We start from the raw sequence: 72,089 nt of genomic DNA, 5'->3' as shown, positions 1-72,089 counted from the left end.
GTGAAGCAGGACTCGCAGGCTTTCTCTGTGTAGGCGGGGGTGAAGCAGGACTCACAGGCTTTCTCTGTATAGGTGGGGGTGAAGCAGGACTCACAGGCTTTCTCTGTGTATAGGCGGGGGGTGAAGCAGGACTCACAGGCTTACTGTGTAGGCAGTGGTGAAGCAGGACCCGTAGGCTTTCTCTGTGTAGGGAGGGGTGAAGCAGGACACATAGGCTTTCACTGTGTAGGTGGGGGTAAAGCAGGACTCGCAGGCTTTTTATATGTTTAGGCAGGGGTGAAGCAGGACTCTCAAGCTTTCTCTGTGTAGATGGGGGTGAAGCAGGACTCTCAAGCTTTCTCTGTGTAGATGGGGGTGAAGCAGGACTCTCAGGCTTTCTCTGTGTAGGTGAAGCAGGACTCGCAGGCTTTCTCTGTGTAGGCAGGGGTGAAGCAGGACTCACAGGCTTTCTCTGTGTAGGCAGTGGTGAAGCAGGACTCACAGGCTTTTTCTATGTGTAGGTGGGGGTGAAGCAGGACTCACAGGCTTTCTCTATGTATAGGCAGGGGTGAAGTAGGACTCACAGGCTTTCTCTGTGTAGGTGAAGCAGGACTCGCAGGCTTTCTCTATGTATAGGCAGGGGTGAAGTAGGACTCACAGGCTTTTTCTGTGTGTAGGTGGGGGTGAAGCAGAACTCAGGCTTTCTCTGTGTAGGCAGGGGTGAAGCAGTACTCGCGGGCTTTCTCTATGTGGGTAGGGGTAAAGACTCACAGGCTTTATGTATAAGCAGGGGTGAAGCAGGACTCGCAGGCCTTCTCTATGTGTAGGCGGGGGGGGGAAGCAGGACTCACAGGCTTTCTCTGTGTGGGTGGGGAAGCAGGACTCACAGGCTTTCTCTATGTGGGTAGGGGTAAGGACTCACAGGCTTCCTGTATGGGTTCTGGCAGCAGTTTACTTCAGCACAATAATACTTTTCTAGAAGCAGTAATAGACGTATGATCTGCTGCTTTGTCCTGTTTAGTTTTGGGTTTCTGCCCCTATAAGATTCTAATATTTCCCTTTTGTCTCTTTCAGGAAAGTGTACAGTTCAGATCCTCCCAGGAGTGCCCACTAAGGGGCTGTGTGCCGATGACGTCCCGGACCTCGCTGATAAAGTCCGAGGGTTGATGCTCGACGCATTCACTCAGATCTCTAATGAACGCCCAGGAAAAGAACCTGGGGGTGGACATTGATCCTCTTCCACCGCCCTTTATTGTCATCCTTGGCCTGGGTACCACCTCCCCACCATCCCCCCATTTAGGAGAAATCCGAAAGAGGTACAACACCGAGAGAGAGCTGAGAGAGCAAGGTCACCAACCAAGGGTTCTGTAAAACTACAAAAGACTTTACTCATGGATGAGTTCTGATGGCGGTACCATCAATGTGAGCGAACGGGAGGAACCTGCGTCTTTCCTCGGTATTAGAGAAGCTTCATAGACGATAGGATATTTTTGTTTTGTTTTTCTGTTTATTATAAAAACCAACATTCCCTTCAAAGTGGAATGGATGTAGATAGTCACCAGAAGATGACGTTAAATCTGCAGAAGGAGCTCGGAGGACACCGAGAGAGGGGAATGTGGGCCTGGTGTAATGACTGTGCCCGAAGGATAGGAGTTAGGTCTAGTGCTAGAGTCATGAAGACAAACCAGTGCTTTATAGGAAGTGGTAATTGACACCTTTTTGTAGGTGATAATCCAGATACCAAAGGGTTAAATGCAGGATTGGTATAACGTTTAGGGAGAGGATTGGACAACATTCCATTACCGGGAGGGAGATGGGTCTGTGGGTACTTAGGGCCGCTAGTGATATTTATGAGGGGGTGCCTTAACTGTGTATTTATATTTATTTATGTGAGGCCGGTGCCACGCTCTCCACCTCTCTCCTTGGCGGCTGACTCCGCCATCTTGTCTCTCTCTCTCTTCTCTCTCCTCGTCTTGCCAGGAATGGGGTAGGCCAGTTACATAGGGTAGAGGATGGTCCGGCGTCACCCTATTCAATTGCTCTCTTCAGCCTTCCATCTCTCTAAACCATTACGGACTTGGAATGGGGGCAGGAACCATGGAACTGATCTGCCCAAACTGTGGCCTCTTCCCCTGCCCCCTCTCCTCCCCAGGAAGCCTTTCCCATGCCCCCCCAATCACTCCGCAACCACCGACCCGCAACTTTCAGACTCTCCCTGGATTTCCTGTCTTGTGGCCTGAGAAATATCCATGTTTTGTACACTCCGCGGCCTGATATGCCCCATATTTCGTCCTCATATCTGCCTCTCCTTTTTTCCCCCGCGCACTTTTCATGTACTAGCGCGAGGCGTGGAAGAATTACATGTGCCAATGTTGTTCATAGCTATCGGTTAGTGGGAAGAGGATGTCATGTGGGTATGACGTGGGTTGGGATGTTGCGTGGGCGGGAGGGCCGTATTAATCTCCTGTCCTGTATATGTGAATGAGCATTGCACAAATTTTTCTGGGTCAGCTGTACGTGTCTGTTCTCTTATTTTTCTACTATGGTGTGAATGGATCATGTATGGGGAGATTGAGGAGAATGTTGAGATTTTTCCTACCATCCTCTACAGCAGTGTTTTCCAGCCAGTGTCCGGGCATGCTGGGAGTTGTAGTTTTGCAACAGCTGGAGGCACACTGGTTGGATAGCTGGACACTACTCTACATAAGAGTTTACTTCTTTCCAGTTAGCTCTCAGTCTGCAGACTCCTATAGCCCATCACTGCCACCTGGTGGCATGATTGTAGTGGATGACGTCAGTCATATTGGTGCCAATGTGACGGGGGAGATTCTCCCTCTTGTGACATCTTCTTCCCCCATGTCACCTCTCTCCTATTAATGTTGTATCAAAACCTAAAAGATCCTGATACTTACCTAGCCCCAATTCCTTGTAGGTCTGATCCCAGTCTCCCCCATGCGGTCCAGGTGTCTTCTGTACAGCTGGTTGCATTTACAGGACCTTACAGGCTCAGCCAGTCACTGGCCTGACACATGTCACTCTTGCAGCCACTGATTGGCTGAGCGGGAAAGGTCCTGAAAGCAGCTGATAAGATACCGGGACTTGCACCAAGAATATACAGGGCAGCTCGAAGGAGAACGCGATCTGAGACAGACCTACTGGGGACTAGGGTTAGTTTTTATGTTCCCCCACCCCTATTACTTAGCAAGGTGTTTCCCAACAAGGGGGCGCCTCCAGCTATTGCAAAACTACAACTCCCAGCATGCCCGGAAAGTGTATGTATATGTGTATATTATTTATATATATTAGTGTGTGTGTATGTGTGTGTGTGTATGTATGTATGTATGTGTATGTATATATATATATATATATATATATATATATATATATATATATATTACACACACACACTAATTAATATATATATATATATATATATACACACTCTGATATATAGAAATTTATTATGATTATACTATATCATGCGATCATAGAAGTTGCCTACATAGTGTACATGTCATCGATAAATCACATACCTGACCTTTCTGTACTGCTTAAGAAATAGAGCTTGAAATGTTACAGAACTTACACAGTGCAGCGTTATTTTACCCAGCAAACAATATACAGGGTAGGAACATTGATGTGTTTCAGGGCTGTATGACTCTTAGTAATGGCATGATGCCATGACTAAGGGTCATACCGACCCAAAACACGTCGATGTTCCTATCCTGTATATTGCTAGTTTTATGAACTAAAGTGTCCTTTTCACTGCACTGTACCTGGTTGCTCCGGTGCAAGTGCGTGGAGGTGGAAGATGTGGTGTGTGTGTGTGTGTGTGTGTGTGTGTGTTTTTTTTTTTTTTTTTGGTCCTGAGATGTTCTGCAGTTTGGTATATAAAGTCTTGATGGTCTGTATAAGTTGTTCAGGTTTTTATAGGGAGGGAAACTTTTTAATAAGTGGAAGCATGATAGATCGATGAGGCTCTGAGCTGCCACAGTGGAGGCACAGGCTGTATTAATGTCCTGGTTCTCACATTGGCAGCTTAATGAATGTTATACATAATCACTCTGCCCGATGCACTCTGCAAACCTATTACTTTCATTGCCCATAAATGTTTGTGATTGCCTAATGATATCCAGGATATCGGATGTTTTCTGTTTGCCAACATACCACAATAATTTATGCCATCATGCTACATTTACTTTTGCACTGCACCACTGGGTCATCTACTGTAATTTAGCTTGGAAAGGCTAAGCATTAAAGAAGCACTCCAGGAATTTTTTATCCAGCTATGAGAGAATACTGTGTAGGATCTTGTGTATGCCTTGTGCTTACCCGTTTTAGCTGATTTGGCAGGCATTGGTTTGGCTTCAAACTGGATGTAATTCTATCATTGCTTGCTATAGGGGAACCCAGGACACTTGTACCAGATCCCTAAGCAAGCCAGTGCAGCTTTTAACTGTGTGTGCGTATACAGCCTAAAGCCTCCTCTGTGTGAGCCACAGGATCTGCAACTGAGAGGAGACCTGAAACCTCCGCCCACACTGACGTCACTGATCGGCGCCTGCACTGTGGAACAAGAACACCGCCAGCCTGCTCTACTGATTTTTTTTTTACTGACTGAGCTGCGTTGTGCTAGTCAGTGTCCAGGCTGCACTATGACAGTTAGGACTCATGCGTCGGTCTGAACTCTATGAGAGACTTGCGGCCGGGACATGTTGGGAGACCCCTAGTGGTCAGTTTTTACAAGTCAAGATAAATATATAACTATAGATTTTTTTAAAAAAAATTTTATGACATGGTATTAGAAAGTTGTTTCAACTTGTTTTTTTTGTCCCACGTTTTTTGGTTTGAAAAAACGACTGAAAAAATGCCAGTGCAATTTCCGGCGTTTGGCGTTTTTTCTTTTGTGTGGAAATTGCATTTTTGGCCCCTTTGGCATTTTTTTTCCTCTTCGTCCCTCTGGCAGCACAGAAGGGATATTATTAGTTTGCCATCCCAAATCAGGACCATCCCCTAGAATAAAAATTAACATAATTGCTGGGCCAGAGGCTCCATATAGGTACCCAGCATACACTGCACCTTGTGTTTTTTTTTTTTTTTTAGTCCTCCTTCCAGATGTGGATCATCCCTACCTCGGAGGGTTTCTTAGCCTTGCGGGGTCTTGGCTACTACATTACCAGTGCGGGGTCTCTGGTGTAACCAATACCGGCGCGTTGTCCCGGTAAGGTTTAGTGGCTGGTGCGGGGTCTCTGGCTAAGTCAGTGCCAGTGTGTTAAAACTGGTAAGTAAAATGTAATCTTTATAGGGGAACCATTGCGGGGTCTCTGGTTTCTATCCAGGTTAGGGGATCCTGGTTGTTTTAGTCACTGCAGGGCTGTGGCAGTATTGGTAGCGGAGTAGTGCTAACCCCTGGTGTTGGTGCGGGGCACGGACTTCATGTATGGCAGCAGTTGTGGGGATCGGGACGGGGTCCTAGTCCCTGGGGCCGGTGGTTTGCTCGGGCCATTGTGCAATTATCATTATCCTGCCTGTCTTGCTGGGAGCTCTGCTTTTCGATCCGGTAGCTATTTTTAAAGCATCTTCCCTTCCAGTTGTTGTGCTGTCACGGGCTGGCCTGCTGTGTTCGGGCCGTGCGCATCTTCCCTGCTCAGTGCGCGCGCTTCCTGTGTATTGGGAGTGTGCGCGCGTCTTCCTGTGTGGGCAGTGGGCTGGTGCGCGTGGCTCCAGCTGTTCTTTGTGCTGCTGGATGGCGCGCGCTGGTGACGTCACCAGAGGGGTCCAGCACCCCAGGGGGTCGGCGCATAGGCTTTATCAGCCCAGTTCCTGTGCTGCTCCGGTCTCTCTGAGCTGGCCAGCCGGGTTCTGGGTCGGATAAGGTAGGATAAAGGTCCAGAAGTTACTTGTGAGGTTTCTTGTAAATAAAGTATTCAGTGGCGGGGATTGTATGTTCTCTCCCCAGAATGTCGTCCGAAAAGAGTGCTGAATCGGGAAAAAGAACATCCAAGGCAAAACATAGGTGCTGCGTATCCTGTGAGCAGCCGATGCCAGAGGACTGCCCATACGATGACTGCGATCGTTGTGCCTCTAAGAAAAAAGCAGCGGCAGTACCTAAAGCAAAGAAGTGCATCAGCTGCCTGCAAAATTTAAAAGATGGGTGGCCGTCAGATCTGTGTGAGGTATGTTCGCCCCCAGAAGAGTCATGTACTCTGGCATCTGAGGCCAAAATGTTTTTTTCCTGGTTTTGTGACAACTTTGAGGAGGACCGGGCCAAGGTTAAGAAGAAGAAGCGCGCTAGGAAAGAGTCTTCCTCCTCTGAGTCTTCCTCAGAATCGCCTAGGCGTTCTGGTCATAATAAGAGGAAAAGTAAGAAGCATGCAAAAAGAGTTTTATCATCCTCTGCTTCGGACTCAGCTTCTTCTATAGTAGGGCCGTCTAGTAAGAGGAAGAGAAAGGCATATAAAAATAAATATTCTTCATCCTCGTCCTCAGCTTCAGGGTCTTCAGACTCCTCCTCTGAGGCTGAATTTGTGTCAGAGGATTTCTTCCTCTTCAAGAAAGAGGGCGCGGAGGCGCTCATAAAGTAAGTAAAAGGTTGCATTGAGTCAGGAAGGCATGAGAAGTCTAGCCAAGATAAGGAGGCTTTATTCTACTTTCCTAAGAAAAAGGCAACCGTACTTCCTAAGGGCAAGATCAGAGAGTCCTCTCTCTTCTAGCAGAGTTCCGGCAAAAGGCCGCACTGGAACATGTTGTCCCCCCCCCCCCCCCCGGACAGGAGTTTCAGGGAATATACGCTCATGTCTTCCCTGTGCCCAAGCCAGATGGCAGATAGCGTCTTATTATAGAACTGCGCTTCCTCAACAAGCCTCTTCAAAAGAACAACTTTAAGATGGACAATATTCGATCTCTCTACAACATTGTCCAGAAAGGAGATGTCATGGTATGTCTAGACCTGAGAGATGCGTATCTCCATGTTACCATCAGGGAGCAGGACAGAAGATTCCTCAGGGTGGCGCTCCAGATGCAGCAGCACGTTCTTCATTTTCAACTTCGAGCTCTGCCATTTGGATTGACAGCAGCCCCAAGAGTATTCACAAAGTTGGTGGTAGTTGTGGTAGCTTTTCTTCGTCTACAGAAGATTCGGATTGTGTCATATCTGGACGATTGGCTCATTATAGCCAGCAGCCCAGAGGTCGTGCTAAAGCATCTCCAGATATGTCTTCGGTTACTACAAGCAGTGGGGTTTTTGGTAAATAACCAAAAATCCAGATTAACACCAGCCCCTCGCTTTCTATTTTTAGGGTTAATTGTGGATTTGGTGGAAATGAAAGATTTTCCTGCCAGAAGAGAAAGTGTTGCAGGTAAAAAAGACGATTCTAGGATTGTTTCACAGGCCGAGGATCTCCATCAGAAAGGCTATGAGCATCCTGGGCATGCTGACGGCTTCCATAGAAGTAGTGCCGTGGGCAAGGGCCCACTTCAGAGAGTTCCAGGGGAAATTCTAAAAATGTGGTACAAAGACTGGACATCTCTGGAATCATTCATCACAATATCTTACGGAGTAAGGCGGGGTCTTCTATGGTGGACCAGACGAGTCAATCTTTGCAAGGGCAAATGCTTCCTTACAGATCAGCAGATAGCTATCACTACAGATGCCTCTGCCATCGGATGGGGTGCCCATTTAGAGGACAACTGGATCCAGGGTTCATGGTCATCAGAAATGAGTATAAAATCTTCAAATTTCTGAGAGCTTTAGGCCATACTCCTGGCCCTCCGACACTTCGAGCACTATGTCTCAGGAAAATCGGTGCTGATAAGAACAGACAATGCGACTGCTGCATTCTACATGAACAAGCAGGGGGGGACACGGTGTCTTCCTCTTCAAAGGCTTTGTGCTCAAATCATGGCTTGGGCAGAGCCAGTTGTGTTGGATCTGAAGGCGGTTCACATAAAGGGAACCTTGAATCATCGGGCGGATCTGTTGAGCCAGGAAGAGCTCCTGCCTACAGAATGGGCTCTGAATCCATTATATTTCAAGAGCCTGGTGGAGAGATGGGGAAACCCCCGAACATAGACCTCACGGCAACGCGTCAGAACCGTCAGCTGAGCAGGTTCGGCTCTCTGAGGGCTTGGGAGCATCCAGAAGTCCTTGACGCATTCTCCATTCGGTGGAACAAGACATTTCTGTACATATTTCCGCCTCTGCCTATTCTACCGAGGGTCCTCAGCAAGATCTTGAGAGAACGTCCTACGGTGATTCTAGTGACACCCTTTTGGCCCCGCAGGGCATGGTTTCCGGTGGTACTACAATTGGCAGACGGGAACTTCTTCAGATTTCCTGAGGTACCGGATCTTCTAGTGCAGAAGGGATTTCTCCATCCTCACCCAGAGAGATTACACCTTACAGCATGGTACCTGAAAGGCAAAGATTAATTCAGCAGGGTTTCTCAGAGGAAGTTGTGGATACACTCATGTTATCTAGAAGATCTTCCACTAACTTTGTTTATACCAGATTGTGGAGAAGATTTCAGAGTTTGCTAGCTGAGAAGAACTGCCAGATCTCGGTCACGACCATTCTTCAGTTCCTTCAGGAAGGATATGAAAAGGGATTAAAACTTAACACTTTAAAGGTGCATATGACTGCCATCAACGCAATGACGGACGGAAGATTTGAATCAGAATCTCTTGTCACCAGGTTTTTCAAGGCGCTTAACAAATTAAGACCCATCGTCCGTACCCCTGTAGCCTCCTGGGACTTGGTGTTTGATTAAATGCTCTAACCAGAGCTCCCTTTTGAGCCCATTGAAGAAGTTGAATTAATGTGGCTGTCAATAAAGTTGTTGTTCCTTGTGGCTGTGACCTCAGCGAAAAGAGTGGCTCTTTCTGCCAGGGAGCTCTATCTTAGGATCCTGCCAGAGAGAGTAAGATTAAAAACCTTGCCTTTGTTCCGGCCAAAGGTGGTCAACACTACCAATATTAATAAGGAGGTGTTTCTGACAGTTTTCTATCCAGAGCCTGAATCCGAAGAACAACAGAGGTTGCATCAGCTGGATGTAAAGCGGTCTTTATCCTGCTATCTTCAGAGGGTGCAGGAGTTTCGCAGGGAAGAAAATCTATTTTTTCTACCAGCAGGTATCAACAAAGGGAAGAAGGCCTCTAAGGATACTTTGCCCAGATGGATTCGGATGACCATCGTGGAGGCCTATGTTGGTGAAGGAAAGGAGCCTCCAGCACCTTTTACGGGCCCACTCAACACGTTCCACGTCCACCTCCTGGGCAGAGCGGGAACAGGTGCCATTGAAATATAAAATCCCATCCCTTCCCCAATATCGCGCCACACCCCTACCCCTTAATTCCCTGGTTGAACTTGATGGACATATGTCTTTTTTCGACCGTACTAACTATGTAACTATGTAACTATGATGGATATCTGTACTGCAGCTTCTTGGTCCTCTTCCTCCACCTTCGTTAAGCACTACAGGCTGGATTTTCAGAACCCAAACCCAGCCTTCAGCACCGGAGTATTGTCTGCGGCATGTAGAGAATAATCCCCCCTCCCCTTTGATTTCTATTTTAGATCCCTTCTGTGCTGCCAGAGGGACGAAGAGGAAAGAGGGTATTTTACTTGCCGTAATTCTTCTTTCCTCGAGTCCCGAAGGCAGCACAATACCCACCCAATAAATAAGTTTTGCAGTCTATTTTATTTGCACAAGGTGCAGTGTATGCTGGGTACCTATATGGAGCCTCTGGCCCAGCCCAGCAATTGTGTTAATTTTTATTCTAGGGGATGGTCCTGATTTGGGATGACGAACTAGGAATATCCCTTCTGTGCTGCCTTCGGGACTCGAGGAAAGAACTACGGTAAGTAAAATACCCTCTTTTGTTGGGTACCCAAAAAAATAATAAAAAAATAAAAGGATGCAGTAGTGATAGAATTTTTTTTATTTTTTCTCTTTGACATTTTTTGGTAGTACTACTACTCCCAGCATGGAACACATTGTTCCATGATGGGAGTAGTAGTAACTGTACTATTAGACATATCGACCGATACGATCATCCATAATATAGCAGAGATGCGGAGCGGCTCTATACAGCGCTCTCATCTCTGCTCTGTACTCTGGCCAGTGATGTGAATAGAACATCACCCAATCACTGCTCTCTGAGGGAAATATGAATGAGTGATGTGAATTTCTATTCACATCACTGGCCGGAGTACAGAGCAGAGATGTGAGCACTGTATAGAGCCGCTCCGCATCTCTGCAATAGATAGGATGATTGCATCGGGTGTTAGGAGTGACACCCGCTGTGATGTTTCCTTAACTGCAGGTACTACTACTCTCAACATGGAGCACACTCTGTTCCATGTTGGGAGTAGTAGTACCTGTAGTTAAGGAAAGATCACAGTGGATGTCACTCCTGACACCCACTGCGATCCTCCTGTATAATGTATAGATGCTGCCGGCAGCTCTTCTATGGTCCCCTGCACTGACGTATATATACACCTATTCATATTTCCCACAGAGAGTTGTGATTGGCTGGAACCATCCGGCCAATCACAGCTCTCTGCGGGAAATATGAATAGGTGTATATATACGGCAGTGCAGGGGACCATAGAAGAGCGGCCGCCGCATCTATACATTATACAGGAGGATCACAGCAGACCCGGGGCGATCTGTCAATTAGTACAGGTAGCTACTACTCCCATCAATGAACAGTGTATGCTGGGAGTAGTAGTACTATCTAAAGAATAAAAAGTGAAACACACACTACATTTTTATTATTGTAGGCTATATTTTTAGTTCCCTGCCCTCCCACATAAATTGATCCCGGTTTAAAAATTAATAAAAATTTTGTTATAAAAAAGAAAAATGTTGTTAAATACAGGTTTTTTCCATCACTACAGTGTTTTTTTTTATTTTTTTAATGGTACTCTACAAATTTTATTAAAAAAGGTATCTCCATCACTTTTTTGGTTCGCTAAAGTCCAAAAGAGAATAACTGCCTGAAAAAAAACCCATATGGCGTTTTTCTTGGCTTTTTTTTTACTCCCATAGACTTCTATGGGAGGAAAATGCCACGATTTCAGGGCAAAAAAACGCTAGTGGCTCAACATGCTGCGATTTTGCAAAACCGCCAAGAAGCTGAAAAATGCCAAAAATAGTGAAAAAATTGCCAAAAGGATTTAAAAAAAAACGCCAAACTGAAAAACGCCAAGTGGAAAAAGAATTTTGCGATTTCTCATTGATTTACAGCTAACATCTGGCTGCAGAGTTTCTTGGCCGAAAAAACGCCATGCAGAATTAGCGTTTTTCTTGGCGTTTTTCCCAAAAAATAAAGTAGAAACTTAGCCTAATACATTAACAACATATAAAAAGTTTTTGTGATGACAGGTACTCTTTAACCCCTTGCCGCATATGGATGTTTATAAACGTCCATAAGCGGCTCCCGAGGTATGACTTGTGCTCAGCAGGTGAGCGCGCATCATACCCGGTGGGTCCCGGTTGCTAATGCCGGACATCGACGATTGGGCTGATGTCCAGCGTTAACTCTTTAGATGTGGCGATCAAAGTTGATCGCCGCGTCTAAAGTGAAAGTAAAAGCTTCCCGGCTGCTCAGTCGGGCTGATCGGTACCATCGCGGTAAAATTGCAATGTCCCGATCAGCTAGAAGACAACAGGAGGTCTCCTGCACATCTGATTGGCGATTGATTGCTCAAGCCTGGATTTCAGGCTTGAGCAATCAACCGCCGATAACACTGATCAATGCCATTGCATTGCAATGTACTGCATGTTATAGTCTCCTATGGGAGCTATAACACTACAAAAAAAAAGGGGAAAAAAAAAAGTTTAATAAAGATGATTTAACCCCTTCCCTAATAAAAGTTTGAATCCCCCCTTTTCCCATAAAAAAAAAATAAATAAATAAATATAAACATGTGGTATCACTGTGTGTGTAAATATCCGAACTATATCATTAATGAAACCTCACGGTCAATGGCGTACATGCAAAAAAAATTCAAAAATCCAAAATAGCTTATTTTTGGTCACTTTTTATACCATAAAAAAATGAATAAAAAGCGATCAAAAAGTCAGATCAATACAAAAATGGTACCGATAAAAACTTCAGATCACGGCGCAAAAAAAATTAACCCTCATACCGGCCCGTACATGGAAAATAAAAAGGTTAGTGGGGGTCAGAACTGGACAATTTTAAACGTATTCATTTTCCTGCATGTAGTTATGATTTTTTTCAGAAGTGCGACAAAATCAAACCTATATAAGTAGGGGATCATTTTAACCGTATGGACCTACAGAATAAAGATAAGGTGTCATTTGTTACCGAAAAATGTACTACGTAGAAATGGAAGCCCCCCAAAAATAACAAAATGGCGTTTTTTTCTTCCATTTTGTTGCACAATGATTTTTTTTTTTTTTTTTGTTTAGCCGTAGATTTTTGGGTAAAATGACTGATGTCCTTACAAAGTAGAATTGTTGGCGCAAAAAATAAGCAATCATATGGATTTTTAGGTGCAAAATTTTAAGGGTTATGATTTTTAAAAGGTAAGGAGGAAAAAACGAAAGTGCAAAAATGTAAAATCGCCAAAGAGGGAAAGGTTTAAAGAAAAATATGTAGATAACTAATATAGATAAAGCAAATCCTTACATATAAAAGTAAGAAAGATCTGCTGGGAGCTGTAAATACCTGTCTATGTCAGGGTTTCCCAAGCAGGGAGCCTCCAGCTGTTGCAGAACTACAACTCCCAGCATGCCCCGACGTAGTTTTGCAACAGCTGGGGGCACACTGCTTGGGAAACACTGGTCTAGGTAGAGGACAGGATCTTCTTCGGGGTCCTGTACAGAACATGCAATGTCCTAAAAAAGTAACATGGAGCCGCCCTCACCTGGTGTCCAAAGGAGCAGCTAACCCTGGTACAGGTAAAGAGTACAGAACATGTAATACCTCCTTGTACTGTAGGGGGCGCTACCAGACACCAGTCAGTGCATACACCTCAGTAATACAGGTAAAGAGTACAGAACATGTAATACCTCCCTGTACTGTAGGGGGCGCTACCAGACACCAGTCAGTGCATACACTTCAGTAATACAGGGGTTTTACCATTGAATATCTATTCTGATTGGTCAGTTAGTCCAGATCTGTGATACCTGTACATGGCTGGAAGGTCTGTACATTGTATGTTGAGTCTGGTTTATAGTTACAATAAGCCTGAAAAGACCATCGTATGTTGAAACTATTGTATGTTGAGGCCATTGTAAGTTAATGGGTCGCTGTATTGTGAACTTACTAAGCAAGGCACCTAAATAACTATGTAGATTTCGGCTGTGCCAAAAAGGATTTGGCTTTCGCCTTGTTGGATATGTAAGAAACGAGCAACAGCTTTAAAAATAAATTCCAAAAACATTTTATTTCCCGTACGTTGCTTGAAACTTTGCCCCTGGGTTTGTGTTCTCGGGGTCCGTGCACCTGTGAGGGAAGTGTGTGATGGAGAGATCCGCTCTCTCCCAGGGATCTGTTACTACACGACGGGCCCGATCATTGTGCAGTGTTTACAGCAGAGGGAAGGGTGGTATTTGGATAAGCACCTTACACCGGGGCCCACCCAACCTTCCACCGTCTCAGGAAGGGAGGAGAAGGAGTGAGTAATTCTGGATGGATTTCTTATCGGCCGCCAGCACATGCTGAGAGGGAAAGTAAGGGACAGAGGGGAAAACCAAGGAAGAGACTTAAAGGGGTACTCCGGTGGAAAACAATTTTTTTTTAAATGAACTGGTGCAAGAAAGTTAAAGGACAACTGCAGCGCAATATACACTTAGGTGTTTGATCGCGGGGGGTCCGACCGCTGGGACCCCCTCTCGATCTCCCTAACGGGGCAGCGCCATTAGCGCTCATGTTGACGTAGCGTCTACCTAGAGGTCGACGGTGATGCCCCGTCTCCTCCCCGTCCCCATACAGTTCTTTGGGGGAGGCACGAACGCCGCCTCCCCGCCTCTCCCATAGAGATGTATGGAGGAGGCGTGCCGGCTGCAACGTCATGCTGAGGCTGGCACGCCCCCTGCACGGGACAGCTGCGGCCCTGTACAGGAGATCACAGGGGGTCCCAGCGGTCGGACCCCCTGCGATCAAACACTTATCCCCTATCCTGTGGATAGGGGATAAGTGTTAATCACGCTGCAGATGTCCTTTAAGCAGATTTGTAAATGACTTCTATTAAAAAAAAATCTTTACCCTTCCAGTACTGTTTAGCAGCTGTATGATACAGAGGAAATTCTTTTCTTCTTGGATTTCTTTTTTTGTCTTGTCCACAGTGCTCTCTGCTGACACCTGATGCCCGTATCAGGAACTGTCCAGAGCAGGAGAAAATCCACATTGCAAACCTATGCAGCTCTGGACAGTTCCTGACACGGGCATCAGGTGTCAGCAGAGAGCACTGTGGACAAGACAAAAAAGAAATTCAAAAACAAAAGAATTTCAACATTTGCATACAACTGCTAAAAAGTACTGGAAGGGTAAAGATTTTTTTATAGAAGTAATTTACAAATCTGTTTCAACTTTCTGGCATCAGTTCATTTAAAAACAAAAGTTTTTTTCCCACCGGCGTACCCCTTTAACGCAACAGTCTTATGGCCCTTCTGGAGCATTGCGTTATTACTGCAAAAATTGATAGATGTTCATTGAGAATGATTTACACCACTACATACAGCAATATTTCCCAATCAGTGTGCCTCCAGCTGTTGCAAAACTACAACTCCCAGCATGCCCGGACAGCCAACGGCTGTCTGGGCATGCTGGGAGTTTAGTTTTGCAACAGCTGGAGGCACACTGATTGGGAAATTCTACTCCATAGTCAAAATCCTCATGTAATCTTAAAGATTAACTGACCAAAAATGTTATGTTATTCAGTACTTAATCCTGATCATGCACTTATATTTATATACTTGATATTTATATATATTTTTGTTTGTCTAGCACATATATTTATCTCGCAAATACCTTCTATCTGTTGCTCACTTGGATTGTCATCCTAACTGCATGACTCTTCTTTCTCCCTGAGTCTGCTGTACTGGGTCTCTTCATCCAATCACTGCAGGCTGCTCTGTAACCCCCCTTCCTCTCTGTTTACATGTCTTTTTTTATGTGTCTAGCTTCTTTATTTGGCTCACAAATCCCTCTATTCTGTTGCTCACTTATTCTGACATCCACTGCTCAAGAAGGGGTGTGTCTGAGACAAGCACTGAGCCTGCCCTCATCATGCATTCACTTCCTCCCTGAGTCTGCTGTGCTGTCTCTTCATCCAATCACTGGCGGATCCTCTGTAACTCCCTCCCCCTTTTCATGCTGCAGTCTTATAGGACAAAAGTGAGCCTAGAGGAGTGCACGTCCTGCCCTCACTTCCTGGACTTCTGCAGATGATGCTACATCCAGACAGAATTATGTTTTTTTTAATAAGCCATAATTTATATACATTTTTTTATTTTCTTATTAAGTATATGAGCCTTCAGCTGTCTGGGAATGCTGGGAGATGTAGTTTTGCAACAGCTGGAGGCACACTGGTTGGGAAACACTGATCTAATGTGTATGGCGCACGTTTGTCCCCCTTACGCTCTGTTCTAAGAGCTGCAAGAAATCCACATTCTATACAAATAGTATTTATTGATTATCGTGACGTCAAGGAATGAGGGTTATAAATAGGAAAAGGGGGTCATAAATAAGTGTTTTCCATTGTGGGGGGAGGGGTATATAAATAATTCGTGGGGGGGGGGACTTCTGTAATGGGTCAGCGCTTCAGATCTACAGGCATCTCAATGTCATTGCTGCGGCAGGAACCTGGAGAAGACAGAAATCAGATACGGCATTGATCAAGAGCAATCAATGGAGCATTAACAGAATAGTGCAGAAATAGATGAAATGGAGACGCTGATCATTGAAGCCTCTATTTCTGGGCTAAATCCTTCTGATCTTGAGCACAGATGAGATGACCCAGGGCAGATCATCAAGTGACAGTCCTTGTTTCTTCACGCCATCAAGATACTTAAAGGGGTACTCCCGTGGAAAACTTTTTTTTTTTTTAAATCAACTGGTGCCAGAAAGTTAAACAGATTTGTAAATCACTTTTATTAAAAAATCTTAATCCTTCCAGTACTTTTTAGGGGCTGTATACTAAAGAGAAATCCAAAAAAAGAAATGCATTTCCTCCGATGTCATGACCACAGTGCTCTCTGCTGACCTCTGCTGTCCATTTTAGGAACAATCTCCATAGCAAACATATGCTTCTCTGGACAGTTCCTAAAATGGTCAGCAGAGAGCACTGTGGTCATGACATTGGAGGAAATGCATTTCTTTTTTGGATTTCTCTTTAGTATACAGCCCCTAAAAAGTACTGGAAGGATTAAGATTTTTTAATAGAAGTGATTTACAAATCTGTTTAACTTTCTGGCACTAGTTGATTTAAAAAAAATAAAATAAAATAAATAAGTTTTCCACGGGAGTACCCCTTTAAAGGCCGGAATACCCCTTAAAAAACAAGAACTTGAACATTAGGGCTGAAAATATTAAGCCTTGAAAGTCAAAATCTCATCAGTTCTTTCTCTTTGGAATCAGCTATAAATAATGAAAAAAAAAACCCTACATGGTGAAACTTTCTGCAATTTGCATTGGTGTCCAAAAATATACAATAATGAATGACCTTAAAGGGGTATTCCAGGGGAAAAAACTTATTTATATATATATATCAACTGGCTCCAGAAAGTTAGATTTGTAAATGATATACAAATATGGAGAGGCTCCTGTGGAAAGTTTCCCCAAATGACCTGGGCAACTCAAAGTGGCACCTGTACCTAAGGTGTCTACAAAAGGTTACTAAATAGTGAACATTATTGAGGCTCAAGGTCTGTAGATAACGTGTGTACTTTATCTACAGACCTTGAGCTTCAATAATTTTCACTATTTAGTAGATTTGTAAATTACTTCTATTAAAAAAATCTGAACCCTTCCAATAATTATCAGCTGCTGAAGTTGAGTTGTTCTTTTCTGTCTGACAACAGTGCTCTCTGCTGACATCTCTGCTTGTCTCGGGAACTGCACAGAGTAGAAGAGGTTTGCTATGGGGATTTGGTTCTAAACTGGGTTATTCCCGAGACACGTGTCATCAGAGAGCACTTAGACAAAAAAGAACAACTCAACTTCAGCAGCTCATAAGTACTGAAGGGATTACGATTTTTTTAATAGAAGTCATTTACAAATCAGTTTAACTTTCTGGAGCCAGTTGATATATGTATAAAAAGTTTTTTTTCCTGGAATACCCCTTTTAAAGGGGTTGTCCAGCGAAAGAACCAACCGGTCTATAGTACTTTTCATCTCTGGATAGGTATGGGGCCCCAGAGATGGAACCTTCATCTATCTGACATTTATGGCATATCTTGAGGGCATTCCAGAAATGTTGGTATAGTAATTCCCCTTTAAGGAGTTCTGTGGCATTGATCACACAGTTTCCTAGTGGTATAGTTCATTCTGGACGTCAAACTACCTCTTAAAGGGGTTGTCTGAGGCTCTAAAGTGTCTTCCGCGCCCCCTGCCGACACAGTCCAATTTCCTTTCAAACACTTGATGGGCGTGGGCTCGGTCACTGGGGTATGTTTCCTCATACATGTGAGAAAAGCCATGCCAGCAGGCACAGGTCAGTGGCGCTAATGACATTGGGCACCACATGTAGGCGTGGCTTAAAGGGGTACTCTGCCGGAAAACATCCCCTATCCAAAGGATAGGGATAAGATGTCTAATCCCGGGGGTCCTGTCGCTGGGGACCCTCGGCCATATAATCTGCAGCACCCCAGTCATCCGGTGAATGGAGTGAACTCCGCTCCATGCCAGATGACCGGCGACTACAGCCGCCACGCCTCCTCCATTCATGTCTATGGAAGGAGGCGGCGATGGCTACTTACTAGTCACATCCCCTCCCATAGACATGAATGGAGAAGGCGTGACCTGGCATCACGAACACGGAAGCTCCAAGTTTCCGTGTTTCTTACGCTGCCGCTGCCAGCCTAGGGATCGCGGGGAACCCCCATGATCAGATATCTTATCCCCTATCTTTTGGGTGGGGGATAAGATGATTTCCGGCTGAGTAACCCTTTAACCTCCATGTGGCAGCCAAAACTTGTCACATTCAGCCCTTCCCTATCAAGCATTTGAAAAGAAATCAGACAGTGTTGACATGGAGACCGAGGTTTTGTCTAACATTTTCGAGCCCATGGGGAATTATCCCTCAGGAATTGGATATCGATCATTATTTTATCTTCATATTCCACCAGATAATGACTGCAAGAGAACATGTCACCATGATAATGTTATCCATCTCCAGCATGGTATAGAGCAGGAGGCGCTGAGCACAGTGATATGCTGTATATCAGTGGTCTCCAACCTGCGGACCTCCAGATGTGGGCATGGACATGCTGGGTGTTGTAGTTTTACAACATCTGGAGGTCCGCAGGTTGAAGACCATTGCTCTATATCTTTGTGGGAAAACATTCAGTAGAACTTGTAACTTAATGCTGAAAATCCCTGATCTTTTTATTCTTAGGACCGGGTGGTGTCACAATGATAGGACCGCCCACTGGACTCCTAAGCATGAAAGGTTAGAGATTTAAAGGGGTATTCCAGGAAAAAAACCTAGTTTTTTTTATATATCAACTGGCTCCAGAAAGATAAACAGATTTGTAAATGACTTCTATTAAAAAATCTTAATCCTTCCAATAATTATCAGCTCCTGAAGTTGAGTTGTTGTTTTCTGTCTGGCAACAGTGCTCTCTGCTGACATCTCTGCTTGTCTTGGGAACCGCACAGTGTAGAAGAGGTTTGCTACGGGGATTTGCTTTTACTCTGGATAGTTCCCGAGACAGGTGTCATCAGAGAGCACTTAGCCAGAAAAGAACAACTCAACTTCAGCAGCTCATAAGTACTGAAAGGATTAAGACTTTTTAATAGAAGTCATTTACACATCTGTTTAATATATATATATATATATATATATATATATATGTTTTTTCCTGGATAACCCCTTTAAATAAATAAAGTTATACTAACCTACAAAGATATATAGATATATATATATATAGATAGATAGATACATACAGGGTGGGCCATTTCTATGGATACACCTTAATAAAATAGGAATGGTTGGTGATATTATCTTCCTGTTTGTGACACATTAGTATATGTGAGGGAGGGAAACTTTTCAAGGTGGGTGGTGACCATGGCGGCCATTTTTAAGTCGGCCGTTTTGAATCCAACTTTTGTTTTTTTCAATAGGAAAAGGGTCATGTGACACATCAAACTTACCAACTCCCCAACCATTCCCATTTTATTAAGGTGTCCATATAAATGGCCCACCCTGTATATATATGTATATATATATATATATGATCAATATCAATCTTCTTGGCTCTTCCTGCTCTGTAACATAATGACAGTAGATTACATAATATTTTTATGGTGACGGGTTGAACCAATTTTTGGGTTATACCACTGTTGGTCGTTCTGTGGGTGATGTTTCCTCATTACAAGATATTTTTTGCTAGAATTGACATTGGGACTAAATAAAAGTGATAGAGATGTTGGGCTGATAATGGTGAAAGCTTGTAGAGAAGTAGTAGAGACTCGTGGTCACCTCCAGTTACTTACATTCTCCCATCTTCTCCTCCATGAACATCAGCTGATCACTCATGAAATCCACCCGATCCAAACTACGAATCCTCTCCCAGAATTCCTGCACCTGCTCCGATTGGATCTCTGACAGTTTAATGGGGAAGAGTCTCTGCAGGGCGGAGAGTGCGTTGTCCAGTTTCTGTGGGACAGAGACATCTCGTAAGGGCAGATTGGGGCTCAACCTGAAGAGACAGCGTCAGTAAGGCTATGGTCACATGTGGGAATGTCCGCACCAAAAATCTCTGCGCCGACATTCCAGAGACTGCAGACCGCACGGGAACGCGTCGTCTCATAGACAGCTATGTGTTCAGCGCAGGATCCACAGAAAGAATGAACAGGTTCATCCTTTCTGCGGGCACGGAATTTCCGTGTCTGCAGAATGGATTCTGCCGTTTGCACAGCGCAGTAGAATCTCGTTTAATTTAAAGGGACTCTGCTGCAGCAGAATTTTCATGCAGAATTCCCAAAGACCATGTACTCCAGTGGAAAACTTTTTATTTTTTTTTTTAAATCAACTGGTGCCAGAAAGTTAAACAGATTTGTAAATTACTTCTATTAAAAAATCTTAATCCTTCCAGTACTTTTTAGGGGCTGTATACTACAGAGGAAATGATTATCTTTTTGGATTTCTCTGATGTCACAACCACAGTGCTCTCTGCTGACATCATGACCACAGTGCTCTCTGCTGACACCTCTGTCCATTTTAAGAACTGTCCATAGCAGGAGAAAATCCCCATAGCAAACATATGCTGCTCTGGACAGTTCCTAAAATGAACAGAGAGCACTGTGGTCTTGACATCAGAGAAATCCAAAAAGAAAATCATTTCTCTGTAGCATACAGCCCCTAAAAAGTACTGGAAGGATTAAGATTTTTTTAATAGACGTAATTTACAAATCTTTAACTTTCTGGCACCAGTTGATTTAAAAAAAAAAAAAAAAAGTTTTCCACCGGAGTACCCCTTTAATAGGTTTATCTGATGCTTTGCAAAAATTCATATCCTGCTGGGGCTGTGAAAAAAGTAAAAAAATAAATAAATAAAAAAACCCTATACTTACCTAGCCCTGATCCCCTGCAGCTACTGTTTGGGTCTTTACGGTCTCCCTGTTTTTGTCTTCATTCTGTTTCTAAGATGAGCACTCGATGCAGGACCTGCCAGCTCAGCCAATCACTGGCCACAGCGGTGTCCCATCCTGCACGTAGCACATATCTTGAAAACAGAAACGAGAGTAGATCAAGGGACCGGACAGACCCCTGCGGGAGCAGAAGGAATCCTAGTGGGGGATGGATAAGTAAGGCTATTTTTCTCTATTTTTTATGGTACCCAGCACCATTTTATTTTTTCCACTAGCGCTAGAATAACCCTTTAAAGGCGTTATCAAGGATTAGAAAAAACCGCACCACACCTGTCCTCGGGTTTATATAATCTATTGGAGCCAGAAAGTTAAACAGATTTGTAAATTACTTCTATATAAAAATCTTAATCCTTTTAGTACTTATCAGCTGCTGTAAGTTCCAGAAGAAGTTCTGTCTGACCACAGTGCTCTCTGCTGCCACCTCTGTCCATGTCAGGAACTGTCCAGAGCAGGAGAGGATTGCTATTGGGATTTGTTCTTGCTCTGGACAGTTCCTGACACCGACAGAGGTGGCAGCAGAGAGCACTGTGGTCAGACTGGAATGAACCACACAACTTCCTGTGGAGCATACAGCAGCTGATAAGTACTGGAAGGATTAAGATTTTTATATAGAAGTAATTTACAAATCTGAATAACTTTGATTTGAAAACAATTCATGTTTTCTTCCAGAGTACCCCTTTAAAGGGGTTGTGCGCTGCCCTGCAGTTCGGAGCTCCGCTCACAGCATCCGGAAGTTCATTACTCCAAGCGCTGTGTGCGGGCTTCTGTGTTCGCAGCCGCCGGGCGTGATGTCACGCCCGGCCCCTTCGTGATGTCTCACCCGCCCCCTCTACCAAAGTCTATGGGAAGGGGGCGCGACCGCTGTCATGAAGGGGCCGGGCGTGACATCACGCCCGGCGGCTGCGAACACAGAAGCCCGCACACAGCGCTTGGAGTAATGAACTTCCGGATGCTGTGAGCGGAGCTCCGAACTGCAGGGCAGCGCACAACCCCTTTAAGGAATTCTGAGCCAAAGCAAAGACCCAGCAGGTCTGTGCTTTAAAGGGGTACTCCCGTGGAAAACTTTTTTTTTTTTTAAATCAACTGGTGCCAGATTTGTAAATCACTTCTATTAAAAAATCTTAATCCTTCCAGTACTTTTTAGGGCCTGTATACTGAAGAGAAATCCAAAAAAGAAATGCATTTCCTCTGATGTCCTGACCACAGTGCTCTCTGCTGACCTCTGCTGTCCATTTTAGGAACTGCCCAGAGCAGGAAAAAATCTCCATAGCAAACATATGCTGCTCTGGACAGTTCCTAAAATGGACAGCAGAGGTGAGCAGAGAGCACTGTGGTCATGACATCAGAGGAAATGCATTTTTTTTTTGGATTTCTCTTTAGTATACAGCCCCTAAAATGTACTGGAAGGATTAAGATTTTTTAATAGAAGTAATTTACAAATCTGTTTAACTTTGTGGCACCAGTTTATTTAAAAAAAAAGTTTTCCATGGGAGTACCCCTTTAATGAATGTCAATAGAAAATGTGTAATGCCTCTTTTTCCCTGCAGAGGCGCTGCAGCGAAATAGAACAGGTTTCCGTTCTGAGCACTGGGGGTTCAGGTGGTCGAATACCATATAACCCGCTTCTTGTCTAGAGACCCTTCCATCACAAAGGAATTCTCCAAAGTGGGGTATCCCTATACTAGCCTTAAAGGAGTTATCCAGGAAAAACGTGTATATATATATATATATATATATATATATATATATATATATATATATAATGTGTGTGTATATATATATAACTTTTGGGGTGAATAAAGAAACCAGCTTATGAAGATCCTTGACCTATTGGTGCTGTGATTCCTGGACTTTGCATACATTAACACCAGGCTGGCTGCCTGGGTGTTTCACATGCACGGAGGTTGGTCCCGGTGCTGTCTCACGCCAATTCTTATATATATATATATATATATATATATATCTCAACTGGCTCCAGAAAGTTAAACAGATTTGTAAATTACTTCTATTAAAAAAAAAAAAATTATAATCCTTTCAGTACTTATGAGCTGCTGAAGTTGAGTTGTTCTTTTCTGTCTAAGTGCTCTCTGATGACACGTGTCTCGGGAACTGTCCAGAGTAGAAGCAAATCCCTATAGCGAACCTCTTCTACTCTGTGCAGTTCCCGAGACAAGCAGAGATGTCAGCAGAGAGCACTGTTGCCAGACAGAAAAGAACAACTCAACTTCAGCAGCTGATAATTATTGGAAGGATTAAGATTTTTTTTTTTATAGAAGTAATTTACAAATCTGTTTAACTTTCTGGAGTCAGTTGATATTGATACACACACACATATATATATATATATATATATATATATATATATATATTCCTGTTAATCCTCATTTCTCGGGTGTATTTTTATTTTTTTTGCATTGATTCCCTGCCGCCCATTTTCTACATTGATAAAACTAGAAGAGCCTTCTTATGAAGGGAAGCACATCCTCACACCAAAGCATCAGGTTCCAGCAACCTCACCGCTGCCCGGCTTCCTGCGATTTATTAGCGGAGGTTCAGTTTCCTGTTCGCATTATACTTAATAAAGGGGAACTCCGCCTTCACTGAATTCTCGTATTGTACAGAAAGGGTTGATATGAGAACATCCCTGCGGTGTAGCTACAATTGTTTCCAAAGCAAGGATGTGTTTCCCATCCAGCTTTTGCAAAACTACAACTCCCAGCATGCCCGGACAGCCGAAGGCTGTCCGGGCATGCTGGGAGTTGTAGTTTTGCAACAGCTGGAGGCACTCTGGTTGAGAAAAACCGCCGTTGATAAACACAAATTTACTAGTTCTTTCCAGTCTGACCACAGTGCTCTCTGCTGCCACCTCTGTCCATGTCAGGAACTGTCCAGAGCAGGAGAGGTTTGCTTTGGGGATTTTCTCCTACTCTGGATAGTTCCTAAAATGGACAGAGGCGTCAGCAGAGAGCACTGTGGTCAGACAGAAAAGAACTACACAACTTCCTCTGGAGTATACAGCAGCTGATAAGTACTGGAAGGATTAAGATTTTTATATATAAGTAATTTACAAACCTGTATAACATTTGGGCACCACTTGATTTAAAAAAAAAAAATAAATAAATGTAAAAAAAAATCCCTCCGGAGTACCCCTTTAATTTTAGATCCACAGTGGGATAAGAGAAAGCTGGATGTACCCCACACTCACCTGCTCCAGGGATGAGACAAGGCCTCGGAGATCCTGCACCTCATTGGAGAGTTTATTAGAATGATCTGCCAACAAGATATTAAGAATTATATATTAAGAGTTATATGGAAGCTTCACCTGGGAGACCTTTTATATTATAGGCTTTATAATTGTATTATCTGCCATTTCACACTTCTTAAAGGGGTATTCCAGAAAAAAAAATGTTTCTATATCAACTGGCTCCAGAAAGTTAAACAGATTTGTAAATTACTTCTATTAAAAAATCTTAATCCTTTCAGTACTTATGAGCTGCTGAAGTTGAGTTGTTTTTTTTTCCGTCTAAGTGCTCTCTGATGACCCCTGTCTCGGGAACCGCCCAGTTTAGAAGCAAATCCCCATAGCAAACCTCTTCTACTCTGTGCAGTTCCCCAGACAAGCAGAGATGTCAGCAGAGAGCACTGTTGCCAGACAGAAAAGAACAACTCAACTTCAGCAGCTGATAATTATTGAAAGGATTAAGATTTTTTAATAGAAGTAATTTACAAATCTGTTTATTTTTCTGGAGCCAGTTGATATAGAAAAAAAAGTTTTTTCCTGGAATACACCTTTAATGGTTTGTATCTGGTGAATGGGGCTGAGATGCAATACAGAACACTACCTGTTGACAAGTGTGGCGCTGTTTTACATTTAAAATGAATAACAGCAATGGTTTCCATATCCTTGAAAAGCAATTATTATTATTATTTTTTTTTAAATCAACTGGTGCCAGAACGTTAAACAGATTTGTAAATTACTTCTGTTTAAAAATCTTAATCCTTCCAGTACTTATCAGCTGCTGTATGTTGCACAGGAAGTTCTTTTCTTTTTGAATTTCCTTTCTGTCTGACCACAGTGCTCTCTGCTGACATCTCTGTCCATTTTAGGAACTGTCCAGAGAAGGAGCAAATCCCCACAACAAACCGATGCGCTGGACAGTTCCTGAAATGGACAGAGGTGTCAGCAGAGAGCACTGTGGTCAGACAGAAAGGAAATTCAAAAAGGAAAGAACTTCCTCTGCAACATATACCAGCTGATAAGTACTGGAAGGATTAAGATTTTTAAATAAAAGTCATTTACAAATCTGTTTAACTTTCTGGCACCAGTTGATTTAAAAGAGAATGTTTTCCAGAGGAGTGCCCCTTTAAATTTAGCTGAAATCGGACAAGCAGAAGGTGATGACTCCTTCTTTTATACGTTCTAGATAGTAAGTCGTGAGTATGTCCAAAATAAGCAATGCAGTTTTAGTTTGTCTTACAATACGGGGATTTGTGTCCATCTATTTTTAATTGTATTAAATCCCGTTAATCCTGCGTGACTGCTGGACCGAAACAATTCCCCTAAATCCAGCGGAACATCGTAATTCCAGACTCAGAACTTATATACTACAAGGTCCCAACCAACTGTGAGGAACTTACAGACGACTCTTCTGTATAGACCGTTATAAACCTGCATAAAAGCTGCAGTGAAGTTATCTACAGTTCACTAAACCTCCGGTTGTGGACAATCCTTTATTCCTCCCTATCGTTCCTGGGACGGGTGGCGGTAGGATATATATCTATAGAGGGAGAACCCGCACCCTGGCGTCACGACAGTTAAGCGTTAATCCAACACCCTTTCATCACTGCACAGCTACACCACCTACACCCTACACCCCCAAGCCACCACACCAGCAAGCTGCAATGTCCCCTGTGTTACTGGTCACCTCTCTGGGATCCTGGCCTAGCTGTAAGGACTGTACCATCTGTCTACCTCAGTAAAGCTATCGTTAACCCTGACCTGGCCTTGGACTCTTATTTGCCCTGCCTAACTAGGACTAGCGGTGCTACCGTTCGTGTGGTTCTTGGTTAAAACCCACACCCTGGCGTCACGAACATTTAGGGGTTAACACCATCTGCCCCATACACCTCACATCGCACCCCCATGGCGCACCACAGTGGGACACCGTGATGTTTCAGTCATTGTATCTACAGGTCAAATGGAGTACAGAATATACATATACGTGACGCCATCTCTACATTCATCATCCATGGACTCCGGGCCATCACACTCCACATGATCCTCCATCATGGCAGCCACCATCTTGGCCATGACTTGGCCTTTCTCATACAAGTTACCTTCAGGTTGTTGGGCCAGTACAGACACTTGGGGCTTGTGTTCCTTATTTTTTATACAGGATTTTCCATCTTCTCCCAGAGTATATCCTGCGTTGCATTCGCAGTGGAAGCTGCCCCTGGTATTGATGCAAACTTGGGGGCAGTACCGAGACGGGCGCCGACACTCGTCTATATCTAAGGGAAAAAAGACATGGAAAAGATACTTTCAGTAATCTACCAAGGTCTGTAAAGAGACTTATATCTGATTTCCAGAAAACCTGGGAGCCTTTAAAGGGGTATTCCAGGAACAAACGTATATATATATATATATATATATATATACATATATATATATATAGATATATATAGATATATATATAGATATATACATATATATATATAGATATATATATATATATATATAGATATAGATATATCAACTGGCTCAAGAAAGTTAAACAGATTTGTAAATTACGTCTATTAAAAAATCTTAATCCTTCCAATAATTATCAGCTGCTGAAGTTGAGTTGTTCTTTTCTGTCTAAGTGCTCTCTGCTGACACCTCTGTCTCAGGGACTGCACAGAGCAGAAGAGGTTTGCTATGGGGATTTGCTTCTACTCTGGACAGTTCCTGAGACAGGTGTCATCAGAGAGCACTTAGACAGAAAAGAAGAACTCAACTTCAGCAGCTCACCGGTACTGAAAGGATTAAGATTTTTTTTTTTTTTATTAGAAATAATTTACAAATCTGTTTAACTTTCTGGTGCCAGTTGAGATATATATATATATATATATATATATATATATATATATATATATATATATATATAAAGTTTTTTCCTGGATAAACTCTTTAATGATAAGTTAAAGGGGTATTCCGGCTTTATATATCTTATCCCCCTATCCAAAGGATAGGTGATAAAATGTATGATCGCAGGAGCCCGCCTCTGAGATAGGGACATGAAATCACGGCCACACCATGCCCCCTCCATTCATGTCTATGGGAGGGGGCGTGACGGAAGTCACGCCCCCTCCCATAGACATGAATGGAGGGGGCGTGGTGTGACTTCACCCTCCCGTCTCGGAGGCAGCACTTGGCACAGAATGCCCAGGGCTGCACCGAGATCGTGGGCATCCACAGAGGCGGGACCCCTGTGATCATACATTTTATCCCCTATCCTTTAGACAAGGGATAAGATGTATAAAGCCGAAATACCCCTTTAAACCCAGATTTCAGTTCTTGCTGTATTCCACCAACATGTATTCCACTTGATTGGGGTCAAGTCCTGGGAAAAAAGTGTGGGAACTCAATCAAGATTTCCACTCAAGAGCCGCTCCTGCTAATGGGAACAGTGTCCCTGCTGTGGTAAAAGTGCAGGACCTCTGTTCCCATATGTTCCTGCAGGACTTGAACCTTGTGGTTCAAGTTGGCTGCCCCGGGCATGCGGGGAGTTGTATTTTTGCAACATCTGGAGGTCCCCAGTTTGAGACCATACTATTAACAACCCCAACCTGATTGGCACATGTGAAGATTTCTTATACACATCACTCCAAACATGGCACCAATGATTTAGGCTACATCTAAAGTTCTATCTACTTTGTCTTGTATTTCCCCTTCCTTTTGCATTTTAAAGGGGTACTCCGGTGGAATCGTTTTATTTATTTATTTATTTATTTTTAAATCAACTGGTGCCAGAAAGTTAAACAGATTTTTAAATAACTTCTATTAAAAAAATCTTTACCCTTCCAGTACTTTTTAGCAGCTGTATGCTACAGAGGAAATTCTTTTCTTTTGGAATTTCTTTTTTTGTCTTGTCCACAGTGCTCTCTGCTGACACCTGATGCCCATATCAGGAACTGTCCAGAGCAGGAGAAAATCCCCATTGCTAACAGTTCCTGACACCGACAGAGGTGTCAGCAGAGAGCACTGTGGACAAGACAAAAAAGAGATTCAAAAAGAAAAGAATTTCCTCTGTAGCATACAGCTGCTAAAAAGTACTGGAAGGGTAAATATTTTTTACAGAAGTCATTTACAAATCTGTTTAACTTTCTGGCACCAGTTGATTAAAAGAAAAAAAAGTTTTCCACCGGAGAACCCCTTTAGTAGACAGCGCCCCTAGAGGCCACATTATTAAGTGAATTAGGAAGAATAGCTTGATGTCCTGGTTCTATATAAGAAATAAGAAAGGAGAATAAATAACAATGACTCACCCACATGGCAGTGTCTTCCTCCCCACCCCGCAGGGCAGCGACACATGTTGGGTTTGACGCATGTTCCGCCATTCTGACAGGGTTTACGGCAAATAGCTACAGGCAAGAAAGAAGCAGCAATGATTTAGAATGGTTCTTCTTCTTCTTTTTTTCTTAGCTTTTTTCCAGCTATTTACACTATAGTCTAATGTTTAAGCATTAATATTAGACTATAGTGTAAATAGCTGGAAAAAAGCTAAGAAAAAAAAATAATAACAATTAAAAAACAAATAAAAAACAAATATTGGGATTGGCCGTCCTTATGACAGCTGCTCCGTTTTATCCTCTATATATAGGAATCGTCTGTCCTAGTTACAGCTGCTCCTTTCTATTCACACAAAACAGTCATTTGGATTGATCCGTTCAGGGTCCGGCTCTTCTTTCTTTGTGCGGAACGGACCTTGTGCCAACGGAACCCATTGACTTGAATGGAGTCCATCGAGTGTCCCGTACATTGCAGGAGTTGAGCAGAGAAAGAAAATAGGACATGTTGTATTTTTTTCTCCACTCAACTCCCCTCCTTCCATAGGACTGACCAACGGAGCTCCCTAAGCAGCCACCAGAGGAGTCTGACAGCCCCCCCCCCCCCATTCTTAATACAGAACACCCAAATGAGCCAAATATTCATGTGTATGAAGAAGGGATCGGGAGAGAGAGCCACCGGCCGGCTGGAGTCGTGTGTATGGATTTCATCTCATTCTTTTCTCTGTAATGCTCTTTGAATTGAGCAATGACTTAGTGTGAGGGTTGGGGCACAGTTTTTGGTTCCAGTTCCCTTCAGTTTCCCTAGTTCTCTGTGGGGTATGACTATTTACCATGACAGCCGAGGATTGCAAACATTGCAGCAAATGTCTTCTACTACTGTTCAAGCTGCAGTGGGTAAAAAGAGATACTTTAAAGGACATCTAGGGGATGTGTTCGATCGCGGGGGTCCAAACGCTGGGACCCCCCGCGATCTCCTGCACTGGGCCACGGCTCTGCCGCGGCTCTCCCTTGCAGGAGGTGTTCCAGCCGCAGCATCACGCAGCCGACACGCCTCCTCCATGAAGTTCTATGGGGGAGGCAGCGTTCATGCCTCCCCACCTCTCCCATAGAACTGTATGTGGAGGGGGCGTACCATCGACCTCAGAGAGCGGTAATGCGGGTTCCCAGTTTGGGAGATCGCAGGGGGTCCCAGCGGCCGCGCCCCCCGCGATCAAACACTTATCCCCTATCCTGTGGAAAGGAGATCAGTTGTTTTTTGCTGCAGGTGTCCTTTAAAATTGCATAGTTCATGAAGACCAGAGTCATAAAGTTCAACCTAGATCTCTATAGTGTTGATCCAAAAGAAGGCAAAAAACCCTTACGAGGTTGATGCTAATTGCCCAATAATAGGGAAAAATTCCTTCCCGACTCCAAATATGGCATCAGAATAAATCCCTGGATCAACGTTCTGTCCCAATAGATCTAAGATCCTTAACCTGTAATGTTATTATTCTCCAAAAATGCATCCAGACCCTTTTTGGTTTCTATTACAGAGTTCCCCATGACCATCTCCTCTGGCAGAGAATTCCACAGTCTCACTGCTCTTACAGTAAAGAACCCCCGTCTGTGCTGGTGTAGAAACCTTCTTTCCTCTAGACGTAGAGGATGCCCCCTTGTTATAGATACAGTCCTGGGTATAAATAGATCATGGAGAGATCTCTGTACTGTCCCCTGATATATTTATACATAGTTATTAGGTCTCCCCTAAGCCTTCTTTTTTCTAAACTAAATAACCCTAATTCTGATAATCTTTCTGGGTACTGTAGTCCTCCCATTCCCCGTATTACTCTGGTTGCCCGTCTTTGAACCCTCTCCAGCTCCACTATATCTTTCTTGTACACTGGTGCCCAGTACTGTACACAGTATTCTATGTGTGGTCTGACCAGTACTGTACACAGTATTCTATGTGTGGTCTGACCAGTACTGTACACAGTATTCTTTGTGTGGTCTGACCAGTACTGTACACAGTATTCCATCTGTGGTCTGACCAGTACTGTACACAGTATTCTATGTGTGGCCTGACTAGTACTGTACACAGTATTCTATGTGCGGTCTGACCAGTACTGTACACAGTATTCTATGTGTGGTCTGACCAGTGCTGTACACAGTATTCTATGTGTGGTCTGACCAGTACTGTACACAGTATTCTATGTGTGGTCTGACCAGTACTGTACACAGTATTCTATGTGTGGTCTGACCAGTACTGTACACAGTATCCTATGTGTGGTCTGACCAGTACTGTACACAGTATTCTTTGTGTGGTCTGACCAGTACTGTACACAGTATTCCATCTGTGGTCTGACCAGTACTGTACACAGTATTCTATGTGTGGCCTGACTAGTACTGTACACAGTATTCTATGTGCGGTCTGACCAGTACTGTACACAGTATTCTATGTGTGGTCTGACCAGTGCTGTACACAGTATTCTATGTGTGGTCTGACCAGTACTGTACACAGTATTCTATGTGTGGTCTGACCAGTACTGTACACAGTATTCCATCTGTGGTCTGACCAGTACTGTACACAGTGTTCCATGTGTGGTCTGACCAGTACTGTACACAGTATTCTATGTGTGGTCTGATCAGTACTGTACACAGTATTCTATGTGTGGTCTGACCAGTACTGTACACAGTATTGTATGTGTGGTCTGACCAGTACTGTACACAGTATTCTATGTATGGTCTGACCAGTACTGTACACAGTATTCTATGTGTGGTCTGACCAGTACTGTACACAGTATTCTATGTGTGGTCTGACCAGTACTGTACACAGTATTCCATGTGTGGTCTGACCAGTACTGTACACAGTATTCTATGTGTGGTCTGACCAGTACTGTACACAGTATTCTATGTGTGGTCTGACCAGTACTGTACACAGTATTGTATGTGTGGTCTGACCAGTACTGTACACAGTATTCTATGTATGGTCTGACCAGTACTGTACACAGTATTCTATGTGTGGTCTGACCAGTACTGTACACAGTATTCTATGTGTGGTCTGACCAGTACTGTACACAGTATTCTATGTGTGGTCTGACCAGTACTGTACACAGTATTCTATGTGTGGTCTGACCAGTACTGTACACAGTATTCTATGTGTGGTCTGACCAGTACTGTACACAGTATCCTATGTGTGGTCTGACCAGTACTGTACACAGTATTCTATGTGTGGTCTGACCAGTACTGTATACAGTATTCCATGTGTGGTCTGACCAGTACTGTACACAGTATTCTATGTGTGGTCTGACCAGTACTGTACACAGTATTCTATGTGTGGTCTGACCAGTACTGTACACAGTATTCTATGTGCGGTCTGACCAGTACTGTACACAGTATTCTATGTGCGGTCTGACCAGTACTGTACACAGTATTCTATGTGCGGTCTGACCAGTACTGTACACAGCATTCCATGTGCGGTCTCACCAGTACTGTACACAGTATTCTATGTATGGTCTGACCAGTACTGTACACAGTATTCTATGTGTGGTCTGACCAGTACTGTACGCAGTATTCCATGTGTGGTCTGACCAGTACTGTACACAGTATTCTATGTGTGGTCTGACCAGTACTGTACACAGTATTCTATGTGTGGTCTGACCAGTACTGTACACAGTATTCTATGTGTGGTCTGACCAGTACTGTACACAGTATTCCATGTGTGGTCTGACCAGTACTGTACACAGTATTCCATGTGTGGTCTGACCAGTACTGTACACAGTATTCTATGTGTGGTTTGATCAGTACTGTACACAGTATTCTATGTGTGGTTTGATCAGTACTGTACACAGTATTCTATGTGTGGTCTGACCAGTACTGTACACAGTATTGTATGTGTGGTCTGACCAGTACTGTACACAGTATTCTATGTGTGGTCTGACCAGTACTGTACACAGTATTCTATGTGTGGTCTGACCAGTACTGTACACAGTATTCTATGTGTGGTCTGACCAGTACTGTACACAGTATTCTATGTGTGGTCTGACCAGTACTGTACACAGTATTCTATGTGTGGTCTGACCAGTACTGTACACAGTATTCTATGTGTGGTCTGACCAGTACTGTATACAGTATTCCATGTGTGGTCTGACCAGTACTGTACACAGTATTCTATGTGTGGTCTGACCAGTACTGTACACAGTATTCTATGTGTGGTCTGACCAGTACTGTACACAGTATTCCATGTGCGGTCTGACCAGTACTGTACACAGTATTCCATGTGTGGTCTGACCAGTACTGTACACAGTATTCTATGTGTGATCTGACCAGTACTGTACACAGTATTCTATGTGTGGTCTGACCAGTACTGTACACAGTATTCTATGTGTGGTCTGACCAGTACTGTACACAGTATTCTATGTGTGGTCTGACTAGTGATTTGTACAGCGGTAGAATTATTTCCTTGTCGTGGGCATCTATGCCCCTATTGATGCCCCCCATGATTTTATTTGCCTTGGTAGCAGCTGCCCGACACTGGTCACTACAGCTAAATTTACTATTAAAGGGGTACTCCGGCGATAAGACATCTTATCGCCTATCCAAAGGATAGGGGATAAGATGCTTGATCGCGGGGGGCCCGCCGCTGGGACCCCCGTGATCTTGCACGCAGCACCCCTTTACAACCAGTCCCCAGAGCATGATCGCTCCAGGTCTTGTGACTGGCAATCACGGGGCCGGAGCATTGTGATGTCACGGCTCAGCCCCCATGTGATGTCACGCTCTGCCCTCTCAATGCAAGCCTATGGGAGGGGGCGTGTCACACCCCCTCCCATAGGCTTGCATTGAGGGGGCTGAGCATGAAATGGAGCCCCGAAGCCTTATAAAATATATTAGTGAAAGGTTCTAAATCATTTACACAGCTGATGTACCTAAAAAACAACAACTCATAATGGTAAACCCTCCATGATCCTCAAATACTCATCAATAATCCTATCAGCACCTCAGCACCACCTCCCTCCACCACCCTTTCCCGCTCTCAGCTTCTCAATAGTTCTATCCCCCGCCCAGTTCTCACCTTCTTCACAGGCTTCAGAATTCGGATCCTTTTTCTTCCATCCCGCGCAACAAATGGAATTTGCTTTTAAGATTTCCCTTTTCACCTGCCGGACCGCCACAGTGTACACCGTCCTAAAATACACAGACAGATACAATACATAAGATATTGGTGGAGGCACCAACAGAGGATCACATGGTAGAAAAGCAGGACGTTCTACTACTAGAATTCCCACCCAAAAAGTTGACTATGAGGGGAATTTATGGGCTAAAAAGTGTTTTTTAAATCTCACTAAAACACTTGCTACTTAAAAACCACGCGGCACAGAGCGTAAATACTACATGCGCAAAACTCATTATAAATTCTGTGCAAACAAAATTAATCACTTTTTTTTAACACCCAAGATAAACAAAAACAGACGTTACTGGGCATTCTCTGTGACCTTTGTAGAGGTCACTCTACAGGGAGGGGGAGACTGATCCGTCTTACCGGTAGGTGCTGCAGGTGCGCTGACCCCGGCATATTGTCAGATACGGCTGATATACCGGTTGGATGAACGTCTCATTGTGAATCACTGGAATTTTCTCCACGTGTCTCGAACAGACTCCTGTAAAAGAGCTGCCATACAGAACATGTGACAACTGGGCACATAAGGGCTCATGTATTACAGATCCACTGATCGGAGCCTGTACTGTACCGCCATGTGCTTCCGGTTATATCCAAATCTACAGTATGAGAAACATTTTCTCCTGCTCATCGGCTGCTGTATGAAGTTTGTGCCTAATATTAAACTGTGATGTATGTCGCTATATACCATATATTATCCAAAAAGAAACAGCATATTCTGTACATGGGGGTGCTAAAAGTATACACTCTCTCAGTGGACATCACCAGGGTGCCTCCAGCTGTTTCCAATGGATGGAAGGGTCTAAAGTATCAGATGGAGTGATTGTAAAGTGTCAGATGAAGGGGGGCAAAGCGTTAGATGGAGGGGTCTAAAGCATCAGATGGAGGGGTGTAAAGTGTCAGATGGGGGGTGTAAAGTGTCAGATGGGGGTGTAAAGCACCAGGGGGAGGGTTGCAAAGTGTTTAGGGGAGGAGTATAAAGTGTCAGATGGAGGGGTGTAAAGTGTTAAAGGGATGTAAAGCGTCAGATGGAGGGGTGAAAAGTGCCAGGGGGAGTGTAAGGCTTCAGATGGAGGGGTGTAAAGTGCCAGGAGGAGTGTAAGGCTTCAGATGGAGGGGTGTAAAGTGCCAGGAGGAGTGTAAGGCTTCAGATGGAGGGGTGTAAGGCGTCAGATGAAGGGGTGCAAAGTATCAGGTGTAAAGTGTTAAAGGGATGTAAAGCGTCAGATGGAGGGGTGTAAAGTGTTAAAAGGAAGTAAAGCGTCAGATGGAGGGGTGAAAAGTGCCAGCGGGAGTGTAAGGCTTCAGATGGAGGGGTGTAAAGTGCCAGGAGGAGTGTAAGGCTTCAGATGGAGGGGTGTAAGGCGTCAGATGAAGGGGTGCAAAGTATCAGATGGAGTGGTGTAAAGCATCAAGGGGAGTGGTGTAAAGTGTCAGATGAAGGGGTGTAAAGCGTCAGATGGCGGGGTATAAAGCATCAGGTGGAGAGGTACAAAACTTCAGATGGAGAAGTACAAAGCGTCAGATGGAAGGGTGTAAAGCATCAGATGGAGGGGTGTAAATCATCAGCTGGAGAGGTACAAAGTGTCAGATGGAGGGGTGTAAAGCATTAGGTGGAGGGGTGTAAAGCATCAGGTGGAGAGGTACAAAGTGTCAGATGGAAGGGTGTAAAGCGCTAGATGGAGGGGTGTGAGGTGTCAGATGGAATGGTATAAAGCAATAGATGGAGCATCGTAAAGTGTCAGAGGGAGGAGTGTAAAGTGTCAGATAAGGGTGTGTAAAGCTTCAGATGGATGAGTGTATACAGTCAGATGGAGGGGTGTAAAGCACAGGACAGAGAAGTGCAAAACATTGGATAGATGGTTGTAAAAGATGAGTCTAGGTCTGGTGAATGCCAGGAGAATGTTCCCTGCCTGACTACATTATACATCTGTAAGGGTTAGTGGAGGGGGGGGGGCTCCTCAGGGGTTGGTCTAAGCTCCTCAGGGGTTGGTCTAAGCGCCTCAGAGGTTGGTCTAAGCTCCTCAGAGGTCGGTCTAAGCTCCTCAGGGGTCAGTCTAATCTCCTCAGTGATTGGTTTAAGCTCCTCAAGGGTCGGTCTAAGCTCCTCAGTGATTGGTCTAAGCTCCTCAGGGGTTGGTCTAAGCTCCTCAGTGATTGGTCTAAGCTCCTCAGGGGTCGGTCTAGTCTCCTCAGGGGTCAGTCTAAGCTCATCAGGAGTCGGTCTAAGCTCCTCAGGGGTTGATAAAAGCACCTCAGTGATTGGTCTAAGCTCCTCAGGGATCAGTCTAAGCTCCTCAGGGGTCGGTCTAAGCTCCTCAGGGGTTGATCTAAGCTCCCCAGGGGCCGGTCTAAGCTCCTCAGGGGTTGGTTTAAGCTCCTCAGGGGTCGGTCTAAGCTCCTCAGGGGTCGGTCTAGGCTCTTAAGTGCCAGTGACAGAAAAGCTTAACACTTTCGCACATAGACATTGTGTACAATTGTAGAACAATTTCAGTTCGTCCCTTTCCTGTCCCCCCATGACTATGCTCCAATGCACACAGCAAGGTCCACAAAGACATGGAGGAGGAGTCTGGTGTGGGGGAACATGACAGAGCCGGACCCTCAACCCCATCCAACACCTCTGGAATGAACTATAATGGAGATTGTCAGCCGGGTCCTCTCACCGTGTCGGACCTCACAAATGCTCTTTTACAAACTGGCCCAAAACTGAAGGTCGTCAGGGCAGGAGAGTCCCAAGTTGGGAACACGGGTCTATGGGGTACACACTAGATATAGGAGTCCTGACAGCAGATAAGTAGCTACCTATAGCGCTTCTGCTCTATTACATGCTCCATGACAGATCTATGTCCATAAAACAATGCAATAAACCAAACAACCCTACAATAGTAGCCTGCGGTGTCATCAACACATACAAAGAATTAAACATCCAAGTTAGTTTTCTCACCTGGACCCCTGTGTCTGCATTGACACCCCCACCAGGAAGATGAGGGTCCACCAGACGGACATTGTGATCCCTGGACCCACCTGCCGGAAATACATGATACTATTAACAATAATAACAAATAGAACAGCATGATGGGTGGAGTAGTACTGTAAGTAATTAATACAATGATGGGGGGTGGTTATATTTTTGTAATTCTGGCTAAGCAGAAGTCTTCAAACTGTGGACCTCCGGCTGTTGCAAAACTACAACTCCCAACATGCCCGGACAGCCGTTGGCTGTCCGGGCATGCTGGGAGTTGTAGTTTTGCAACAGCTGGAGGTCCACAGTTTGGACACAACATAAAACGTGCAGCTCTGAATACAATGTATCACAAGGCAATGAATGCCTGAGGGGCGGTGAGGGTTGGGGGGTTGGGGTCTATTTGGGGGTCTAGGTCACTGACACTTTGCGCTTGGAAAAGATCAAAAAAGAATAAATTTCACTAAACGGAAAAAATTTCGCTTTCCTTATCAGCAGCTTTTTCCCTTTCCCAGTCTTATATTTCCTGCCCTGTGCACTTATGGAAACCAGAGGGGTTAACTACGAAGAGGAAGCGGCGCTGATCAATGGCTGAATGTGCGCGCCGCTCCTGGGAAAAAAAAAAAAGTTTCTTTGGGACAATGAAAAAAAAATAAAAAAAATAACAAAAAAAAAAACAAAAAAACTATATAAATATATATATATATATATATATATATATATATATATATATAAAATTTCTTATTTATTTAGTTAAGAATATTTCTACATATTGTTTTTACTATGTCTACGGCTTCCCAGGCATGCTGGGAGTTGTAGTTTTGCAACAGCTGGAGGCAAACTGGCTGGGAAACACTGCCATAAAGGCGGCCCATGTGACTTAGCTGCCTTGTGGCCCCCTAGATTGGTCTTGTCCCTGTTTTAATAGATGGTGAGAACCTGTAAACTATAGGGATGGCATCATGCCCTCCTGTTCTGGGAGGAGGATTGTGCTAGTGTCAGGTAGCTGCAGAAAGGGACCACATTTTTGTATTTGTTACGGGATCCCTCATCCTCTGTGTATATTGTGTTTTGTGGAAAAATAATAATAATAAAAAAAAAACAACAAGCAAAAAATAATTAACAATAATATTGGGTGATTGGAACTCCCAAAAAAATAAATAAATAAATACCCATAGTGAAAAAATATTAAATTGCTTAAAAATAATATTGTTTTGATGAAACGCCATACATTTTCCAATTCATTTACATATATAATATATATATATATATATATATATATATATATATATATATATATATATAAATTTAAAAAGAAAATACCTATAATTAAAAAAAATTATAAACGTAAATGGAACTTAATAGTATTAAGTTCCATTTGCGTTTATATATTTTTTTAAATTATAGGTATTTTATTTTTTTATTGCGTTTTTATTTTTTATTTAATTAATTAATTAATTTATTTTTTAATATCCAAATCTTACATGTAACTGAATAGGAAAATGTATTAAGTTAATACATTTTCCTATTCAGTTACATGTAAGATTTGGATATTAAAAAATAAATAAATAAATAAATTAAATTAAAAAACACAATAAAAAATAAAATACCTAAAATTAAAAAAAAAATTATGAACGTAAATGGAACTTAATACATTTTCCTATTCAGTTACATGTAAGATTTGGATATTAAAAAATAAATAAATAAATTAAATTAAATTAAAAAACACAATAAAAAATAAAATACCTAAAATTAAAAAAAAAATTATGAACGTAAATGGAACTTAATACATTTTCCTATTCAGTTACATGTAAGATTTGAATATTTAAAAAAATATAAATAAATAAAATAATTAAAAAAAACACAATAAAAAAAAATTGTAAAAAAGACTATTGTGTGATTAGAACTCAAAAAGGTTTGTTATTTATTTACATGTAGGATTTTGCTATATAAATATAAGGGTCTTTCCCGTGGCGTGTCCCATCGCATGCTGCATTATAGAAGAATTCTCGCCTAGAAGTAACTACTCTGATAAACTAGAATACCAGTATATACATGTATAACATAGAGTATATACACTAAACATCCAGTATACAAGAAAAGGGGCAGTGTAAATCCAGGAAAAATATCACCGGTGTGAAGAAAAAAAAAAGAAGAAGGAAATCTGATAAAAATTGGTAAAATGGGGAATGACAGATGTAGCAGATCTGAGTCTGTATGTAGCAGAGCTGAGTCTGTATGTAGCAGAGCTGAGTCTGTATGCAGCAGAGCTGAGTCTGTATGCAGCAGATCTGAGTCTGTATGTAGCAGAACTGAGTCTGTATGTAGCAGAGTTGAGTCTGTATGTAGCAGAGTTGAGTCTGTATGTAGCAGAGCTGAGTCTGTATGTAGCAGAACTGAGTCTGTATGTAGCAGAGCTGAGTCTGTATGTAGCAGAGTTGAGTCTGTATGTAGCAGAGCTGAGTCTGTATGTAGCAGAGCTGAGTCTGTATGTAGCAGAACTGAGTCTGTATGTAGCAGAGCTGAGTCTGTATGTAGCAGAGTTGAGTCTGTATGTAGCAGAGCTGAGTCTGTATGTAGCAGAGCTGAGTCTGTATGTAGCAGAGTTGAGTCTGTATGTAGCAGAGCTGAGTCTGTATGTAGCAGAGCTGAGTCTGATATGATGATGAGTTATATGGTTTTATACGGGATTTCAGGTATTATCAGCGCTCAGTGAGTACAGGACAAGTTCAGCTCTGCTACATCTGTATCAGCATTGTACGTGGGCAGATAATGTGACATATGCAGCGGGGTATGAATGCACTCACTGTGACAAGTGTGAATGTCCAGTCGCAGTCCAGGCTGAATAATCTCATGTTGAGTCCTGTAGAGAGGAGAGAGATTGTGAGAGGAGGAAGTGCACGCCTCTACAGCTCAAATACTCGCCCTTTGTGTCTGAGACTCCCCCCGTCTGCTCGTGACAGGTGCCCAACTTCAAGGGTGACCCCAATCAGAAATACCCCCATCACTTAGGAGATGCCTGAAATATTGCCTGACCCTATAAACCTATATACCATGGGGGGCATGAAGTGCAAAAATGAAACCAACTAACTACAATACTACCACAGTACTTTTCTTCCCACAGCCATAAAATTAAAGTGCTATTCCACTACCAGAAAATTTTATTTAAAGGGGTACTCCGCTGCTCAGCGTTTGGAAAAAACTGTTCCGAACGCTGGAGCCAGCGCCGGGAGCACGTGACGTCATAGTCCCACCCCCTCGTGACATCTCACCTCGCCCCCTCAATGCAAGTCTATGGGAGGGGGCGTGACAGCCGTCACGCCCCCTCCCATAGACTTGCATTGAGGGAGCGGGCGTGACGTCATGGGGGGGAGGGGGGGCTATGAAGTCATAAGCTCCCGGCATCGGCTGCAGTGTTCGGAACAGTTTGTTCCAAACGCTGAGCAGCGGAGTACCCCTTTAAATTAATCCATCCACTCAAGATATATAACTTACTAATATAGTGTGATCACCAATTGTACTGAATTGTACTGACTGTACTGCTTTGGTTTGATTCACCCGACAAGAGGTTGTGTAGTCCTCTCATTGTCAGTGTGTTGTTGTCTCAGCAGCTCCCGATTCCTCCGTCTCACCTGACAAGAGGATGTATAGTTATCTCATTTTCAGTGTGGTGTTGTCTCAGCAACTACCTGGCTCCTCTCTCTCTATCCTGACAGGAAGTTGTGTAGTCCTCTCATTGTCAATGTGGTGTTGTATCAGCAGATTCCCGGCTCCAACCTCTCTTCTGACAAAAAGTTGTGAAGTCCTCTCATTGTCAGTGTGATGTTTTCTCAGTAGTTCTCTGTCCCCTCCATCTCTCCTGGCAGGAAGTTGTATAGTCTCTTTTGTTGTCAATGTGGTGTTGTATCAGCAGCTCCCCAGCTCCTCCTGCTCTTCTGACAGGAAGTTGTGTAGTCCTCTCATTGTCGGTGTGATGTTGTCTCAGCAACTCCCTGGCTCCTCCCTTTTTCCTGAGACAACGCATCATCCCCTGCTGTCTCAGGAGGTGTGGCAGTATCGTGTCCCTGAATTCTAGCCCTATCAATTGGGTATTGTCATCACCTCTGACCAGCCCCTACAGCTACATCCCCTTCTCCCTGTCATAGACACATATTCATATATATTCTAATGGGGACATTTAGCAAGAATGAGATGTGGTTACAGCATGCTGCCTTGTGCTGAACAATGCCACAGGCAGAGGAGCAGACATGGAATGACTTCAGCAGCTGCAGATTTACTGGCTGCAGAGCAAAAGTCTGCTGTATACTGAAATGTTCTGCAACAGCTCTGGGTCAGGCACTGGCATAAGTGTGTGGTGTCCCGGTACAGGACCTGGTCCTGTCCCTTTGTCTAAAGTCCCCTCAGCCAGAGTCCCTCCATGTCAATAGGGCTCTCCTGTAGGACTAACCCCTAGTCGCCTCATATAAATGGGATTTAATGTATATATATATATTTTATATATTATATAGGAATACCCCTGTATAGGACCTTAGAGGTCATGTGCCTTTAATTAAATTGTACTATGGTTTAAGGACCATTAGGTCATGTGATACCCAGAGTTCACTGGGTCAGGATTTACAGGTCTGCTGACCAATGAGCTTTGTCCCACCCCCTTAATATATAAGGGGCTGAAGCCACTAAATTCGCTCTCTTGTTCCTGCACTACAAAGCCAAGCACATCTTACCACAAATCTCAAATCAAGCTAGGCCTGAAGCCTAAAGTCCAGCAGCCACAAAACCGTGAGTTACCAAAGCTCAATCCTACAAATTCTGTGTGACTACTAGAAACTCAAATCTCCTAAAAATAGTAGCACAGTGGCTAGCACCAAAGATCATTGATCCCGGAGTCCCAGCAAACCTGTGAGGAACCTGTATCACGGTTCTCTCTCGCAAAGACTGTTATGTTCCATGCTGTTGCATAAAATATGCAGTAAAGTTACTTCAAGTTTACTTCATAAAATCTGCTGTGGACATTCCGTTATTTCTCCCTGCCGTTTGTGGGACGGTTGGCGGTAGGAGAATTACATTGAGGAAACCGCACCCTGGCATCACGACAATTGAGGGTTAACACCAATATACCCTACACTATCACCGCAACACCCCAGACACCATTACACTCTCTCCCGGCACCACAAGTGCTGTGGGAGGAAATTGCATATAACAGACAGAGGGGTCTTCTCTGCGGTGTGGGAGTGTGCAGGATTAGCGGGACCCCCAGGTATAGCATGTGACCACCTGCTTCAGCCGGCAACATACAATCATGCTGCCTGTGCCGGCAAGTATTTCAGCTGGTGCCAATCCCATTGCAGTCCTCTAGTGTGTAACTCTCAGGGGGTAATGTTGTGTATTCTAAGGGATCTCGGGGCACGACATGTATTATAATGATTCTGAGGGGGTATGGTGTGTGTTATAATAAATATTGGGGGCACAGTGTGTATTATAATAAATCTCAGGGTGGATGGTGGGTATTATATGATGGAGGTGCAATGTGTATTGCAAGGAATTTCAACCAAAGTTGTCAATTGGAACATTAATTATCAGAGTCAAATAGAAAAACTGTTGTTAAAATTATCAATCCTACCCCTAATAATACCGAACCCCTATATGTACAACGGGACAAAACAGCTGAATCCATCATGTTCTGTCCTGTCAGGATCCTGACTCATATATATTGTTTTTGATCCAACACCTTTGCTTTCCCCATTTAAAAAAAAACTCACAAAAACAGGTATTTCTGACAAATGGCCAAAATGTGATATGAACCAAGACTCAGCTTGTCTCTCCGGCCTTGTGTATCTACAGTCTGAACAATGTAAAATACAGACAACACTTCCTATAAGATCCATATGCAAATATTTGGTCCTACATTGTGGATCAGGTTTAGACAAAAACTTCCTCAGTATGAGTTTTGCCTCCTCTGGAGCTTTAGTTTACTAGGAAACCAGGGACAGGAACGTGGAGGACTCATTATTATAGAGGTTTAGTATACTAGGGGACCAGAGACAGGAACGTGGAGGACTCATTATCATAGAGGTTTAGTATACTAGGGGACCAGGGACAGGAACGTGGAGGACTCATTATCATAGAGGTTTAGTATACTAGGGGACCAGAGACAGGAACGTGGAGGACTCATTATCATAGAGGTTTAGTATACTAGGGGACCAGGGACAGGAACGTGGAGGACTCATTATCATAGAGGTTTAGTATACTAGGGGACCAGGGACAGGAACGTGGAGGACTCATTATCATAGAGGTTTAGTATACTAGGGGACCAGGGACAGGAACGTGGAGGACTCATTATCATAGAGGTTTAGTATACTAGGAGACCAGGGACAGGAACGTGGAGGACTCATTATTATAGAGGTTTAGTATACTAGGAGACCAGGGACAGGAACGTGGAGGACTCATTATTATAGAGGTTTAGTAAACTAGGAGACCAGGGACAGGAACGTGGAGGACTCATTATCATAGAGGTTTAGATTACTTGGAGACCAGGGACAGGAACGTGGAGGACTCATTATCATAGAGGTTTAGTATACTAGGAGTCCAGGGACAGGAACGTAGAGGACTCATTATCATAGAGGTTTAGTATACTAGGAGACCAGGGGCAGGAACATGGAGGACTCATTATCATAGAGGTTTAGGTTACTAGGAGACCAGGAGCAGGAACATGGAGGACTCATTATCATAGAGGTTTAATATACTAGGGGACCAGGGACTGGAACGTGGAGGACTCATTATCATAGAGGTTTAGTATACTAGGAAACCAGGGACAGGAACGTGGAGGACTCATTATTATAGAGGTTTAGTATACAGTACAAGGAGACCAGAGACAGGAATGTGGAGGACTCATTATCATAGAGGTTTAGATTACTCGGAGACCAGGGACAGGAACATGGAGGACTCATTATCATAGAGGTTTAGTATACTAGGAGACCAGGGACAGGAACGTGGAGGACTCATTATCATAGAGGTTTAGTACACTAGGAGACCAGGGACAAGAACGTGGAGAACTCATTATCATAAAGGTTTAGTATACTAGGAAACCAGGGACAGGAACGTGGAGGACTCATTATTATAGAGGTTTAGTATACAGTACAAGGAGACCAGAGACAGGAACGTGGAGGACTCATTATCATAGAGGTTTAGTATACAGTACAAGGAGACCAGGGACAAGAACGTGCAGGACTCATTATCATAGAGGTTTAGATTACTTGGAGACCAGGGACAGGAACGTGGAGGACTCATTATCATAGAGGTTTAGTATATTAGGAGACCAGGGACAGGAACGTGGAGGACTCATTATCATAGAGGTTTAGTACACTAGGAGACCAGGGACAAGAACGTGGAGAACTCATTATCATAGAGGTTTAGTATACAAGGAGACCAGGGACAGGAACGTAGAGGACTCATTATCATAGAGGTTTAGTACACTAGGAGACCACGGGCAGGAACATGGAGGACTCATTATCATAGAGGTTTAGGTTACTAGGAGACCAGGGTTAGGAACGTGGAGGACTCATTATCATAGAGGTTTAGTATGCTAGGGAACCAGAGACAGGAACATGGAGGACTCATTATTATAGAGGTTTAGTATACAGTACAAGGAGACCAGGGACAGGAACGTGGGGGACTCATTATCATAGAGGTTTCGTATACTAGGAGACCAGGGACAGGAACGTGGAGGTCTCATTATCATAGAGGTTTAGTACACTAGGAGACCAGGGACAAGAAGGTGGAGAACTCATTATCATAGAGGTTTAGTATACTAGGAGACCAGGGACAGGAACGTGGAGGACTCATTTTCATAGAGGTTTGGTATACTAGGAGACCAGGGACAGGAACGTGGAGGACTCATTATCATAGAGGTTTAGGTTACTAGGAGACAAGGGACAGGAACGTGGAGGACTCATTATTATAGAGGTTTAGTATACAGTAAAAGGAGACCAGAGACAGGAACGTGGAGGACTCATTATCATAGAGGTTTAGGTTACTCGGAGACCAGGGACAGGAACGTGGAGGACTCATTATCATAGAGTTTTAGTATACTAGGAGACCAGGGACAAGAACGTGGAGGACTCATTATCATAGAGGTTTAGTATACTAGGAGACCAGGGACAGGAACGTGGAGGACTCATTATCATAGAGGTTTAGTATACTAGGAGACCAGGGACAGGAACGTGGAGGACTCATTATCATAGAGGTTTAGTATACTAGGAGACCAGGGACAGGAACGTGGAGGACTCATTATTATAGAGGTTTAGTATACTAGGAGACCAGTGACAAGCAATGGAGGACTCATTATCATAGCGGTTTAGCATACTAGGAGGCCAGGGACAGGAACGTGGAGGACTCATTATGATAGAGGTTTAGTACACTAGGAGACCAGGGACAGGAATGTGGAGGACTCATTATTATAGAGGTTTAGTATACTAGGAGACCAGGGACAAGAAATTGGAGGACTCATTATCATAGAGTTTTAGTATACTAGGAGACCAGGAACGTGGAGGACTCATTATCATAGAGGTTTAGTATACTAGGAGACCAGGGACAGAAATGTGGAGGACTCATTATCATAGAGGTTTAGTATACAAGGAGACCAGGGACAAGAACGTGGAGGACTCATTATTATAGAGGTTTAGTATACTAGGAGACCAGGGACAGGAACGTGGAGGACTCATTATCATAGAGGTTTAGTATACTAGGAGACCAGGGACAGAAATGTGGAGGACTCATTATCATAGAGGTTTAGTATACAAGGAGACCAGGGACAAGAACGTGGAGGACTCATTATTATAGAGGTTTAGTATACTAGGAGACCAGGGACAAGAACTTGGAGGACTCATTATCATAGAGTTTTAGTATACTAGGAGACCAGGGACAAGCAATGGAGGACTCTGCTACAAATTTGTTTGTACGTCGGCCCCTATAATCAGACTACCCCGTCATAGTGATAGCAGCTACAACCAGTTATAGCACTTTCACCACAATCTCCGTCATACCTGACTATGCTGCTCATTCTTCCTACCCTGCTCTGCGATAAGGATATATTAGGTATCATGTGCGTCCAGCACCGGCTAACAGCACTGGAAAAGTCTGTGGTGATGGGCGAACTACAACATGGTCCGATGAGCAGGGAATTCTTCCACTTGGTGACCTAACATCTTGGTTGTGATCTTCTTGTCCCCTACTGCTCTAAAACCATTTTCTGTTAAGTCATCCCAGTTCACCACATACACTGGGACTGACTGACTTTCTTCTACATAATCTCTTCCCCTTGAGGACTCCAGTACTCTAGGCCAAGCCCAGCATTCATGTGTGTAGTGAAGCCATAAGAATATCGCTCGAAAGCTATAGAAGGTGAGCAGGCACCTTATGGTGGGACCAGCCAACTATCCTATGTCCATGTGCATTTGCCCCCTCTCCTGAATGGCCGTTCTTGGGGACAGAAGGATTGTCTCCTCACTACGTTCAGGTTCACACTGCCCTTTCTGTAAACTCTGTTTCGTGTTGGGGCAGCAGCCCCGGTCCTGGAGTCAATGACGTGTTGTGACCGGATCGTACATTCCATGGACTCGTCATCATTTACGATTCTGTGTTCTGGTCTCCTGGAGCTTCAGACAACACCTAATGCTCCTAAATACACTTATTTAGGAAGGAGCTTCACCTAACGTCTGCACCCCCAACAATATTCAGTGTACTTGATCCCAACCCACTGGGGGGCACACACTTTTTCAGCCAGGACTCATAGTTGGCCCAATGCAGCCATCAGTCTCTATACACAGCTGCTCATTGTCAGTACATATTGTCCGGCTGCTATCTATATCTCTCTTCCCTCTAAACATTCACTATCTGGACTCTCATCCTTTTCCTGCCCTTTAAAACTTCAAATAAGTTGACAGATCACATAAGAAAAACACCAGAGAAAGCGCTAAGTCATGGAAGTGCCCGGCCCCAAGTACCCACCATCCCTATAGCAGAGGGATCCTATACAATATAATATTATTCCCTCGCTCGGCCCCAGTCCAGCTCCCCATCACCCCCTATAACCCCTCACATTCCCTGTGTGCTGCCGACAGGGGGGCTAGAATTTAGTATAATATTCACTATTCACTTCCCTGGATCAAGGAGGGTCCCGAGGAGTTTTTGAAGAATTGTCAGGGGAAATATTAGAGGAAGGAGGGAGAGGGGTGAGGTCAGTGCCAGAGCTGCCCCCTCTGTCTGGAATCTCAGGCGAAAAGAGGTGGGGGGGCCAGAGACAAGGAGATCTCTTGTTGGCCCTGTGTGTGGCATCATGCCCAACTTATGCCCCCCAGCACCATGGCCCGAAACACAGATCTCACATGTCCATCTGACCTTACAGCTCGTTCCTTCGCTCCTCACCCCGCACACAATGCTTCCTTCCTCTGCTCCTTCCTGCCCTCCACTCCACCAGTCTTCTCCCTTCTCCTCGTCCACCATTCCTCACACTAACACTTTCCCTTTCGTGAGTTTTTTCGAGTCTTCTTCCTCTCAAATTTCCTCATGAACTTCTTTCTTTTTATCTCACTTCTCCATTTATCATGTCCTCACATCCCCATCAGGTGGTCACCACTTTCTCTGCTTTTAGTGCCAGTCTCATTCCATTAGGAGATAAGAATAGGTAAAACTGGAAATATTAGAAAGTGTGGTAGAGGGTGTCATGAGGGAAGATGTTGTTACCCTAGGGGCAGATATCATTAACCCCTTGTGTTCGTGATGCCAGGGCGTGATTTAGTCTAAAACCACCAGAAGGTATACCGCTGGATCCTGGGCTAGGCACGGGGGCAATAAAGACTCTGATGCCAAGTGACGGACATCGGTAGCTTTACTGAGGGTAGACAGATGGTAAAGTCTATACAGTTCCGCCAGGGCCCAAGGAGGTGACCAGTGACGCAGAGACCTTAAGGACTTGCTGGGACTTGTAGTAGGACTGGACAATTGAATGCAGACCACGCTGACTTGACAGATGACAGGGACTGACTTGACTCATAAAGCTGTGACTTTATCTTACTTTACTTGATGGCGGCTGCAGGACTGGACTTTGAGGTTTCCAACACTCTGGACACACACACTAGACAAGACTGCACTGGACCTCAGCAGAAGAGCAGAGATCAAAGAGAGAGAAGCTCCATCCAGGGCTTATAGCAGGGAGCCCATAGGTCACTCTTGGGATCACTTGGTCACTGGTGCCTCCTGGGTAACAATCACATGACATATCACATGGTATAACTCTTAAAGCAACATTACATTTTTTAACACTTTATATTGTAAAACATATTTACAATGAGGAAACAAGTGCAGGGGGCCCCGGGGACCCTGAAGGAGGCTGCCTGACAGGACAGCAGGAACACGCGGTAACACCTCCCGTACTGGGCCACCACAGAAGTGTATGTAAGTTAGTGCAGGAGTTGTAGCTGTAGACCCAAGGAGCACCTAGCAAAAAAAAAAAAAAAAAAAAACATTCATTCCCAAAACAAATGTGAGCAGGGATGTGCAGGACTGCAGCCCTGATGGAGGACCGCCTGAGGCAAGAGGCTCAACATGCCTCATAGAAGATGTGCCCCTAATTTCTTATAATCATTACTGCCCTTTCCTTTTCATAAATATGCTGTCTGTACAGTCATCAGCTGCTTGTTTAGTGGCTGCACATAGCTTGCTCTTGTAATTTGCATTCTGGGAAGTGTAATCATCCTATAAGAAAAAATTTTTGCCCACATTTGACATTTAAAAACCCCAAATTAGAAAATTTAAGCTGTGATCTTAAAGGGGTACTCCGCCCCTAGACATCATATCCAGGGATTGGGGATAAGATGTTTGCGGGCAGTGAGGGTTGTGATGTCATGGCCACGCCCCTCAATGCATGCCCCTCAATGCCACGCCCCCTTCCATAGACTTGCATTGAGGGGCGTGTCATCGTGAGGGCGTGGCCATGATGTCACGACCCCTGCTGCCCGTTCCAGCAGAGTACCACTTTAAGAACAAGTTGGAATCCCCCTGTAATGCCCCAAAATGTCCACTTTTAGATACGGAACTCAGCTCCCTTGGCTGCCTGGTTCCAGCAATTGGCCCATCAGGACCAATGGCAAGTATGTTTTTCCAGAATGCAGGCTTCAGAGCTGAAATCCCCCAGCATTCTCTGCTTGTTCATTTGTACACCCAGTGCTGTATGGTACTGGGATGCAGGAAAAATGTATTGTCCTCCTGCATTATAGGAGTTTATCTAAGACATTAGGGATGTGACTGTCGGTAAGCTCTCCCACTGCAGAATTGTGAGCAAAATTGTGAATGCAGCTCTGAAGTACATTTGTGGTGAGCCACAGGGGTGCAATGTGAGGTGTATGGGGCAGATGGTTTTAACCACTAAATGTTTGTGACACCAGGGCGTGGTTTACCGAGAACCACCCGAACGGTAGCACCGCTAGTCCTAGTTAGGCAGGGCAAATTAGAGTCCAAGGCCAGGTCAGGGTTAACGATAGCTTTACTGAGGTAGACAGATGGTACAGTCCTTACAGCTAGGCCAGGATCCCAGAGAGGTGACCAGTAACACAGGGGACCTCGCAGATTGCTGGGACTTGTAGTGACTTTGACAGACTTTAGCACAGCCACGCTGACTATAATAGACTTGACTTGACTGAAGATAGTGACAGCAGACAGAGATGACTTGACTTACGGACTTGTGGCTGTAATTTAGGTTGAGGCCTCCAGATGTACTGGACACTGACCCTGAGACGTCTGGACTGGACTTGACCTCAGCAGAAAGTGCGGTGGACGAGCAAAAGACAGAGTTTGCAGCTCCTCCCTTCTTTATAAAGGGGGCTGAGCAAGGAGCCCATAGGCCAAATGCAGGTCACCTGGTCACCTGGTGCTCTCTGGGTAACAAAACATGTGACTTTAACATGTGACAACTATTATCATGTGACTAATAACCATGTGACCATATCAAAGGTCCTTTACCTTCAATGTATAACTAATTACATTATGGGGGATCACAGCAGGTGAGCCCTGAGGACGTACAGGGACTCAACCTGACAGGACTGTGAGATGCATATCCCGTACTGGGACATCACACATTTTAGGCAGGATGTAAACAAATAAGAAATGTAATGTAGTTACGACATAACTGACTAGTGTGTACAACGCTGTAAATCCTGTCTACCAGTAGTTATTTTTATGTCCTGAGATCACAAGACTCCAGTGGGTAGAACCTTAATCTGAAAGAAATCTTTGTGCCGTGAACCCGAACCAAAATAAATTATAATAATTGTTATTATGTAACGCCACGGCTGTGACTCAGAGGAAACCAAACTAATCTGTACGAGTTACTTAGACAGGGAAGTGGGCCGAGCCTGAAGTCTCAGAATTCATGTCCTAAAGAGGAGGTCCGATCTATGGTAACGTTCTTATTATGCTACAATAAAATCTAAGTCATACTCACCCGTATAATCCTCACTGTGTCCAGCACTCCGATCCTACTCACTGGTTGCAGTGCCTAAATACCACTGGCCTCGTACCATAGACCAGAGGTCCCCAACCCAGTCCTCACTGCCCACTAGAAGTCCAGGATCAGAATTTCCCCCCGTTCTATTCCAATGGCATAACGGAAGAAACCCGGACTGTCGGTGGGCCTTGAGGACTGGGTTGGGGACCACTGCCTTATACCACTGAGGCTGGCGATTGGTTGCAACGGTGATGCGGGTATGCAGGCGTATAAGCTTGGTATATGAAGCTAGTGAGGAGCGCCAGAGCGGGGGTGCTGGACACAGCAAGGATTAAAGGGGTACTCCGCTGCTCAGCGTTTGGAACAAACTGTCGGCGGTGGGAGCTCATGACGTCATAGCCATGCCCCCTTCATGATGTCACGCCCCGCCCCCTCAATGCAAGTCTATGGGAGGGGGCGTGACTGCCGTCACGCCCCCTCCCATAGACTTGCATTGAGGGGGCGGGGCGTAACGCCATGAAGGGGAAGGGCCTATGACGTCACGAGCTCCCGCCGCCGGCTCCAGTGTTCGGAACAGTTTGTTCCAAATGCTGAGCAGCGGAGTACCCCTTTAAATGGGTATAGCTCCTAAATAAGTGGAGTGTGCTGGTTCAGTGTTAGCTCTCAGGCTGCAGGACCTCACATCTCATGGATGTCCCCTGCTGGTTCAGTGTCTGCAGAGCATATGATCATGTAAATGCTGTGACTTGTGACATTTAATTGCCGAAACAGTGCCACCCTTGTCTATTGACTGTGTCTGGTATTGCAATTAAACGGGAATGAACTGCAATACAATACAAGTGTGCTGCTGTTTTTTGTTTTGTTTTTTATAATTTTGTTAAAGGGGTACTCCCCTGAAAAAAAAAAATTTTAATCAACTGGTACCAGAAAGTTAAACAGATTTGTAAATTACTTCTATTAAAAAATCTTAACCCTTCCAGTACTCAGCTGCTGTATGCTCCAGAGGAAGTGATTTTCTTTTTGAATTTCCTTTCTGTCACGACCACAGTGCTCTCTGCTGACACATCTGTCCATGTCAGGAACTGTTAAAAGTAGGAGCAAATCCCCATATCAAACCTATATTGTTCTGGACAATTCCTGACATGGACAGAGGTGTCAGCAGAGAGCACTGTGGTCAGACAGAAAGGAAATTCCTCTGGAGCATACAGCAGCTGATAAGTACTGGAAGGATTAAGATTTTTAAATAGACGTAATTTACAAATCTTTTTAACTTTCTGGCACCAGTTGATTTGAATTTTTTTTCCAGGGGAGTACCCCTTTAACCTGTTCAGGACCCAGAGCGTAATTTTACGCCCCGGCGCCCTGGTACTTAAGGACCCAGGGCGTAAACTTACGTCCTGGCGTTTTCTGGTCCCTGCCGCGCCCCGGGCAGAGATCGGAAGCGGATGCCTGCTGAAATGCTTCAGCAGGCATCCAGGGCAAACGCCGAGGGGGGCCATGTAGGCCCCCCATGTCGGCGATCGCCGCAAATCGCAAGGGAAATCGCCCTTGCGATCTGCGGCGATACCGGGCTGATCGGGTCTCTGGGACCCGACCGCCCGGTAATTTCGCATGATCCCGGCTGTCACAGACAGCCAGGACCATGCTAACGTATAGGAGCGAGGTGGCAAGCCGGCCACCTCCTCCGATCCCCTGCGATCCGTCGGTTAGTTAACCGACCAATCGCAGGAGGGGGCGGTTACTTCCTCCCGTCCTGCCCGGACCCTGAAAGTCCAGAGAGGACGGGAGGAAGACCGGAGGACGCGGCGGGGGACGGGGGAGTGCTGGGGACCGGCCCCGGTACTTACCTCGTCCCTGAAGACCCGGATCCCGGCAATGAAGACGGCGGCGGCGGCGACAGGTGAGTAGATCTTCAGCCGCGGTCCGGCCCTTTACAGCAATGCACGTCGCCGTAAAGCGACATGCATTGCTGTAATGGGACCCTGTGTACTACAACTCCCAGCATGCCCAGACAGCCCTTGGCATCTGGGCATGCTGGGAGTTGCAGTTTTGCAACATCTGGAGGTCCACAGTTTTTGGACCACTGTGCCCTTCCAGATGTTGCAAAACTACACATCCTCAGCATGCCCTTACTGTCCAGGCATGCTGGGAGTTGTAGTTCTGTAACATCTGGCCCTTCAGATGTTGCAAAACTACACCTCCCAGCATGCCTGGACAGTTTTGGCATACTGGGAGTTGTAGTTTTGCAACATTTGGAAGGGCACAGTGGTATTAGTGGTCTGCAAACTGTAGTCCTCCAGATGTTGCAAAACTACTACTCCCAGCATGCCTGAGAATGTTTGGGAGTTGTGGTTTTGCAACAACTGGAGGCACACTGGTTGGGAAACATTGTCTGTTTCCTAACTCAGTGTTTCCCAACCCGTGTGCCTCCAGCTGCTGCAAAACTATAACTACCAGCATGCACTGATAGACTGTGCATGCTGGGAGTTGTAGTTTTGCAACAGCTGGAGGTCCCCCCCTGTGAATGTACAGGATACATTCACATGGGCAGGGGCTTACAGTGATTATCAGACTGCAAGTTTGCGATGCAGCAAATTTTGCGCGGCAGCTCAAACTCGCAGCGGGAAACCCGCTGTAACCCCCCGCCCGTGTGACTGTACCCTAAAAACACTACACTAACACAAAATAAAATAAAAAGTAAAAAAAACACTACATATACACATACCCCTACACAGCCCCCCTCCCCATCCCAATAAAAATTTAAAACGTCTGGTACGCCACTGTTTCCAAAATGGAGCCTCCAGCTGTTGCAAAACAACAACTCCCAGTATTGCCGGACAGCCGTTGACTGTCCAAGCATGCTGGGAGTTTTGCAACAGCTGGAGGCACCCTGTTTGGGAATCACTGGCGTAGAATACCCCTATGTCCACCCCTATGCAAATCCCTAATTCAGGCCTCAAATGCACATGGCGCTCTCACTTCGGAGCCCTGTCGTATTTCAAGGCAACAGTTTAGGGTCACATATGGGGTATCGCCGTACTCGGGAGAAATTGCCTAACAAATTTGGGGGGCTTTTTCTCCTTTCACCCCTTATGAAAAGGTGAAGTTGGGGTCTACACCAGCATGTTAGTGTAAAAAAATAAATTTTTTACACTAACATGCTGGTGTTGCCCTATACTTTTCATTTTGACAAGAGGTAAAAGGGAAAAAAGCCCCCCAAAATTTGTAACGCAATTTCTCCCGACTACGGAGATACCCCATAAGTGGGCGCAAAGTGCTCTGTGGGCGCACAACAAGGCCCAGAAGGGAGAGTGCACCATGTACATTTGAGGTGATTTGCACAGGGGTGACTGATTGTTACAGCGGTTTAGACAAACGCAAAAAAAAAAAAACACATGTGACCCCATTTCAGAAACTACACCCCTCACGGAATGTAATGAGGGGTGCAGTGAGAATTTACCCCCCACTGGTGTCTGACAGAGCTTTGGAACAGTGGGCTGTGCAAATAAAACATTTTGTACAGCCCACTGTTTCAAAGATCTGACAGACACCAGTGGGTTGTAAATGCTCACTGTACCCCTTGTTACGTTCTTCAAGGGGTCTCGTTTCCAAAATGGTATTCCATGTGGGGGGTTATTTTGCTGTCCTGGCACCATAGGGGCTTCCTAAATGCGAAGTGCCCCCCGAGCAAAATTTGCTCTCAAAAAGCCAAATATGACTCCTTCTCTTCTGAGAATTGTAGTTCGCCCGTAGTGCACTTCAGGTCAACTTATGGGGTACCTCCATACTCAGAAGAGATGGGGTTACAAATTTTGGGGGTATTTTCTGCTATTAACCCTTGCAAAAATTTGAAATTTGGGGGGAAACACACATTTTAGTGAAAAAAAATTTATATATTTTTTTACATATGCAAAAGTTGTGAAACACCTGTGGGGTATTAAGGCTCACTTTATTCCTTGTTACGTTCCTCAAGGGGTCTAGTTTCCAAAATGGTATGTCATGTGGGGGGGTTTTGCTGTTCTGGCACCATAGGGGCTTCCTAAATGCAACATGCCCCCCAAAAACCATTTCAGAAAAACGTTCTCTCCAAAATCCCCTTGTCGCTCCTTCGCTTCTGAGCCCTCTACTGCGCCCGCCGAACACTTTACATAGACATATGAGGTATGTGCTTACTCGAGAGAAATTGGGCTACAAATATAAGTATACATTTTCTCCTTTTACCCTTGTAAAAATTCAAAAATTTGGTCTACAAGAACATGCGAGTGTAAAAAATGAAGATTGGGAATTTTCTCCTTCACTTTGCTGCTATTCCTGTGAAACACCTAAAGGGTTAAAATGCTGATTGAATGTAATTTTGAATACTTTGGAGGGTGCAGTTTTTATAATGGGGTCATTTGTGGGGTATTTCTAAGATGAAGACCCTTCAAATCCACTTCAAACCTGAGCTGGTCCCTGAAAAATTGTGATTTTGGAAATTTTGCAAAAAATTGGAAAATTGCTGCTGAACTTTGAAGCCCTCTGGTGTCTTCCAAAAGTAAAAACTCATCAATTTTATGATGCAAACATAAAGTAGACATATTGTTTATGTGAATAAAATGTTTTTTTTTTTTTGTAATATCCATTTTCCTTACAAGCAGAGAGCTTCAAAGTTAGAAAAATGCAAAATTTTCACATTTTTCATCCAATTTTGGGATTTTTCACCAAGAAAGGATGCAAGTTACCACAAAATTTTACCACTATGTTAAAGTAGAATTTGTCACGAAAAAATAAACTCGGAATCAGAATGATAACTAAAAGCATTCCAGAGTTATTAATGTTTAAAGTGACAGTGGTCAGATGTGCAAAAAATGGCCGGGTCCTAAGGTGTAAAATGGCTGGGTCCTTAAGGGGTTAAACATCTTTTAAAAGCTCTACATACCATAGAGACATATCCTACAGCTGCTATTAAATGCTGTATGATCTGTCTCTATGGTATATAGATCAGACAGATCCTAAAGCTGCTATTAAGATGTCTGATGGCGGGGGTCCCGCTGCTGGGGACCCCCGCAATCTCCCTGCTGCACCAGGCGTACGTTTGGAGTGTTGTGTGCAGCACCAGAGACTCATGATGTCACGGCCACGCCCCCTCAATGCAAGTTCACTCCGTGCACCGGATGTCTGGGGTGCAGCCAAGACCGCGGAGGTCCCAAGCGTCGAGACCCCCGCGATCTGACATCCAATCCCCTATGCTTTGGATAGGGGATAAGATGTCTGGGGGCTGAGTACCCCTTTAAGGCCCTGAAGAAAGGGACCGAGCCCTGGTTACTTTTTAGAACTTCCATATAGCAGATTTCCCCAAACCAATCCTCAATTCCCAAAGGTCCCCAACGCAGTCCTCAATGCCCAGAGGTCCCCAACCCAGTCCTCAAGGCCCAGAGTTCCCCAAGCCAATCCTCAATGCCCAGAGGTTCCCAACGCAGTCCTTCATGCCCAGAGGTCCCCAACCCAAACCTCAAGGCCCAGAGGTCCCAAACCCATTCCTCAAGGCCCAGAAGTCCCCACCCCAGTCCTTAAGGCCACCAACACTCCAGAACTTGAATTTTTCCTAGTTGCCAATGAAGTAACTGAAAAAAGCCATAATGTTGAGTGGCCTTGAGGACTGGGTTGGGGACTACTGACATAAAGAATTTCTGAGGCACTAAACTACCAAAGCAAGGGCGTACATACCATAGTAACAGACTATGCAGCTGCTATGGGGCCCATGGAGAGAGGGGGCCCCGTCCTGGTTGGTCCCATTCCTTTGTTTACCTGTGCAAAACTCCTTTTTCTAGGGAAATGCATTGTCAGCGAATGAATGGAAGGGTGTATTGTGTATTGTCCAATGGGCATAAAAAAAAGGGCCATGTCGATATTTGCTATGGGACCCCCCTTTCATCTACAGTATATACTGAGCCAAAGAGTAATGGCAAGGATGCGGACGGATGACATAATCAGCCGGCCCCTCCATCCTGGGTGCCCCAACCCAGCCCATTTGTAATATTTACTATTGGATGATATAGCATCCTATAGGCTACCTAGATGAGAAACCTTCGATCTGAAGTCCTCCAGCTTTTTCCAAATTACGACTCAGGTTAGGATTTGTAGTTTTGCAGCAGTTGGAAAGTGAGAGGTTGCAAAGCATTGCTGTAAAGTGATATAGAAAAGAGGAGTCTCCCACAATACAGTACATCCACAATTGAGTAGAGCATTGTTATCCATGTCTATATGAGCTTTAACATTTTGTAACCAGTAAATTCCCATTAAAGGGCCACAACCTCTTCTGATCGGTCACTTTCCCATGCGTATGGGGGCCCATTTAGCAGTTTTGATGTCCTCAGCCTCTTTACCATTACTGTAAGTCTTTCACATCCCCCGCGCGGAGTCCTTGCTCCCCCTCAGCCCGCTCTGCTATGTCTCCATCTCTCTCACTGTAAAGGTCAAGTCTGTGTGGATTAAACCATTTCTTTGTATGATACACAATGGAAGTTTTCCTGCGTTCATGTGTCTGAGCGGATAATCATTTATTATACTGAAACAGCACGGCTTCTCCCACTGAGGCAGGTCACCCGCAGGGCACAATAAGGGACTGGCATATACATGGGTACAGTGGCCCACCAGATGTTGGAAAACCTACAATTCCCAGCATGCCCGGAAAGCCAACGGCTTTCCGGGCATGCTGGGAGTTGTAGGTTTTCCAACATTGGAGATGGCACATTGGTATAGACCTAGATAAACACTCATGATGGCAGAGGAGCAACACTGTGTGTGGACAGCTCTCTCCCTCGTGTTACCAGCACCAGCACACGGGCTAGCCGGCAGCGTCCCCGGACCGGATCAACGGTATAACAAAGGAATGTCCAGCGCCAAGTGCGGTAAAACGACAGGTACTTTATTGTAGGATCAGCAGACACAAACTTGCATCAGGCAGGAGCCGACGCGTTTCGGACCGTTACAGGTCCTTAGTCATGGCATGCCATGACTAAGGACCTGTAATGGTCCGAAACGCGTCGGCTCCTGCCTGATGCAAGTTTGTGTCTGCTGATCCTACAATAAAGTACCTGTCGTTTTACCACACTTGCCGCTGGACATTCCTTTGTTATACGATGATGGCAGAGGGGTATAGGAGGTGGCACATACTGTATAGCCTGTGGAGGCTTGATGGGTATAGAGGTTGAGGCTAGATTCAATTTGGAGACAGTGGCATGGGTTGTACTAAAGGGAAAGATTGTAGTGAAAGTCAGGCTGGCCGGTAGTAGTAGTTGGTAGTGGTAGATGGTGATGTCATGTGCCAGGGTGGTCTAACTAACCCGAGGGCCCCCTGTGAGCCCAACAATACTTTTCTCAAATGGGTTGCGCAGGAATATGAAACCCAGACACTTGTGTAATCTGCATTCAAAGTTGGACTTTCTGAATGTTCTGTGCAAAAGTTGAGTGAAAAGTTGATCACTGTCCCTTTAAGAATTACGTTAAAGCAGATATACTCACTTAAAAGGGGTACTCCGGTGGAAAACATTTTTTTTTAGGTCTTTATAAGTCAACTGGTGCCAGAAGGATAAACAGATTTGTAAATGACTTCTATTAAAAAATCTTTACCCTTCCTGTACTTTTTAGCAGCTGTATGCTACCGAGGAAATTCTGTTCTTTTGAAATTCTTTTATGTCTTGTCCACAGTGCTCTCTGCTGACACCTCTGTCCGTGGCAGGAACTGTCCAGAGCAGCACAGGTTTGCTATGGGGATTTTCTCCTGCTCTGGACAGTTCCTGATACGGGCATCAGGTGTCAGTAGAGAGCACTGTGGACAAGACAAAAAAAGAAATTAAAAAACAACAGAATTTCCTCTGTAGCATACAGCTGCTAAAAAGTACAGGAAGGGTAAAGTTTTTTTAATAGAAGTAATTTACAAATCTGTTTAACTTTCTGGCACCAGTTCATAAAAAAAAATGTTTTCCACTGGAATACCCCTTTAAAGTCTCTAGTCTGCTCTTTGTGGTCAGATAGCATACAGTCCAAACTCTACCCTGAGGGGCCTACATAGGTTGGTTTACTAGTGCAGATAATTGTACTTTATTCATGGTTTTGTGGCATAATACCCGTATGCGTAGGGAGTATGCTGTAGGAAACTCTTGTGAGGAGTTGAGAAACACAGCGCTAACTCCAACCATTAGTGTATGCAGAGGGGTCCATGCTCAGCTATTCTCCTCCTCTGACTGTGGCCTACATAGTTTGATATACTCTGGTGCAGATATTTGTACTGTACTCATGGCTTTGTGGCACAATATCCTATGCGTGGGGAGTACACTGAAGAAAACCTTTGTGATGAGTTAAACCACACAGCACCACTTCTGACCGTTAGTGAACGCAGAGAGGTCCTTGCTCAGCTATTCTCCTCTGACTAGAAGATACTTCTTGGAGCTGGGACTTAAAGCAAGATGCCCTCACAACCTGGAGATGACCTTTTGGGTGTAATCCTACAAACTTTGCACAGTGCTGTCATCACTGCGTATGCAACCTAGACCTGTCTCAGGTTAGATGGTTCTTGCAGCTGGAAAAGCAGGCTTTGACTTGAACAGGACACAGGATAGTCCTAAATTGAACCTAAGAGACACACTCACACTAGGTGTATGTATTTTTCTGTGTCTGACTAATCTACCTAGTAGGAGAGTCTCTAGCCATATGCTGACTGTTTTTTGGGCCCAGCCTTCTGGTGAGAGAGGGAGGGACTAAGGAACTTTTCCCTCAGCTTTTCCAGAAGCTTTTACATAGAAGCTAGCTGGGGAGTATACAGTATGTCATGTGACCAGTAATTCACTCATCTTATACAGTAGGTGCAAATGTTCAACCCTTATACATCCGTTAAAGGGGTACTCCACTGCTCAGCGTTTGTAACAAACTGTTTACAAACGCTTGACCAGGCGCCGGGAGCTCGTGACATCATAGCCCCGCCACCTCATACTGTCACGCCCTGCCCCCTCAATGCAAGTCTATGGGAGGGGGTGTGACAGCTGTCACGCCCCCTCCCGTAGACTTGCATTGAGGGGGTGGGGTGTGACATCATGAGGGGGCAGGGCTATGACATCACAAGCCAAGGAGGGTCTGGGAGGTGAGGTCAGGCGAGGAGGAGGTGTGCCAGGTTGTGGCACTTGAGCAGAGTAATTGGGAGATTTTATAAATTTGGCGACCACCATCCTCTCCAGGGAAGGTGCAGTTATCGAATGGTGCCTGCAGTTCTTAGCAGCAAATTCAGCTGACAAATTCCCTTTAATGTTGGGAGATATATAGCGCAATATATATATAGTACAAAGAGACATGGTCAAAGGAGTACTGCTGCCAAAATTAACTTATGCCCTATCTACAGGACCCCTGCGATCTCCAAACAGGACCCAGCTCTGTGTGAGGAGCACGTGCCATAGACAGCATGCTCTCCATTAACTTCTATGGGAGCCCTGAAAAGACCCGAGTCCAGCACTAATCATCAGCGCCCCATAGGAATGAATGGAGTGCGTGCCATCTAGCAGTAGACGACACGCGCTCCTCACTGAGCCAGATGGGGTCCGTTCCGGAGATCAAGGGGGTCCCAGCAGTCGGATACCCCTCGTGGTCAGATACTTATCCCCATCCTGCAGCACCCCCTTTACGATCATGTAATATACAATATAAAGGATATCGTACACAGTATAAGAGGGATATAATACTCAGGATAGTTCAAAGATATAATAGACAGTATAATGAGGATATAATACACAGTATAATAAGGATATAATACACAGTATAATAAGGATATAATACACAGTATAATAAGGATATAATAGACAGTATAATAAGAATATAATACACAGTATAATAAAAGGATATAATACACAGTATAATAAGGATATAATACACAGTATAAAAGGATACAATACACAGTATAATGAGGATATAATAGACAATATAATAAGGATATACAGTGGGGATCAAATGTTTGGGCACCCCAGGTTAAAATTTGTATTAAAGTGCATAAAGAAGCCAAGGAAAGGTGGAAAAATCTCCAAAAGGCATCAAATTACAGATTAGACATTCTTATAATATGTCAACAAAAGTTAGATTTTATTTCCATCATTTACACTTTCAAAATAACATAAAACAAAAAAAATGGCATCTGCAAAAGTTTGGGCACCCTGCAGAATGTATAGCATGCACTGCCCCCTTTGCAAAGCTGAGACCTGCGAGTGTCATGGATTGTTCTCAATCATCATCTGGGAAGACCAGGTGATGTCAATCTCAAAGGTTTTAGATGCCCAGACTCATCTGACCTTGCCCCAACAATCAGCACCATGGGTTCTTCTAAGCAGTTGCCTAGAAATCTGAAACTGAAAATAGTTGACGCTCACAAAGCTGGAGAAGGCTATAAGATGATAGCAAAAAGTTTTCAGATGTCAATATCCTCTGTTCGGAATGTAATTAAGAAATGGCAGTCATCAGGAACAGTGGAAGTTAAAGCAAGATCTGGAAGACCAAGAAAAATATCAGACAGAACAGCTCGCAGGATTGTGAGAAAAACTATTCAAAGCCCACATTTGACTGCACAATCCCTCCAGAAAGATCTGGTAGACACTGGAGCTGTGGTACACTATTCCACTATAAAGAGATACTTGTACAAATATGGTCTTCAGAAGTCATCAGAAGAAAACCTCTTCTACGTCCTCACCACAAAAATCAGCGTTTGAACTTTGCAAATGAACATATAGACAAGCCTGATGCATTTTGGAAACAAGTTCTGTGGACCGATGAGGTTAAAATTGAACTTTGAACTTGGAGAAGGGGAACAGAATTTAATGAAAAGAACCTCTGTCCAACTGTTAAGCATGGGGGTGGATCAATCATGCTTTGGGGTTGTATTGCAGCCAGTGGCACAGGGAACATCTCACGAGCAGAAGGAAAAACGGATTCAATAAAATTTCAGCAAATTTTGGATGCTAACTTTATGCCATCTGTGAAAAAGCTGACGTTAAAGAGAGGATGGATTCTACAAATGGATAATGATCCTAAACACACCTCGAAATCCACGGGAGATTACATCAAGAGGCATAAACTGAAGGTTTTGCCATGGCCTTCACAGTCTCCTGACCTCAACATAATTGAAAATCTATGGATAGACCTTAAAAGAGCAGTGCGTGACAGACAGCCCAGAAATCTCAAAGAACTGGAAGACTTTTGTAAGGAACAATGGGCAAAGATACCTCAAACAAGAATTGAAAGATTCTTGTCTGGCTACAAAAAACGTTTACAAGCTGTGATACTTACCAAAGGGGGCAGTACAAAATATTAACTCTGCAGGGTGCCCAAACTTTTGCAGACGCCATTTTTTTGTTTTCTGTTATATTGAAAGTGTAAATGATGGAAATAAAATCTTACTTTTGTTGACATATTATAAGAATGTCTAATCTGTAATTTGATGCCTTTTGGAGATTTTTCCCTCTTTCCTTGGCTTCTTTATGCTCATTAATAAAATTTTTACCTGGGGTGCCCAAACTTTTGATCCCCACTGTAATAGACAGTATAATAAGGATATAATACACAGTATAATAAGGATATAATATACAATATAATAAGGATATAATATACAATATAATAAGGATATAGTACACAGTATAATAAGGATATAGTACACAATATAATAAGGATATAATACACAGTATAATAAGGATGAAATACACAGTATAATAAGGATATAGTACACAGTATAATAAGGATATAATATACAATATAATAAGGATATAGTACACAATATAATAAGGATATAATACACAGTATAATAAGGATGAAATACACAGTATAATAAGGATATAGTACACAGTATAATAAGGATATAGTACACAATATAATAAGGATATAATAGACAGTATAATGAGGATATAATAGACAGTATAATGAGGATATAATAGACAGTATAATGAGGATATAATACACAGTATAATAAGGATATAATACACAGCATAATAAGGATATAATATACAATATAATAAGGATATAGTACACAGTATAATAAGGATATAATACACAATATAATAAGGATATAATACACAGCATAATAAGGATATAATATACAATATAATAAGGATATAATACACAGTATAATAAGGATAAAATATACAGTATAATAAGGATATAATACACAGTATAATAAGGATATAATACACAGCATAATAAGGATATAATATACAATATAATAAGGATATAGTACACAGTATAATAAGGATATAATACACAATATAATAAGGATATAGTATACAGTATAATAAGGATAAAATACACAATATAATAAGGATATAGTACATAGTATAATAAGGATATAGTATACAGTATAATAAGGATATAGTATACAGCATAATAAGGATATAGTATACAGTATAATAAGGATATAGTACAAAATATAATAAGGATATAGTACACAGTATAATAAGGATATAGTACACAGTATAATAAGGATATAATATACAATATAATAAGGATATAGTACACAGTATAATAAGGATATAGTACACAGTATAATAAGGATATAATACACAATATAATAAGGATATAATACACAATATAATAAGGATATAATACACAATATAATAAGGATCTAATACACAATATAATAAGGATCTAATACACAATATAATAAGGATCTAATACACAATATAATAAGGATATAATACACAATATAATAAGGATATAATACACAATATAATAAGGATATAGTACATAGTGTAATAAGGATATAATACACAGTATAATAAGGATATAATACACAGTATAATAAGGATATAATACACAATATAATAAGGATATAATACACAATATAATAAGGATATAGTACATAGTGTAATAAGGATATAATACACAGTATAATAAGGATATAATACACAGCATAATAAGGATATAGTACATAGTGTAATAAGGATATAATACACAGTATAATAAGGATATAATACACAGTATAATAAGGATATAATACACAGTATAATAAGGATATAGTACATAATATAATAAGGATATAATACACAGTATAATAAGGATATAATAGACAATATAATAAGGATATAATACACAATATAATAAGGATATAATACACAGTATAATAAGGATATAATACACAGTATAATAAGGATATAATACACAGTATAATAAGGATATAATACACAGTATAATAAGGATATAATACACAGTATAATAAGGATATAATACACAGTATAATAAGGATAGAATACACAGTATAATAAGGATATAATACACAGTATAATAAGGATATAATACACAGTATAATAAGGATATAATACACAGTATAATAAGGATATAGTTTACAATATAATATATTAGCACGGGCGGGTTATATCAGGGCTGTCCCTATAATGTCACTATGAGGGGTAATAATACTTATTATGGTTATTACGGTGACACCAGGGATAGCAGCTGATGTCAGGTCAGAGATGACATCATGTCCTCAGGGGAGACATGACATCATAGCGCGCCGCGTGTGACAGGAAAATCAGAAGGAAACAAGACAATGAAACGTGGGAACCTCACAAGGACATTTTTATTTGACAGCGATAAACAGGCATGCAATCAGTGATAGGACAATGAAAGGCAGAGCCTGGGAGAGAAGGGGTTAAGGGAGGGATGTGAACTGGTCCGTATATAGCATCACAGCTAATAGGGCGTTACAGTTCACTCAACATGTCCTTATTACAGGTCCCTGCGTCCCTGAAGTGTTCTCTGGATGTGATACTGCAATGTCATTTAGAACCAGCAGGTGGCAGCACAGAGAACACATTACAATATTGCTTATTGCTGTACAATATAATTTATCAACTACAATGGGCAGGATTCCACTCTTTCTACCAAGTCAGTGTTTCCCAAGCAGTGAGCCTCCAGTTGTTGCAGAACTACAACTCCCAGCATGTCGGATAGCCAAAGGCACCCTCCATGGGAAACAATGTTCTATGGGGACACACAGGTTGGGAAAGTTCTGACCAGCTTTATCTTGGTGGGATTTCCCAGCCATGGGAATTATGTAAATTTACTAGTAAATAGGTCAGGTTGTGATACCACGCCCCCTTTCTAGCTGACCACGCCCCCTTTCTAGCTGGTCATGCTTCTTTTCTAGCCGGAGGGCTTTGGGAGGGGAGTAGCAGGATAGGAGGCGGTGAAGAAGAGCTGTGGGAAAGTAATGTATTTTGGGAATTATAGAGCTAAACATCTGCTCAACCAGGTACAAGACTAAGACCCAAAACATATGCCCCCCCCCCCCCCCCATATGTATTGGGTCTTATACAGCGGGTATACAATTTATGAAAACTTGTGCAGAGGAAAAGTTGAACGTAGGTCCACAAAGAAATTGATGTATGCAGAGAAGTCCTTGCACAGCTATTCTCCTCCTCTGACTAGAAGATACTCCACTCCATCTTGGAGCTGGGACTTAGCGCACGATGCCCTCACGACGTGGACTGGATGCAACTTTTTGGGTTCACACTTGGCACAGCGCTGTCATCACTGCATATTCAAACCAGATCTGTCACAGGTCCGATGGTTCTTGCATCTGGAACAATGTTGACTTGCTTGAACAGGACACTGGCTAATTCTAAACTGAACCTAGGAGATACACTCAACTAAGTGTATGTACTTTTCTGGGGCTGACTATTCTACCGAGTGGCAGAGAGGACTCTCATTGGCTAGAGCCAGACTCTCAGAGTTTTTTGGGTACAGCCCTCTGGGGAGAGATGGTTGGACTAAGGAACTTATCCCTCAGCCTTTCCAGAAGCTTCTACATAGAAGCTAGCTGGGGAGTGTATGTCATGTGACTAGTAATTCACTCATCTTATACAGTAGGTGCAAATGTTTAACCCTTACATGTTTGGGATACTTCAGTATAGGCTGTAATGGTTGTGCAAAGGAAAAGTTGACCAGTTGCCCATAACAACCAATCAGATCGCATCTTTCATTTTTGAAAAGGCCTCTGAAAAATTAAAGAACGGATCTGATTGGTTGTTAAAGGGGTACTCTGCCCCTAGACATCTTATCCCCTATCCAAAGGATAGGGGATATGATGTCTGATCGCGGGGGTCCCACCGCTGGGGATCCTCGCGATTTCCGTGCTGCACACGGACTGTATCTATAACAAGGGGGCATCCTCTGCGTCTAGAAGGTTTCTACACCAGCACAGACGGGGGTTCTTTACTGTAAGAGCAGTGAAACTGTGGAATTCTCTGCCTGAGGAGGTGGTCATGGTGAACTCTGTAAAAGAATATAAAAGGGGTCTGGATGCATTTTTGGAGAATAATAACATCACTGGTTATGTATACTAGATTTATAAGGACAGAAGGTTGATCCAGGGATTTATTCTGATGCCATATTTGGAGTCGGGAAGGAATTTTTACCTCTAGTATGAGGTTTTTTTCCCCTTCCTCTGGATCAACTCAGTAGGGACTCATTAGGGTTATAGGTTGAACTTGATGGACTTTGGTCTTTTTTCAACCTTATGAACTATGTTACTATGTGTAGGGGCGGATTACCCCTTTAACCCTTTAAGGACCAGGGTTTTTTCAGTTTTTGCATTTTCGTTTTTTGCTCCTTGCCTTTAAAAAATCATAACTCTTTCAATTTTGCACCTAAAAATCCATATGATGGCTTATTTTTTGCCCCACCAATTCTACTTTGTAATGACGTCAGTCATTGTGCCCAAAAATCTACGGTGAAATGGAAAAAAAAATCATTGTGCGACAAAATTGAAAAAAAAAACAACGCCGTTTTGTAATTTTGGGGGCTTCCCTCTCTACGTAGTAAATTTTTCGGTAAAAATGACACCTAATGTTTATTCTGTAGGTCCATACGGTTAAAATGATCCCCTACTTATATAGGTTTGATTTTGTCGGACTTCTGGAAAAAATCATAACTACATGCAGGAAAATTAATACGTTTAAAATTGTCATTTCTGACCCCTATAACTTTTTTACTTTTCCGTGTATGGGGCGGTATGAGGGCTCATTTTTTGCGCCGTGATCTGAAGTTTTTAACGGTACCATTTTTGCATTGATAGGACTTATTGATCGCTTTTTATTCATTTTTACATGATATAAAAAGTGACCAAAAATGCACTATTTTGGACTTTGGAATTTTTTTGCGCGTACGCCATTGACCGTGCGGTTTAATTAATTATATATTTTTATAATTCGGACATTTCCGCACGCGGTGATACCACATATGTTTATTTTTATTTACACTGTGTTTTTTTTATGGGAAAAGGGGGGTGATTCAAACTTTTAATAGGGGAGGAGTTAAATGATATTTATTCACTTTTTTTCACTTTTTTTTTGCAGTGTTATAGGTCCCATAGGGACCTATAACACTGCACACACTGATCTCTTATACTGATCATTGTTATCCCATAGGGACCTATAACACTGCACACACTGATCATTGTTATCCCATAGGGACCTACAACACTGCACACACTGATCATTGTTATCCTATAGGGACCTATAACACTGTACACACTGATCATTTTTATCCCATAGGGGGCTATAACACTGCACACACTGATCTCTTATACTGATCATTGTTATCCCATAGGGACCTATAACACTGCACACACTGATCATTGTTATCCCATAGGGACCTACAACACTGCACACACTGATCATTGTTATCCTATAGGGACCTATAACACTGCACACACTGATCATTTTTATCCCATAGGGGGCTATAACACTGCACACACTGATCTCTTATACTGATCATTGTTATCCCATAGGGACCTATAACACTGCACACACTGATCATTGTTATCCCATAGGGACCTATAACACTGCACACACTGATCATTGTTATCCCATAGGGACCTATAACACTGCAAACACTGATCATTGTTATCCCATAGGGACCTATAACACTGCACACACTGATCATTGTTATCCCATAGGGGGCTATAACACTGCACACACTGATCTCTTATACTGATCATTGTTATCCCATAGGGACCTATAACACTGCACACACTGATCATTGTTATCCCATAGGGACCTATAACACTGCACACACTGATCATTGTTATCCCATAGGGACCTATAACACTGCACACACTGATCATTGTTATCCCATAGGGACCTATAACACTGCACACACTGATCATGGTTATCCCATAGGGACCTATAACACTGCACACACTGATCATGGTTATCCCATAGGGACCTATAACACTGCACACACTGATCATTGTTATCCCATAGGGACCTATAACACTGCACACACTGATCTTTATCATTGATCAGTGGTTTCTCATAAGAAACCAGTGATCGACGATTCTGCCGCATGACTGCTCATGCCTGGATCTCAGGCACTGAGCAGTCATTCGGCGATCGGACAGCGAGGAGGCAGGTAGGGGCCCTCCCGCTGTCCTGTCAGCTGTTCGGGATGCCGCTATTTCGCCGGGGCTATCCCGAACAGCCCACTGAGTTAACCGGCATGGTTTCAGTTTCACTTTAGACGCGGCGTTCAACTTTGAACGCCGCGTCTAAAGGGATAATAGCGCGTTAATAGCCGTGTCCCCGCGTTATAGATCGGGAGCGGACACATGACGTTCCAGTACGTCATGTGTCCTTAAGGGGTTAAGGGCAAATGTTCAACTTTTCCTCAGCGCAGGTTTTGATAGATTTCACTTATGGATTTTTGTTGGTTTCAGAACCGGGGCAGAACGGCTGTATAGTGCGGGTGACCCTGCTGTCTGTTAACCTTTAAAAAAAAACAAAAAAAACATTCACAGGGACTGCTGAGCTTTTAAATGAGGGACTCTGTCTCCCTCTAGTGTCTATGACTATGTGGTGCATATTTCTTATGACTAACCATATACAGTGGTCCCTCAAGTTACAATATTAATCGGTTCCAGGACGACCATTGTATGTTGAAACCATTGTATGTTGAGCCATGACTCTATGGAAACCTGGTAATTGGTTCTGAAGCCCCCAAAATGTCATCCAAAAACAGGAAAAAGTGAGGATTAAAAATAAATAAGTAGATAACTAATACAGATAAAGCAAATCCTTACATATAAAAGTAAGAAAGATCTGCTGGGAGCTGTAATCACTGTCTATTTCAGTGTTTCCCAACAAGGGTGCCTCCAGCTGTTGCAAAACTACAACTCCCAGCATGCCCGGACAGCCGAAGGCTGTCCGGGCATGCTGGGAGTTGTAGTTTTGCAACAGCTGGAGGCACCCTCTTTGGGAAACACTGGTCTATGTAGAGGACAGGAGCTTCTTCAGGGTCCTTTACAGAACACGCAATTTCCTAAAAAAAATTTAACATGGAGCCGCCCTCATATTTCCTATATGCTGTGCAGGCCGCAGTATATATATATATATATATATGTTTTTTATATTAAAATCTACAGATAAAAAAAACAAAAAAACAAAAAAACACTAAATTGGAAGGGGGGATTTTGCAGAATATCTAAATAAAAAGCTTATTTTGTACCAAAAGTTTGCCCCCCAATTTTTTGCACATGGAGTCACACCCAAGCCACACCCCTTTCAGGATAAGGCGCGGCTTTTGTCAAACAAAGCACAAAAGTGTCTAAAACACAAAAATGTGGTGCGGCATGTAAGTTTCTCTCCACCCTAGATGGAGATGAGCTTATATGCAGGTATGCCATTCTACTGATTTATTTTTTTCCTAACCTGATGTCGGGGTATTTCTTTAAAGGGGTACTCCGGTGGAAAACTTTTTTTTTTTTATCAACTGGTGCCAGAAAGTTAAACAGATTTGTAAATTACTTCTATTAAAAAATCTTAAAGGGGTATTCCAGGAAGAAATTTTTTTTTTTATATATCAACTGGCTCAAGAAAGTTAAACAGATTTGTAAATTACTTCTATAAAAAAAATCCTAATCCTTTCAGTACTTATGAGCTGCTGAAGTTGAGTTGTTCTTTTCTGTCTAAGTGCTCTCCGGTGACACCTGTCTTGGGAATTGCCCAGTTTAGAAGCAAATCCCCATAGCAAACCTCTCCTACTCTGTGCAGTTCCCGAGACAGGCAGAGGTGTCAGCAGAGAGCACTGTTGCCAGACAGAAAACAACAACTCAACTTCAGCAGCTGATAATTATTGGAGGGATTAAGATTTTTTAATAGAAGTAATTTACAAATCTGTTTAACTTTCTGGAGCCAGTTGATATATATCTATAAAAAAAAAAAGTTTTTTTCCTGGAATACCCCTTTAATACTTCCAGCACTTTTAGGGGCTGTATACTACAGAGGAAATGCTTTTCTTTTTTGGATTTATCTTCTGTCACAAGCACAGTGCTCTCTGCTGACCCCTGCTGTCCATTTTAGGAACTGTCCAGAGTAGGAGAAAATCCCCATAGAAAACTTTCTGCTCTGGACAGTTCCTAAAATGGACAGTAGAGGTCAGCAGAGAGCACTGTGGTCGTGACAGAAGAGAAATCCAAAAAGAAAAGCATTTCCTCTGTAGTATACAGCCCCTAAAAAGTACTGGAAGAATTAAGATTTTTTTAATAAAAGTAATTTACAAATCTGTTTAACTTTCTGGCACCAGTTGATTTAAAAAGTTTTCCATGAGAGTACCCCTTTAATGTCTCCTGTATGAGTAGAGTGATAGCAAAGCTTTACTGGACACTCTTATTCCCACACAAAGTCTAAACCAGTGTTTCCCAACCAGCGTGCCTCCAGCTGTTGCAAAACTACAACTCCCAGCATGCCCGGACAGTGCAAAGTCAAAAACCGTATGGTGATGGAATCGTACGCACATACTGGATTGTACGGTTCCCATTGACTCCCATGTTAAAAAAATATATATATATATGTGAAAGGTTGAATGACAACCTGGGTTTATGGGAGGGGCCTGGGTGCTATAAATACCAGCACGTGCAGGTTCAGGTGCACGGTGGACGTCACGCTGTAGGGGATCAGCTGACACGCCAGTCAGCTGATGCACAGGAGTCACGGTTTTCAGGGTAATGCACCGGGTTCCCGTACTCCGTCCCCGATTCCCTCGTCCCGAACTCTCCTCCGCTCTCTTTGCGGTGGCCCCTGGACCCCCCCCCCCCCCCGTTGCCGTTTTTACTCTGCTGGACGGTGCATGGGGAGGGGCCTTGGCGGCTACTGGGTTGCCGGAGCGGCGGAGGAGATTCTGACCTCTGCGGGTGGGCCCGAATCCCTTGCCTGGGAGTTTTACCGGGGTTCCCACCACCCGTGGCCGAGTGGCAAGATCGGTTTACCATCCTGCCCCCCCACCCCGATCACCAGAGCGGTGCCGCCACATGGTGTGCGGGGGGGCGGGGCCCACTGCCGTCTCGGTGCCCGGCTGGTCCTTCACCTGGATTTCTGCGCCGGGTCACCTCCTCCTCTTGCTCGGCCTCGTTCGGTCGCCCGGCCGCGTGGTCCGGGGGGGGGGGGGGGGGGGGCGGAGCCCATGACTGTCATGGTGCCTGGCATGGTTCTCGTGCCGGGCTCTCCTCCTCCTCACTCCCAGTGGCTCAGGGCGGCGGGATCGGCGTCCTCCCCGTTGGCTGGGGGCGGCGTCTCCTGGCCGCGTGGTTTGCAAGCGGGTCAATACACCGGCTTCCCTATAGACGGGGGACTCATCTAAGGGCCCGGCTCCCCGCGACCACAGGGCCGCGGGTATGCCAAGGGGGAAGTCTCCGGTGCAATTCCCCTCCTCCACTTATCACACCCGAGGTTTCCCTGCCGGACGCAGGGTCCCCACGGACCACGTTTAATGGTGGCTGACGGTTCACGTAGCGGCCATGCCATGCAGCCGCTCACAACGTTGTGCCATACAGTCACTCATAACAGTTGATAATGCACAGTCGCTCACAGAATTTTATTTCGTACAGTCACTCGGCATTCATACCTGGCAGTCACCTAGCATTCATACCGTCCAGTCACTCATAGCTTTCACTCCGTGCAGTCACTCATAGCATTTACACCGTTACCATACAGTATACACGCATATATTTTCGTTCAGTATACACTTACATTTACTACACGGTATACACACTTGCATTTACCATGCAGTATACACGCTGGTATTTTCCATACAGTATACACGCTGGTATTTTCCATACAGTATACACGCTGGTATTTTCCATACAGTATACACGCTGGTATTTTCCATACAGTATACACGCTGGTATTTTCCATACAGTATACACGCTGGTATTTTCCATACAGTATACACGCTGGTATTTTCCATACAGTATACACGCTGGTATTTTCCATACAGTATACACGCTGGTATTTTCCATACAGTATACACGCTGGTATTTTCCATGCAGTATACACGCTGGTATTTTCCATACAGTATACACGCTGGTATTTTCCATACAGTATACACGTTTGTATTTTCCATACAGTATACACGCTGGTATTTTCCATACAGTATACACGCTGGTATTTTCCATACAGTATACACGCTGGTATTTTCCATACAGTATACACGCTGGTATTTTCCATACAGTATACACGTTTGTATTTTCCATACAGTATACACGCTGGTATTTTCCATACAGTATACACGCTGGTATTTTCCATACAGTATACACGCTGGTATTTTCCATACAGTATACACGCTGGTATTTTCCATACAGTATACACGTTTGTATTTTCCATACAGTATACACGCTGGTATTTTCCATGCAGTATACACGCTGGTATTTTCCATACAGTATACACGTTTGTATTTTCCATACAGTATACACGCTGGTATTTTCCATACAGTATACACGCTGGTATTTTCCATACAGTATACACGCTGGTATTTTCCATACAGTATACACGCTGGTATTTTCCATACAGTATACACGCTGGTATTTTCCATGCAGTATACACGCTGGTATTTTCCATACAGTATACACGCTGGTATTTTCCATGCAGTATACACGCTGGTATTTTCCATACAGTATACACGCTGGTATTTTCCATACAGTATACACGCTGGTATTTTCCATACAGTATACACGCTGGTATTTTCCATACAGTATACACGCTGGTATTTTCCATACAGTATACACGCTTGTATTTTCCATACAGTATACACGCTGGTAT

At 43.7% G+C, this 72,089-nt stretch overlaps 1 protein-coding gene across 3 annotated transcripts; it reads right to left on the bottom strand.

Annotated features, from left to right (window-relative positions):
• Positions 1–15,405: 15,405 nt before the first annotated feature.
• On the bottom strand, positions 15,406–56,071 carry EGFL8 (EGF like domain multiple 8). Of its 3 annotated transcripts, none has more exons than XM_056538346.1 (10): positions 56,049–56,071; positions 39,305–39,360; positions 36,480–36,559; positions 33,899–34,027; positions 33,431–33,543; positions 28,357–28,452; positions 26,167–26,340; positions 24,035–24,099; positions 19,672–19,834; positions 15,406–15,819 (listed from the first exon to the last, which is right to left on the bottom strand). In XM_056538346.1, the coding sequence occupies exons 2-10, from the start codon at positions 39,350–39,352 to the stop codon at positions 15,770–15,772; spliced, it is 918 nt and encodes a 305-aa protein (XP_056394321.1). In that variant the 5' UTR covers positions 39,353–39,360; positions 56,049–56,071; the 3' UTR covers positions 15,406–15,769. The 3 variants fall into 3 exon arrangements, with proteins under 3 accessions (XP_056394321.1, XP_056394320.1, XP_056394319.1); XM_056538345.1 differs by lacking the exon at positions 56,049–56,071 and adding an exon at positions 46,920–46,980; XM_056538344.1 differs by lacking the exon at positions 56,049–56,071 and adding an exon at positions 46,893–46,913.
• Positions 56,072–72,089: the final 16,018 nt, after the last annotated feature.

The sequence above is a fragment of the Hyla sarda genome, chromosome 9 (assembly GCF_029499605.1).
Source record: "Hyla sarda isolate aHylSar1 chromosome 9, aHylSar1.hap1, whole genome shotgun sequence".
In the NCBI taxonomy this organism is placed as follows: Eukaryota; Metazoa; Chordata; class Amphibia; order Anura; family Hylidae; genus Hyla; species Hyla sarda.
The sequence above is the reverse complement of the archived record's forward strand: the minus strand, read 5'-3'. Positions and strand labels throughout refer to the sequence as shown.

Bases quoted from the DNA above. Each gene is read 5' to 3' on its own strand.
- EGFL8 (XM_056538346.1), bottom strand. From the start codon at position 39,352: ATGAGATTATTCAGCCTGGACTGCGACTGGACATTCACACTTGTCACA. The intron at 36,560-39,304 runs GTGAGTGCATTC...TATTTCCGGCAG, and splicing joins GGACATTCACACTTGTCACA to GTGGGTCCAGGGATCACAAT. The intron at 19,835-24,034 runs GTGAGTGTGGGG...TCTGTCCCACAG, and splicing joins TTGTCTCATCCCTGGAGCAG to AAACTGGACAACGCACTCTC.